At 39.1% G+C, this 72,089-nt stretch overlaps 1 protein-coding gene across 1 annotated transcript; it reads left to right on the top strand.

The window, feature by feature from the left end:
- Positions 1 to 24,824: 24,824 nt before the first annotated feature.
- SLC40A1 (solute carrier family 40 member 1) lies at positions 24,825 to 45,904 on the top strand. Its single transcript, XM_070475886.1, has 8 exons — positions 24,825 to 25,192; positions 25,673 to 25,740; positions 30,697 to 30,856; positions 32,973 to 33,088; positions 34,354 to 34,480; positions 41,481 to 41,723; positions 42,517 to 43,170; positions 44,283 to 45,904. Exons 1-8 carry the CDS (start codon positions 25,150 to 25,152, stop codon positions 44,594 to 44,596), a joined length of 1,725 nt encoding a protein of 574 aa, XP_070331987.1. The 5' UTR covers positions 24,825 to 25,149; the 3' UTR covers positions 44,597 to 45,904.
- Positions 45,905 to 72,089: the final 26,185 nt, after the last annotated feature.

A 72,089-nucleotide genomic window follows, 5' to 3' on the forward strand; every position in this document is an offset into this window, starting at 1 on the left:
ATCTCTAAGCTATAGACATCACCCCACTGTTACTTACTGATATAAATTATTTTTGTATAAGAACTATATACTTTTCAAAAACACATTAAAATTTATTAATTTATTTGGGATCAGTTATCAAAATTTAGGGAGAAAATCACATTATGTTGATGGAAGGTATTTAATCATTATTGATTGAGTATCTATAAAACAAACAAAAAATAGTTCTGGCAATGTTCTAAAGGGTCACAAGAAAGACATAGCTTCCTATGAAAAGTAAAAGTGAAGTCGCTCAGTCGTGTCTGACTTTGTGACTTCATGGACTGTAGCCTACCAGGCTCCTCCATCCATGGGATTTTCCAGGCAAGAGCATTGGAGTGGATTGCCGTATACTTCTCCAGGGGACCTTCCCAATCCAAGGATTGAATCCGGGTCTCCTGCATTGCAGGCAGATGCTTTCCCATCTGAGCCACCATTCACATAAATATTCATGCATGTGGTATCAATAGATGATTTTGATGAAGTACAGGATAGGTTTGCCTTTGATCTTGCTAAATTTCATACTTTATTTTTCCCTCCTTTGGAAAGCCAAGAAAGAAGTAATCATTAGAGGGGATATAGCATCCATCTCTTTTTTCCCTAAATTAATGTATGTGCAACAAAATAAAACTTTAAGTAAGCAAAGTGCATTTTAATCAATGAACAATGAGCAACATAACAACACATGTATTTTGTTTGTAAATAAAAATTTACAAACAGTCTGTATTTTGGAATAATTTTCACTTTGGGGGAATTTATTAATTTTGATACATGAGGCAAAGAGAAGGAAAAGAAACAGAGGTTGACTTTTCTTTTTGTCAATCATACAACTTTAATCTTTTTTACAACTATTTTGACGTGAAGATCTCTATTTAGTCATTTTCAAATTTCCAACAAAAGTTCCTTTTCAATTTTTCCTTTTCCAACCAATGTCCTCATGTTATATGCTTTAAATATTAAAGGTATTTTGCTTTCAATGATCATTGTTTTATGTTAAATACAAGCCTTGGAAGACAATACTAATAGATTTACATATAAAGGGCCTTGTTTGACAACCATATCCTGAATCAATTATTGGTTCCTGCTTTTTAAAAATTTCTCTTGGTATTTTCCCTCTGTCAGCAATGAAGACACCTAAGTGTGTACCACTTGTGAAACTGAACCTCAGTGTGCTATCGTCACACATGACCCTTAGTGGGATGCCAGTAAATGGCTGAAGTCCCAGTAGCCAAGACTGGCCTGGATGTGAACAGCAGAAGTTCACAGGGACCTTGAATATGTCCTATTGATAGCTCCCGCTGACCATCCCGGCCACCCCTCCACCACCCCCCAGCTTCTCAGGTGCGAGAAGAACTAATTGAGTCCAGCGATTCCCAAGGGCCACCTAAGTACTAGACCTGACCGATGTCCCCAGGGACAGTAATGGTCCAGAGATTGAGAGTCTGGAAAATGGCCAATGATTTCTTCAGATTTATCTGAATCTGACTACAATGAACAGAGTTAAAGTCTTTTTGCCGTTGAACTTAATAGTGACTGTAAGGGCCTCTACATTATTCCTTTTTATCTAGTACCCCTTCTGATATAAATACTTTATTAATCCTAAAAAAAGTAAGAGACCAGAGAAAGGCTTTAAAATTATTACAGTGAAGCTATACAAAACTGGATAAAAACAATAATTACAAATGAGAGCTATAGATATATTTTTAGTCCTTAGAATGTGTCAAGGTTTTAGAAAAATATTAGATTAGGAGTAATTTTCCATGATTGGAAGTGCTTTCAAGATGAAAGGCATTTTGGTTAATACAAAGAATGGGTTTTTTAGTTAATAATAAAAGTAATTTAGTAGTTTTATATGGAGACTTCAATGCACATTAGATACATCATTAAACATTCCAACAGGCAGCCTTTTTACTAGATGACTGAATGGACAGGAACTGATTTATGAAGTTCACAGAACAAGTTACCAACATAACTTGAATTTCAATTTGTGACTTATTCCCAATCCAGGTAGCTACCTATGATTATACACCCATAAGATGTATGTTTATTAGTCAACTTTGACCCAGTAGTGACTATGTATCAAGCACTATAGTAGGTGCAGAGTTTCCAAAAGTGAGTAATATCTAGTTCTGCCTACCAGAAACTCATAGCCATTCTGTGTTCACCTAATCACCCTGCAGCTGCCCACATGGTTATCATGGGACGGGCAGTAGCCTCTTCAGTTTTACTCTGCCTTCAGCCTGCGAATTTATCATGAAATATACCTGAGAAATCTGTTTAGAGCTAGACTTGCTTAGGCTATTTGTGTATCATACACTAAAAATACAATTGTGCATGGATATTTGGGTGGGACCAGGACTTTTTTTTTATGTGAATATGTAGAAATGCCCTTTCATAAGTTTTCAATTATTAAATTATTGACAAATCAAATATACTATCATCTTTCTTTTAAATTTTCTTTTCTTATTTTCCCTGAAATATTTTCCTCTGCTCTTGAGCCAGCTGGTTCTAAGCCAGCTGGTTCTTGCCACCAAAACACTCCCCATAGTTGGCTTCCTCTCATAAATTTATTTAATGTTTATTTCTGACTTTGAAGATCAAACGTTCTTAGAAAACTTCTTTTCCGTTTTCTGTGTAATAGGTAATCCACTGATTACTTGTTAACTTTTTTGTCTTCCAGACACAGATTCCTAAATGTTAGAGTGGAAGAGACCCTAGAAATGGAAACGTCTCAGCTTTCATGTTCCCTCAGACCCTAATTTATTTCCAGGGATTCATCATGTCTCTTCAGTGTCCATCTATCGTGAGCATAAACTTCTCAGAAAAATGAAAGAAGCAGTTACAAGCAACAAACCCAAGGTAGAAATTCTTACTGCTCATCAACTTTTTATATTATGTTGATATTGTACTATATTCATAGCCCAATTTAAATGGTTTTTAAAAAATATTTGGAATAGATTGGTAGTTGCTAAAGGAAAGGGTGAAGGGAACCAAAATATACAAACTTCTAATTATAAAATTTCATAATATACAGTGCATTGGCTATAGTTAATAATACTCTATTGCGTATTTAAAAGTTCTGAAGGGAGTAGATCCTAGAAGTTCTCACCTCAAGGAAAAATTCTGTAATTATATATGGTGATGGATGTCAAACAGGTTTATTGTGTTGATCACTTCACTATATGTATGAATATCAAGTTATTATATTGTACCTTTGAAACCAGTATAATGTATGCAATTATATCTCAAACTCCATTAAATCCACAGAAAGGTAGTGTCCAAATAAAGATATTTGGGGTGGTCTTTACCACTATGTTCCCTCTTATCAGGGATAATTAAGAGAGGTGATTATATGGTTACACATGTCTCTGAAATGTGTTTTGAACTTTATTTTATTGTATGTCATGCTGAAAATCTATGAAAATTCAGATAAAATAATGAAGCTTTACCATGAAGCTGAGACTCCTAAAATGAAACTGCCAGCTTTTCATGACATCGGCTTTTGCTTATTTCCTCTCTCTACCAACCCACTCCAGTATTTTTGCCTGGAGGATTCAATGGACAGAGAAGCCTGGCAGGCTGCAGTCCTTGGGGTCACAAAGAGTTGGACATGACTGAGCAACTATCGCTCACTCACTACCGTATGTTTGCGATGGCCAGCATCTTCACTTGGTCTAAAGAAACATCATCCTCAGCCTAAGCCATGACTTCCTCCACTCCCATCCAGATGACCTGCTGTTGGTCCCTCTTCCATGTTTGTTAGGAAGGTTAATTAAAATTTTTACTCTAAATCATGGTAATTAAAATCTTTTCCCCTTAGTTTTTGGTAGGCTGTAAGAAAACTATTGAGGAAGCAGTTAAACAGGAAAGTAGTATCATGAACCTGTGCAAAGAAAAAAATGTGTACTGCTGTCGATAATAGGAGCAGTTAATATTTATTCATTTTCTTTAATCACAGATTTTTACTATATTTGAGGATTTTTCATGTGTGATAGAAAATTTTGCAATTATATTTCTTTTTCTCAGTACTGGATTTCTTCCACTGAAATTATCTAGCCGGTCAACAAACTTTTCTCTGTACTATGCCTGTCTGGACATGGCTCACTTATTCCAGTGAGAAGGCAAATACACTGGACAGTTTCATTTGTTTTCACGAAGCGAATGAAATTCTTCCTCTTTTCTTCACTTCAAAGCGTGTATCCCTTGAGGTCAGAAAGGAGCGCTGTCCCCTTTGTTTATTTCTTAGATTCTCAGCATCATTCATTTTGAAGATAAGGGTCAGAATCTGGAATCTGCTATGATAACTGGTGCTGCTCAGGTGAAGGACCTCTTGTGACTTCATGTTGTTTGTTTATAAGGAATTCTCATGGGTATAAGAGACTAGAGTTATACATCCTTTTAAGCTTTCTGAAAATAGCCCTTCAGCCTACTTTGAATTCTCTAAGCATTTTCTTTATTTAAGCAATAGCCAGGTATTGTTCCCTTTAACAGGGAAAGACACTTTTATACAGTGTCATAGTAAATAATGATGCTGAGTATTTGACAGTTTAAAAAAATGATGATTAATCATGCATTCATTCTAAAAGTATTTACTGAGTGTCTTCTATGTGCTCAGACTGCCTCAATTTGAAGATTCCAGGTATTTCTATGATTGTTATTTTCATAGACTACTGATTATAGTCCATAGTGTAGTCTTTTTTTTTTTTTCCCCCATTTATTTTTATTAGTTGGAGGCTAATTACTTTACAGCATTGCAGTGTATAGTGTAGTCTTGTCTACTTAGGATCCAGAACAGGCAGGAGATGAGGATTTTTCAGGTGCTCTCAAAGTTTTATCTGTTAGTCTCACAAGTCAACTGGACGCAGAATGGTGCAGTCTAGAGCCTGATACATAGTGTGCACACAGACGATGTTAGTCCTCGGTCTGTATCCACTCCTCTATACTTTGCTGCTCGGTTGTTGTTTAGTCACTCAGTCGTGTCTGCCTCTTTGTGACTCCATGAACTTCAGCATGCCAGGCTTCCCTGGTCATCACCAACTCCTGGAGCTTGCTCAAACCCATGTCCATTGAGTCAGTGAAGCCATCCAACCATCTCATCCTCTGTCGTCCCCTTCTCCTCCTGCCTTCGACCTTTCCCAGAATCAGGGTCTTTTCTAATGATTAGGCTCTTTGTCTCAGGTGGCCAAAGGACTGGAGCTTCAGCTTCAACTGCTTCAGGTATAAGGGATCAATATCCTAAACCCTGAGTTGTCATAGTGGATGTAAGTCTGATAGGGGTAGAGATCTTGTCTATTATACTCACTTCTGTATTTCACTACCTGGATTAATGTCTGCCACCAAGTAGGTGGCTGCCTAAATGAGTGTCCCAAAGAAAGGCAATGCTAAAGAATGTTCAAATTACTGCACAATTGCACTCATCTCATACGCTACCAAAGTACTGCTCAAAATTCTCCAAGCGAGGCTTTAATAGTATGTGAACCAAGAACTTCCAGGTGTTCAAGCTGGATTTAGGAAAGGCAGAGAAACTAGAGATCAAATTGCCAACATCTGTTGGATCATCAAAAAAGCAAGAAAGTTCCAGAAAAACATCTGCTTTATTGACTATGCTAAAGCCTTTGACTCTGTGGATCACAACAAACTGTGAAAAATTCTTAAAGAGATGGGAATACCAAACCACCTTACCTGCCTCCTGAGAAATCTGTATGCAGGTCAGGAAGCAACAGTCAGAATCTGACATGGAAAAACAGACTGGTTCCAAGTTGGGAAAGGAATATGTCAAGACTGTATGTTGTCACCCTGTTTATTTAACTTCTATGCAGAGTACATCATGCAAAATGCCAGGTTGGATGAAGCACAAGCTGGACTTAAGATTGCTGGGAGAAATATCAATAACCTCAAGCATGCGGATGACACCACCCTTATGGCAGAAAGTGAAGGGGAAGAGCCTCCTGATGAAAGTGAAAGAGAAGAGTGAAAAAGCTGACTTACAACTCAACATTCAAAAAACTAAGATCATGGCATCCAGTCCCTTCACTTTATGGCAAATAGATGGGGAAAAAATGGAAACAGTGACAGACTTTATTTTCTTGGGTTCCAAAATCACTGCAGATGGTGACTGTAGCCATGAAATTAAAAGACGCTTGCTCCGTGGAAGAAAGTTATGACAAACCTAGATAGCATATTAAAAAGTAGAGAAATTACTTTGCCAACAAAGGTCCATCTAGTCAAAGGTGTGGTTTTTCTAGTAGTCATGTATGGATGTAAGAGTTGGACCATAAAGAAAGTTGAGCGTCGAAGAATCGATGCTTTTAAACTGTGGTGATGGAGAAGACTCTTGAGAGTCCCTTGGACTGCAAGGAGATCAAGCCAGTCAATTCTGAAGGAAATCAGTCCTAAATATTCATTGGAAGGACTGGTGCTGAGGCTGAAGCTCCAATACTTTGGCCACCTGATGTAAAGAACTGGTTCATTAGAAAAGATCCTGATGCTGGGAAAGATTGAAGGCAGGAGGAGAAGGGGAAAACAGAGGATGAGATGGTTGGGTGGTATCATCAACTCTATGGACATGAATTTGAGCAAGCTCTGGGAGTTGGTGATGGACAGGGAAGCCTGGCGTGCTGCAGTCTAGGGCATCACAAAGAGTCGGACATGACTGAGTGACTGAACTGAACTGAATGAATGAATGTTCACGGTCACAAGGATGACCCTCCCCAGAGCTGTTTAAGACCTGTAGAAGCAACTCTCCACCCTCTTTCCCCCAACCTCAGTGTAAGCACCAGGTCCTCTTATCTCTTCTCCTAGGTTCTTTGGATGCCTCAAGATTTATGAGGTAAAAACTATAGCAAGATTAGAAAGCCATGCCTCATGTTTTTCCTCAGTTTACCTCTTGTTTAATTGCTTTCTATTTTGATTAGCTTATGTTAACTTCTTTAACATTGATACTGTAACAGAATACTTGAAGCCCCATTTCATAGACTTAGCTCCTAAAAAATCTTCTTCTGACCATCTAACAAAATTTAAATGACTTGTCGGTCAAATATAAAAGTTAAGGAATTGTTCTGTGCTTATACTTTGTTGGTGTTTATTTTCAGTTAATCTATTAAAGATCTTCAGAATTATAAAAAAGAAGCAGGCATACCTCAAATTTAACTTTTAGTCATATACTTTGTGGAATTACAGTGGTTCCAAGGGAGGCAGGAAAACTCATACTACACTGTGTGGTGAGTTTTAATTACTTGCAATTCAAATATATAGTACTTGCAGAAGAAATTTGTCCTTATAAAGCTGACATCTTGGGTATACAGCACTGCTTCTAACCCAACAATGTAACAGTGTGAGCACAAAATTGCATGCAATATGTGCATCCTGAATAGTTATGCTGTTTCAGACTGTCTGTACTCAGTGGATGCTAGGTAAATGGCAGCTCGGATGATCACTCATTCCCAGCTGACCAGAGAAGATGTAAATTCTGTTTGCAATTCTTCATTGCCATCTTAATTCTCAAGAGAAAACTGCACCATGTACAGAGTTACTGAGACTGTGCAAGTTCTATCTGTGTGGTAATATGACTGAAGAGATTGTTTCCAGCCAAGTATTGGAAGGTAGAGTATATTAGGGGTTCATTATTGGTCAAGGATTTAGTTTCTTAGTCCTCAGGCCTAGAAACTCAGTAAAATGCTCCTCAAGAGATCTAAACCTCAGTTTCCTTGTCTGTAAGGTGGGCATAATCATCATGCTTACTTCATGGTTTACTATGAGAGTTAAACAGATTAGTATATGTAAAGTATTTAGGGAAGTGTGAGGCACACAGCATCTGGTCCCATCACTTCATGGGAAATAGATGGGGAAACAGTGGAAGCAGTGTCAGACTATTTTTCTGGGCTCCAAAATTACTGCAGATGGTGATTGCAGCCATGAAATTAAAAGAGGCTTACTCCTTGGAAGGAAAGTTATGACCAACCTAAACAGCATATTAAAAAGCAGAGACATTACTTTGTCAACAAAGGTCCGTTTAGTCAAGGCGATGGTTTTTCCAGTGGTCATGTATGGATGTGAGAGTTGGACTGTGAAGAAAGCTGAGCACCAAAAAATTGATGCTTTTGAGCTATGGTATTGGAGAAGACTCTTGAGAGTTCGTTGGACTGCAAGGAGATCCAACCAGTCCATCCTAAAGGAGATCAGTCCTGGGTGTTCATTGGAAGGACTGATGCTGAAGCTGAAACTCCAATACTTTGGCCACCTGATGTGAAGAGCTGACTCATTGGAAAAGACCCTGATACTGGGAGGGATTGGGGGCAGGAGGAGAAGGGGACGACAGAGGATGAGATGGTTGGATGGCATCACTGACTCAATGGACGTGAGTTTGAGTGAGCTCCAGGAGTTGGTGATGTACAAGGAAACCTGGCATGCTGCGATTCATGGGGTCGCAAAGAGTCAGACACAACTGAGCGACTGAACTGAACTGAATTGAGGCACATAGCAAGAACTCCATGTTAGCTATTATTATTGTTTATTATTATAAGTAGATTATATTTGCTGAACCCAAGAGATGCTGGTTTCTACCATTGTTTTAATTTGCAGAGAGGCATATCCTTTCTAGGGAAAAGAATCCTACCCTAGTACACCCTCTAGCCAGCACTATGTGATCTGTGATATTAAATTAGTAAATACTAGACTACTTGGTGAGAACTAAGTGAAAGGAAAGTGAATTGGATGGCTTTAAAGGATTTTTTGAGTAAGTGTGGCAAAGCCAAATGAGTCTCATATCTACTATTCTGATCTTTCTAGGGCTTTTTGTCAGGTAGTTCTCTTTTCTTTGGATGATGTTGACAAATAAATTTCTCTTTCCCTTCCTTCCTTCTTTTCTCCTCTCTCTCTCTCTCTCCTGAGTAGGATCAGCTCCTTTCCAAGGAGAGTTTAATCTCTCTAGAGAGACTTTCCACCCCTAGGACAGCCTCAGATATTTCTAATTAATTGTGACTATTTATTGTATTAGTTTGCTAAGGCTGCTGTAGCAAAGTACCACAAACTGGGTGGTCAGAACAGCAGAAGGGTATTTGTCTCATGGTTCTGGAGGTTAGCAGTCTGAAGTCACAATGTCCATAGGGTTGATCCCTTCTGAAGGCTGAGAGAGAGAATCCATTCTCTACCCCGTCTCAGCTTCTGGTGGTTTGCTAGCAGTGTGTGGTGGTCCTGGCTTGTAGACCTCTGCCTTCACCTTCATGTGGCATTCTCTTTATTGTGTGTCTGTGGCCAAATTTACCTTTTTATAAAAGGATACCGGTTATATTAGATTAAGGGCCTTCTCTACTCCAGTATGACCTCATCTGCAATGAGACTGTTCCAAATAAGGTCACATTTTGAGGTACCGGGGCTAGGATTTTAACATAGGAATGGGGAGAGACACACAATTCAACCCCGGGCAATTATGATCCCCGGATTCCATTTTTCAACGCTCATGTGCATGGGGACCTGTCCTTTGGATTTGTACCCTACCTGAAAAATATATAAACAAAAATTCACCAGCCAAAAATACACAGATGAATCTATTGACCTACTAATCAACACATTGCCAGTCATTGATTTTAAAGTTCAGTTGACAAGTTGATTGAGATAGGCTTCATCTCATAAGTACAGATTCAGAAATGACATTCCTTTAAGTTCTTACAAGGATCTAATACTCAGTAAGTTGCAGTGTAAAAGGTAAGTTCTAAAAAAAGAATGAATAAGCAGATAAAAGAGAAAAGAACCAAATTTGAAAATTTTCAGATTTTATATAATCTACCGACTAGGAAACTCTAAGGGTGCCCCCCATCCTGTATTCCGTGGAATTGTTCCAATCTTACCAGGAAAATCTTACATTCTATAAGTAACTTTTATATCTGAATAAATGCTTAATATGGACTAGAGTGGCAAAACAAGTTAATGGTTGGTGACAATTAATTATACTACCACCTCTTTTTTCCTGGCACATAGTATAAAAAGTGTGGAAAGTCTACCAGTGAATAACTGAAGATATTTTTAGTAGTTACCTTTTACAGCATATAACATTTAAAAATAAACAACCTTTAATTGTAATTATTGGGTATTTTTTAAAAGGCAGAGGTGAGTTTTTTGGTTTAATAGCCGGGTTTACCCTGATATATGTCTGTTTTTAATAAATTTTAAATACAGATACACTTGGGGCTTCCCTGGTATCTCAAGAATCTGCCTGTAATAGAGACCCGGGTTTGATCTCTGGGTTTGGAAGATCTCCTGGAGGAGGAAATGGCTACCTACTCCAGTATTCTTGCCTGAAGAATCCCATGGACAGAGGAACCTGGAGGGCTACAGGTCAAAAGAGTCGGACATGACTAAAGTGACTAAGGATGGACATTTGGGAGCACAGTTATAATGAACAGTTAACAAACTGAGTTTTTATCCTTTTACCCAATTTACAATCCTTAATACTTATTAAAAATTACTGGAAACAGGTGCTTTTTTTTTTTTTTTTTCCTGAGGCATCTTTACTATGACACAGGAAATTTTTTCACCTGAAACTGACTCAATGACATCATCACCGACTTGGTGGATGTCAGTTTGAGCAAACTCTGGGAGATGGTAAAGGACATGGAAGCCTGGTGTGCTGCAGTCCATGGTGTCTCAAAGAGTCAGACATAACTGAACACCGAGCAACAACAATCACCTAAAACAGTATGTCTGAAAACTAAGCAACATTTTTCTCACTAGTAATAACAATCTGGCGAACCTCACAAAGCAGTAAAACCCTATTAGACAATATATACTGCATAGACTACTAATTCCTAAAACTTTGTACTTTCTGGTTTAATTTGAGAATGATATTTTGAGACTGAGCTTGTCTTTTCATAAACAGTTTCACTTCAGTCCAGTCGCTCAGTCCTGTTCGACTCTTTGCGACACCATGGACCGCAGCACGCTAGGCCTCCCTGTCCATCACCAACTCCCGGAGTCCACCCAAACTCATGTCCATTGAGTCGGTGATGCCATCCAGCCATCTCATCCTCTGTTGTCCCCTTCTCCTGTTGCCCTCAATCTTTCCCAGCATCAGGGTCTTTTCCAATGAGTCAGCTCTTCACATCAGGTGGCCAAAGTATTGCAGTTTCAGCTGCAGCATCAGTCCTTCTAATGAACACTCAGGACTGACCTCCTTTGGGACGGACTGGTTGGATCTCCTTGCAGTCCAAGGGACTCTCAAGAGTCTTCTCCAATACCACAGTTCAAAAGCATCAATTTTCAGTGCTCAGCTTTCTTCACAGTCCAACTCTCACATCCATACATGACTACTGGAAAAACCAGAGCTTTGACTAGATGGATGTTTGTTGGAAAAATAATGTCTCTGCTTTTTAATATGCTGTTTAGATTGGTCGTAACTTTTCTTCCAAGGAGTAAGCGTCTTTTAAGATCATGGCTGTAGTCACCATCTGCAGTGATTTTGGAGCCCAGAAAATTAAATCTGTCATTGTTTCCACTCTTTCCCCATTTACTTGCCATGAAGTGATGGGACCAGATGCCATGATCTTAGTTTTCTGAATGTTGAGCTTTAAGTCAACTTTTCCACTCTCGTCTTTCACTTTCATCAAGAGGCTCTTTAGTTCTTCTTCACTTTCTCCCACAAGGGTGGTGTCATCTGCATATCTGAGGTTATTGATATATCTCCCGGCAGTCTTGATTCCAGCTTGTGCTTCATCCAGCCCAGCATTTCTCATAATGTACTCTGCATAAAAGTTAAATAAGCAGGTGACAATATACAGCCTTGACATACTCCTTTTCCTATTTGGACCCAGTCTGTTGTTCCATGTCCAGTTCTAACTGTTGCTTTCTGACCTGCATACAGATTTCTCAAGAGGCAGGTCAGGTGGTCTGGTATTCCCATCTCTTGAAGAATTTTCCGTAGTTTATTGTGATCCACACACTCAAAGGCTTTGGCATAGTCAATAAAGCAGATATAAATGTTTTTCTAGAACTCTCGCTTATTTGATGATCCAGTGGATGTTGGCAATTTGATCCTTGGTTCCTCTGCCTCTTCTAAAACCAGCCTGAACATCTGAAAGTTCATGATTCACGTATTGCTGAAGCCTGGCTTGGAGAATTTCGAGCACTGTTTTACTAGTGTGTGAGATGAGTGCAATTGTGCGGTAGTTTGAGCATATTTTGGCATTGCCTTTCTTTGGGATTGGAATGAAAACTGACTTTTCCAGTCCTGTGGCCACTGCTGAGTTTTCCAAATTTGCTGATATGTTGAGTGCAGCACTTTCACAGCATCATCTTTTAGGATTTGAAATACAGTTTAACTAAGTTAAATTTGAAAAAGTTGGATTCCACTTTTTTGATGGCTTGTATGATACTAGATATAATATCTAAGGCATCTATGATACTAGAAAGCTGTTTGAATTTTTCACTTTATGATTCATTATTTTACTCTTGTGGTCACTGATTAGTAGGACAAACACAAATCAATATTCTTATGCTCACAATAAAAGACAAGTTTTCAGAATCAGTCCAGATCTTAATTTATTTCTATTTGTTGAAACAGATCTTATTTCCTTTATGAAGACAAAAAGCCATTCAGATACACATCTTCAGAAATGGTAGCAACATCACAGATGCTGATAAAAAATCTGAAGGATTATTAGTTGCTTTCCTTGAATTATACACAGTATTTTATTTAAATTATTAACAAATAATTAATTATTAAATTAATTAACAAATTAATTAACATTGCCTTAGTTTTGCATTCACTTCTAGCAGTGCTAACTAAAAGAACACTTAGTTTTAACAAGTCCTCCAGAGTAGGTTTGAGGATGGCAAAGCTGTTCTATTTCTTCTTCCTTGCTCACAGATGTTAGCTGGAGATCCAGTGATCTCAGGGAAAGTGGTCCTATTTTCTGGGCCTAGGAGTGAGAATGAAACCGTTCTGACCAATAAAGTGTAAGGGGCAATTCCCTAGAGGTCTCCTATGAAATATTTTCCTCTCTGATAAGAGACAAGGAAGCTTTCTGCTCTGTACCACTAGTTACATCTGTTCTTGCACATGTTCGTGGGAAGACATGATGCCTGGGACTCCTGCAACAATCTTGCCAGCCAGAAAAGTTCAAGGACTCTCAGAGGCTCTAAACCTGACTTCACAGGGCTACTGGGCTAACATAGCTGGAACAACCTTTCTCCAAACTATAAGGGGGAGAAAATCTCATTTATTTAGGCCACTGTTGGATAGGCATTCTGACTTGTAGTTGAAAGCATTATTAACAGGTATAACCAGGTATAACATATAGTACCAAAGCAAACACATGGGTAGATTCTTTTTTAAGACTTTTTATGTTGTATTGGGTTATAGCCGATTGACAATGTTGTGGTAGTTTCAGGAGATTAGTGAAGGGACTCAGCCATATATATGTATGGATATATATGGATATATACGGATACATATATATGTATCCATTCTCCCCTAAACTCCCCTCGCATCATCCAGGCGGCCACATAACACTGAACAGAGTATACACAGGTCCATTCTTAATGGCATCTATTTGCCCATTCCTTGATTCAGGCAACAAACATTTTTTAAGCAGCTGCCATGTGATAATCACTCTGCTAGACACTGGAAACACAATGTTAAGCAAGACAAACATGTTTTCCTGCAATTTGAGTGAGATGGGGTGAGTTATTCAACTCAGTGGCTAACGAATCAACCCGCCTTTGCATCCCTGCTTTTAGGCCAGGTTGTGCAGACCCATTTTACAGCCCACTTCTTGTTTGTAAAATTATCTAGGAGGTTTGGCCAGTCAGTACTACCCAACTCCTTTATAAGATCAGAAGGAAGACTGGTCGATAATTTTTCAATGAGTTCTAACCCCTAATGTGGGATTTTAATTTGTAAATAGGAAGATTTAAAGGAGGAATTATTGAAGACAATGAAATTATAGAAGGCAGAACAAGTGAGCATGAACTTTAACAACTTTTAAGGACTCTAATCAGAATTCTTTTCTGACAGCTTGAAAATGAGATTTCAAGGTAAATAAAATAATGAATGTAAACAAATGGACTATTTTCTCCAGATAGGGAGTGATAATAAACTTATGTTACAAGATCAAAACACAGATTGAGGAAATGTGGAGATCAGTGAAAAGATAACTCTTAGCAGGTTTCTAAGGTGTCTGTCTCTAAGTTCTGATGAAGAAATTGACATTTGAGGTTCACCATGTACCAAAGACATTTCATTTGTTCCTTACATTGCCTATGCAAAGAGACACCACTATCTCCATTTTATTCAAAAAGGAAGCTGAAGTCCAGAGAGTTTGTAATCTCATCACATAGTTAACAGGAAGTAGATTGATTGAACCCAGATTTGTCTAGTGAAGAACAGCATGTCCCACCCTATGTCTTACTATTAATACTTCCTTAAAGACAAAGAAGCAAGCCATTGTCATCTTCTTACAAATTATCCTTTTGTTCCAAAGTTGAAGACTGAATCTTGGGTCCAGGTTAGTTCCTTCTGACATTTAGAGTCCTGTTCTTGGGAATAGTTTAAACAACAGTGTCTAATTTCTTAACAGCAGAGCCAGCAAATAAAATTTAAGTTCAGAGAATCTGGACTAAGTATCAGAAGGATCTTCTTTTCTCTTTTAATTTCAAAATAAATGGATTTCTGTAGTGATGTTTCCTTTCCCTTGAGGAAGTAAGTTACACAGAGATAATTTGAACAAAATTTATACCCAGAGTTGACCTGAACATATATAAATAAAGGGAAATTTATCAGAGATATTTTGACCAGTAATCCTTATAAACACCCCAGAAATGGTTACCCACTCTTTTGTTGGTTGAGCCATTGGCTGGACTTCTAGGTTTAGTAATATAAGCCAAACTGTCTTTTTACAAACATGAAAGTATTTTGAACTGGAAGTATCAAAACAACTATTTTGATCTTTTTCTACAAGAAGATAGCTACTTAATTTGACCAAAAGGCATGATTAGGGCACTTCTGGGACTTTTGTCCCTTGGGGTCTTTATATACTGTTATGGTTTGCAAAACTGTTTGGACCAAATGGCATTGATGAGCCAAGCAGCCTTTGAAATAGAATAAATCAGGAGAGTTGTCATATACTTTTACTTAAAAAAAGTGTCAACAGTTGAAAGAGAAAATATGTCAGATTTCCCTTGGTACCATATAGCACAATTAAATAAAGATAAATACTAATTTAATATAATTCATGAGATTTTAGTGAGGAATTATTTCCTAAATATTTATCCACCAACTCAGTATAAGTTCACAATAGGTAAGTGAATGCAGTTAATTTGCTAAAGAGCTGGTCAACTACTAACTGTAATGAGACTTTTTTTTTCAATAGACTGAAGAGATTTCTATGATGTAAATATGAACCTTCCCTCAACCATTTTATCCTTAGTACTCAACTTTAGCTTAGATGGTCCACCCTGTGAACAGCTGACACAAATTAATCATCATTATAGGTCAGTCCACTTTACCTTAAAGGGCAATCGATTGCTCACATGAAGAAAAACAAATTAGGCATGTCTAAGTAATTGGTGCTGAGAAGAAACAAGCAAACTCATTTAATGATACCCTATGTCCTCATAAACTGATAATTATAGCCCAGGTGTTTTTCATTTGTAGTTTTAAGTTAGTCAAAACATTAATGTTTTCTAGTGTGACTTCTTAAGGACGCATCTTAATGCTAGGAACACAAAATGGATGACAAGATGTACACACCTCATGACCACAAGAAATGGGATGCTGAGCTTGCCACAGCACAGTAATTGGCCATTAATGTCTATCAGAGGGAGAGGGTGGGGGTGAAAAGGGGAGACTCATGGGCAGTGTTGATGGAGGGTCAGGTGAACCTAAGAAAACAACTCTTGAAGAAGCTGAAGCTGGCCTAAGCTGGACTTCCAAAACCAAAAGAAACCCAAAAGTTCAAGAACACCTTCTTTGAGAGTGATAGCCTTGAAAATATTTTTGTCCATCAGTTCTAGCAGCATATTTTTAAAATATTTTTGGCAACTATGGGTATGTATGGAAAACCAGTCTTCACATGTAAATACAATGTTTTTCAGGAAGAAAAAAATCTATTGTTATTTTCAGATGGCTGATGGACTAGACGATAAAAAGAAAATTAAAGTACAGAAGCACCAAAAGAGTTACCAAACCAAGGTCTCTTAGTTGGCGATATTACTTTCTATTTTATAAATATTTGGACCCAGTAGATAAGTAAAGTAGTCTAAAAATAAACAGGGATCATACGTTACTTTAATAACTAGCTCAAAATTCCCTAGAAATATAATGATGAAATCAATTTGAGTGCAATATTAAAACTAGAAAGCTATCATCCATTTTCCTCTTGAATAAAATAATACCATATATGTGGCAGAAAAATTTATTGAGAGTTACTTCAAACACATTATTGCAACTCAGTTTTTTTTAAAAAACTTAATTAATTTAATTAGTATTTTATGGATCATTGTCCTTGAAGATAATTTACATTTAGTCCTGTTCAAAGGTTGAAGTGGCATAAACTGATACAAGAAAGTCTTTCTGTGGTTGAAGGAATTAGACCACAGAAAGTTTAATCTTTTTGTTTCTGAATATATAGGTAATACATGTTCATTATAAAGGTATGTAAGTAATACATGCTCATTATGTGGAAAATTATTGAGAAGAAAATAAAAATCACTGAGATTAACTACTGTTATTGAATCACAGACAATTTTGATGAATTTGACCTCAGAGATCAACTAAAGCCTTCATTTACGAACAAGAAAACAGACCTTGGATAGAGGTAAAGTAAGTTGCCCAAGGACACAAAGCTGCCAGTTAAGAAAGATGGAACTTTGTCTCCTGATTTCCAATCTGAAGTTTGTTTCTGATGTACCATGCTGCCCACTCTCTTTCTCCCTGTTCTTTTTTTCACTTTTATCTTCAGCCCCTTAAATTGTCTTTAACCCAGTCCCCTTTCCAAACCCATAATATCCTACATTACGAGCTCCCATCACTGAAAACCTTTCCTGCTTCTAGAGGGAAAGGTACTGTGTGTGTGTGTGTGTGTGTGTGTGTGTGTGTGTGAGCATAGGCAATGGACTTCTGGGATTAACTTGATGTATGATGGCCATGATCAAAATGTTGTACAATTATTAGATGATTAAGCAAGAAAACATCAAAGCACATTCTAGACTAAAGAGACCTACGAAGATATTTTGTAATAAGGAGCTGATGATCTGAGCCACAGTCAGCTCCAGGTCTTGTCTTTGCTAACTGTATAGAGCTTCTCACCTTTAGCTGCAAAGAATATAATCAATCTGATTTTGGTATTGACCATCTGGTGATGTCCATGTGTAGAGTCATCTCTTGTGTTGTTGGAGGAGGGCGTTTGCCATAACCAGTGCATTCTCTTGACAAAACTCTGTTAAATTTTGCTTCATTTTGTACTCCAAGGTCAAACTAGCCTGTTACTCCAGGTATCTCTTGACTTCCTACTTTTTTCATTCCAATCCCCTATGATGAAAAGGACATCTTTTTTGGTGTTAGTTCCAGAAGGTCTTGTAGGTCTTCACAGAACCCATCAACTTCAGCTTTTTTGGCATCAGGAACTGGGGCGTGGACTTGGATTACTGTGAGGCTGAATGGTTTGCCTTGGAAATGAACAAAGACTGCCAATTTTGAGATTGCACCCAAGTACTGCATTTTGGACTCTTTTGTTGACTATCCTTATTGCAAAATTTAGGTTTAAATTGAAAAAAGTAAGGAAAATCACTAGCCTATTCAGTCATGACCTAAATCATATCTCTTACTATTATACCGTAGAGGCGATGAATAGATTTAAAGGATTAAACCTGGTAGACAGAGTCCTGGAAGAACTCTGTACATAGGTTCATACCATTGTACAGGAGCTGGTGACCAAAACCACCCCCAAGAAAAAGAAATGCAAAAAAGCAAAATGGCTGAGGAGGCCTTACAAATAGCTGAGAAAATAAGAGAAGTGAAAGGCAAAGGAGAAAGGGAAAGCAATACCTGGTGCAGAGTTCCAAGTACAGCAAGAAGTAAGAAAGCCTTCCTCAGTGATCAGTGCAAAGAAATAGAGGAAAACAATAGAATGGGAAAGACTAGAGATCTCTTCAAGAAAACTGGAGATATCAAGGGAACATTTCCTGCAAAGATGGGCTCAATAAGGCACAGAAATGGTATGAACCTAACAGAAGCAGAAGAGATTGAGAAGTGGTGGCAAGAATACACAAAAGAGCTGTACAAAGAGGTCTTAATGATCCAAATAACCATGAAGGTAGCACCTAGACCCAGACATCCTGGAGTGTGAAGTCAAGTGAGCCTTAGGAAGCATCACTACAAACAAAACCAGGGGAGGTGATGGAATTTCAGCTGATCTATTTCAAATCCTAAAAGATGATGCTGGGAGAGTGCTGCACTCAGTACGCCAACAAATTTGGAAAACTCAGCAGTGGCCACAGGACTGGACAAGGTCAGCTTTCATTCCAATCCCAAAGAAAGGTAATGCCAAAGAATAGTCAAACTACCATATAATTGTGCTCATTTCACATGCTAGCAAGGTAATGCTCAAAATCCTCCAAGCAAGGCTTCAATAGTACATAAACCAAGAACTTCCAGATGTACAAGCTGGATTTAGAAAAGGCAGAGGAACCAGAGATCAAATTGCTAGCAAGTGCTGGATCATAGAAAAAGCAAGGGAATTCCAAAAAAAATCTATTTCTGCTTCATTGACTTTGCTAAAGCCTTTGACTGTGTGAGTGAAAGTCACTCAGTCGTATCCAACTCTTTGGGATCCCATGGACTAGGCCATGGAATTCTCCAGGTCAGAATACCACAGTGGGTAGCTGTTCCCTTCTCCAGGGGATCTTCCCAACCCAGGAATCAAACCCAGGTCTGTTGCATTGCATGCTGACTCTGCATTGCAGGTGGATTTGACTATGTGGATCACAACAAATTGTGGAGCATTCTTAAAGAGATGGAAATACCAGACCACCTTACCTGTCTTCTGAGAAATCTGTATGCAGGACAAGAAGCAATAGTTAGAACCAAACATGGAACAATGGACTGATTCCAAATTGGGAAAGGGGGACTTCAAGGCTGTATATTGTTACCCTGTTTATCTCACTTATATGCAGAGTACATCATGAGAAATACCAGGCTGGATGACTTACAAGCTGGAATCAAGATTGCTGGGAGAAATATCAGCAACCTCAGATATGCAGATGATACCACTTTAATGGCAGAAAGTGAAGAGGAACTAAAGAGCCTCTGGATGAGGGTGAAAGACAAGCGTGGAAAGGCTGGCTTAAAACTCAACATTCAACAAATTAAAATCATGGCATCCAATTTCATGGCAAATGGATGGGTAAAAAGTGGAAACAGTGACAGATTTTATTTTCTAGGGCACCAAAGTCATTGCAGATGGTGACTGCAGCCATGAAATTAAATGCTGCTTGCTCCTTGGAAGAAAAGCTATAACAGACCTAGACAGTGTATTAAAAAGCAGAGACATCACTTTGCTGACAAAGGTCTGTATATTCAAGGCTATGGTTTTTTCAGTAGTCATTATGGATGTGAGCACTGGACCATAAAGAAGACTTAGCACCAAAGAATTGATGCTTTTGAATTGTGGTGCTGGAGAAGACTCTTCAGAGTCTCTTGGACAGCAAGGAGATCCAAGCAGTCAGTACTGAAAGAAATCAACCCTGAGTATTCATTGGAAGGACTCATGCTGAAGCTGAAGCTCCAGTACTTTGGCCACCTGATGTGAAGACCTGGCTTATTGGAAAAGACCCTGATGCTGGGAAAGATTGAGAGCAGGAGGAGAAGGGGATGACAGAGGAAGAGATTGTTGGATGGCATCACTGATTCAAAGGACATGAGTTTGAGTGAACTCCAGGAGAGAGTGAAGGACAGGGAAGCCTTGCATGCTGCAGTCCATGGCTTGCAAAGAGTGGTACACAACTTAGCAACTTAGCAATAACCCCATGAAAGAGATAGCATTACTCCTGATATACTCTTCCCATCCAGTTTTACACTGGCCTCCACTGGTCAATGCTTAGTTCCAGTTTCCTACTGGTGCCTGAGTCCCCATCATCTCTAAGGCAGCCAACAGGGAAAAAGCCCTATTTATGCTTATTGGCATCACCTGTGTTGTCCCAAGCTTATTAGGTGGTGACAGGCAGAATAACAAAGCAGAAAGAGCAAGGGCTTTGCAACTAGACTAGTCTAGGCTTGAATCCTTTCTAACTGAGTGACCTTAGATGAGTTATTTAACGTCTCTGAGTCTCCAATTTCTTTATGTGTACAATGGGGATAATAATAGTATACTTCACAGGGGTGTTGTGAAGATGAGACAAGATAATATCTGATAAGCCCCTTGTTTAATATCTGCCATGGTGCTCCACATGTGATACCTTTTATTATAGATGTAGCTCAAGGCAGGTAACATTGCAGTAAAACATTTCTGGCAAACACCTTTGTGAAGACCTTCTCATTGTATTTTTAATTATCCTTAAATGATTAAACAATCACTCTAGTTGATATTTTCTAATTGCATTAAACCGGAGATTGTGTCTAGGGCACATGATAAGGGTCTTATTTATCATATTAGGGTTTATTTATGTGCAAATTCAAGGACCCAAGATGAGGGATACCATTAATCAAGATTTTATGGCTGTGAGACATCATTATCTTTTACTATGCTGCACTCATAACTGACATGTTGTCACAACTGGGCATCTGATGAAACTGTTAAGGAACAAATCAACACTATGGAAGTGGTATTTACTGAAATAAAAAACAACCAGAAGAGCAGGCACAATGATCACATCAGTAAGAGACTGGGGTGGGGAAGGAGCTGGATAATAGAGTCTCTTACACTGGACATGTGGACTATGTTCCAAAGGGACATAGTTAGGAACTCTGAAAGTGTTGTTAAGAGTCCAGAATGCAAACTTCATGTGTAAGTGTATGGCCAGCTTAGTGTGAATCGGCTTCAGGGTGATGCTCAGAAATAGGGATGCAGTGTGGAGTGTCTGAGGCAGATGACTGAGAATATGAGCTTATATGACATGGGAACTCTACTCAAATGAGTTAGGCTCTATGTGCTATCTCCTGGGAAGGCCTTGCAAGCAAATGGTGCAATTGAAAAGGGTTACCAAGAAGATCAGTTAAAATGACTGAATACCAGAGAAATCCATCCCTGTTTTTTTTTAAGCCGAGGACTGCAAGGCTGGGTGAAGCCAAGCGAGGTTTGGAGAATATGAAGGGAATATTGTGGAGCTAAGTGTTTGTCTTCTGTTTCTAAAGACAGCATACAAGAAAATGGGCCCTAATGGTAACATGAGAGAAACAGATTTGACAGCAAATGAAACTACCTATGGCAAAAGTTGAGAGGTTGAAACATTCATTAAATGAAATTTGTCTGTATTTTCTGGCTGCACATAGAAAAACTAAACAGCAAATGCAGTGCCATGTTCTTTTGGGTTTCCAGTGAGTGTGATGGACAAAATGTCTCTTTTTCTCCTTCAAATTCTCTTTCTTTTCAAGATTTTCTAAGACTACTTTTGGTTTACTTTTATCCCAATGAATACTACTATTGAAAAATGGCAAACTTGCCATAAATGAATGCATTTCTTAAAAAAAAAAAATTGGGTAAACCTGGCATACCACAAAATGCATGCATTTCAGTAAGTTTTAGTATATGCAAGTGTTGTGCGACCATTGCTACTGTCTAATTCCAGAACATTTTCATCACTGCAGAAGGAAACCTCACACCCATTAAGCAGTTACTACCCATACTCCTCTCCCTCAAACACCTCTATCTCTATGGATTTGTCTTAGGAATGTGTTTCTTTTGGAATCTTACAAATTCTGTATTTAATTTTACAACTAGAGGTAGAAGACTACTGAGTGTATCTGTTGTGTGTTGTGGGTATGAGAGGGAGAGAGAGTGAGAGGTGAGCATTCATGAGAAACTTTGCAAAGTAAAATCTTGTGAAATAGTACAACAAAATGGAAACGTGGGAGGATTCTTATTTTTTAATTAGCTGTTCATAACTTAAATTAGATATCTGAAGGTAAATTCCTCAAGGGTCCAGTCAATTACAGGTTTAAGAAATGGCCAAGAGCTCTTGAGATATGCCTGCAATATTGAGAAAGGTTCTTGAGTGGCAGTGTGGCTTTATCACTCCTACGTTAGGCTAAACAGTTTCACACCCGACAGCAGCTCTGTCCTGGATCCAAGCTCTTCCTGTAATTGCTGATGATAACCCTATTACTTTTCTTTAGAGCAGGGTTGCAGTGACCATTGCTTATTCCGCATTTATTTGTCCTGGTGAGCACATCAGATAGAGCAGAGGAAACTTAGGATGCCTGACGGGTAAGTTAAACACAACTTAAAATAATAAAACTTTTTTTGTAGCCATAACTACTTACCAATTTTAAATTAAAATACACATTTTATTCTGGTTGGAATTTTTTAAAAGTTAGGTAACCTGTTTAATTTAAAAACTTGGAGAATGAACTAGAAAACGTTTTATAGGGCATTTTTTGGTAAACTGATTTAAAACTTGCATGACTTCCTTCATTATGATTATATTGACAGGAAACTTGTGTTGTCTAAATTCTGGAAAAGATACATACAACTTGAAAGAAATCTTAATTTTCAACCAATCAAGTAATTCCTCAGAAGGAGGAATAAATAGCCTGTCGGGTCTTGTGACTTCAGCGGTGCTTTGTAATCTAGACTGTCAAGGCCAGGAGATTACTGTCATTTTGTATTTTGTGTGTATTTTGAGGAGTTTTATTCCAATTTCATTCTCAATGCCTTTCCATTTCATAAGCCCCAACTAATTATCTTAGCCATTTCCACTAATAAGGACTGGTTGTGGTTGTGGTGTTATGGATCTTGCTGTTTTCTTTCCAAATTTCTTATCCACATGCTTCACGGCAGTCTCCCACCGCTTCTTTTTGCCTCCATTCTCTCATTTTGACTTCTTAGGACTCCCTGATGACGATGGAAAACAGTCTCCACATCACATTGTGAAATGTGCATGACTTAGCTACTATTCCAACAAACATTTCTCAGACAGTGTGGGCCGGAAGTGATTTTTTACTTAACCAACCGAATCTCCTTTAAGCTACCTGGAAGTTGAGGGCAGCACACTTCTCTGGTGGCAAGTGCAAATTAACGTAAAGCACTTGGGGGTCCTCATTGCTGAGAGACTCTGCGGTGAACCTCTGGTGCCTTGCTTGAGGACCTATCTACAAAATTCATCTGGAAGAGACTGCCATAATGTGGAGGTGTTTGATTCCTCGGTTCCCTTCTTCAGCCTGTGCCTCGTGTGAGGGTGCCTTGGTTTACTTCTCAAGGACGTGTGGGTACATTACCCTATTTTAGAACTTTAGAAGACAAACCAAAACCTCTCTAGGAGTGAAGAGAAAGGACTTGAACGTGTTGTGAAAGAAACGGGGGGAAAGAGGGCTTGAAAAGGATAAAGGCAGTTAACAGCAGTAGCTAAACTGTAAATCACCTATCTCTGACCTCCAGACCACATCCCAACGGAGTCCAGCTGCACCCCGCCCCTCCGACCTCTGGGGCTCCTGACTGAGAGTCTAGATACAGGGCACATATTCACTTGTCTCCTTTCACTACTGGGTGGCAGTCTGGCCTTTGCAGGGAGTGGATTCTGGCTGGAGTTTCAATGTGTAGAGTCCAGTGCCCAGGTTTTGGCGAGACTGAGACAGGTAAGTTTAACCTGGGGGTTTTAGGGGCTCCAGGGATTTTGGCAGAGAGGTGGTCGGATGGGGTGGAAAAGTCAAGGGAGGTTCAAGTCTGGTGTTCTTTAGAGTTTTTCACTAGCCCCTCCAGGAGGCCACCGAATGGCTTTATCTGGACAGGGACACAACTGGGATAACCGGTATTCCTGGTCACTGCCTGTCTCATCCTGGGCCGCTTGGAGGAGAGGTGAGGAATGGCCCTGTGGGTGCGGGCAGGGCTCAGACGGCGCCAAGGGAGAAGCAAGGTTGTTGGTGAAGGAAGCGCTTGGGTGCTTCCTCCTGGTTGCCTCTCCAGGAAGGACATGGAGCCCCCAGCTCTGGGCTGGGGCTGGGTCCCTATGTCGTTTCGGGACTTCACATTTCCAGAGGCTCCGTTGACTCCTCTGAAGAGGCCTGGGCTCTGATCCTGGCGCCCCTTCCTGCCCTTTGATTCTGGTTCTTTGAGGGAAGCCCCACTATGAGGTCCTGGGAAGGAAAGACATTCTCTGCCCGCAGGCGGGCCGGAACGGGAAGGCCAGGAAAACGGCCTTCGTTGCACGGATTCTATTTATTTATCTATATTAAAAGTGATTTTCGTTAAAAAAAAAAAAGGATGTTTCCCCACACCTCCAAGCCCAGACTGGCGCTTTGCACGACGACCGTCGACCGTCGGCGGCAGCCCGCTCCCCGACCGACCAGGCCGCCGGTGCGAAGCGCGGCTCTAGCCCGGCCCGGGCCTTGGCTCTCGCCTGCCCCGACACCGCCCAGCCGGCTGGCTGCCCCGGCTCCCCGACCTCGTCTCGCGGCCTCCCGGAGGGCGGGGAAGCCGGCGAGCTCAGCTCGTTTGGCGAAGGCCCCACCAGGCCCGCGGGTCGTTTGCGGCCAGACGGCCCCGAGGGCCGCGGGTGGGCGGCGACTCCTAGGAAGGGCGTGGAAGGCTGCGGGGCGCCTGGCCTCGCGCCGCGGCGGCGGCCGGAGCTCCGCCCCCGTCCCCGTATAAGTGGCGGCCCGGGCCCGGCCCGCGGCGGCGGCGGCGGCGGCGGCGGCGGTGCAGGCTCCCGAGTCGGTTCGGACGGCCTGTTGAGCCCCCTCCACCCGCTTCCATAAGGCTTTGCCTTTCCAACTTCAGCTACAGTGTTAGCTAAGTTTGGAAAGAAGACTAAAAGAAGACCCCCGGCCGTTTTCCTTTTTGTTTTTATCATAGTCGTCGTCGGAGGCTTTTTGCACAGAGCTGTTGTGTTTTCGGCGGTGCTTTCTTCAGTTTCTTGCACTCCTGTTGACAAACGCCTCAGCAGGAGCGGCAGGAACAGCAGAAGAACAAGCGGGGGGCGTCTGGTGCCATGACAAGGACAAGCCAGCAGAACCGTCAGGGAGGATGCTGTGGTGAGTTGAGCCCACGCATGGGGTCGGTTCTTTGGAGACCTGCAGCTCCACGCAGGTTTTGGAGGAATGTGGCTCGGCTCTTAACCACCGTGCTTAGCAGCTCTTTTGACTCATGTGTTGGTGGAGGTTAAGGAGGAAAGGAATTTCAAGGTTTGGGAAAGGAGTTTGCACACAAACGAGGATGGAATCGACTGGACGGTTTGGATTGCCTTGTTAAAAATAGAATGGCGTTTAAGACTGTTGAAACAAGAGCATTCTTCACTGTATGTGAAGTTTTGCAGGTATTGACCAATAATAGGTCATGCTGAATTTTTCATCTACCCATCAGTTTCTAGGTGGCTCGATGAAATCTACATGGTTTGCCCCACAAAGCACTTTTTAATAATTGTATTTAACAAGAGCAAATGAATGAGCATTCCAACCTCAGCTCACTCAAGGGACTAAACATGCTTTTTATCTCCCCACTGTGTATCTTTGCAGGCTCCTTAGCAAACTACCTGACCTCTGCAAAATTCCTTCTCTACCTTGGTCATTCTCTGTCTACTTGGGTAAGTGATCACCTACAGTAATTCTTACAACATACTTGCACAATTTCTTATTTCCTTTCATTTGGTCCGGTTGTATTAAGCCATCTTCCAGTTTTGTCATGCATCTGAAGAAATCAGTTGGACACACATGCTGTAAGTTGTTTTCACCAAAGATGTTTTCCCATAGGTGTTGGTGAATGCTATTTAATTGTTAGGTTATCATACTTTATGTAGACCAACAGCTATCTGAAGACAGGATTAAAAAAGGCAGGATTATCTTGTATGTTGCCTTACAAGACTTAATAAATGGTAATATCTGCTACTAAGAATGGATGAATGTCTCATTGATATCACTTTGTTTTTACATATTTTAAAGTATTTCTCTATTTTCTTTTGTTAAGATAAGTTCCAGCATACCACACTATGAAAATACAGTAGAATAATGGCATGACTAACAGGCTAAAAATAGAAGTTCTAAGATTAATGTAAATATAATGGACCCCAAGAACAAATATATGAGTGATGAAAATTCTGGTCTTTTCAAATGTTATCTGTAGCTAGATATGTGTGAGACATCTCTGTCTTAAAAGCCATCATCTAATGAAAATCAGCAGCTGATTGATAAGTCACCCTCTGACTTCTTATGTGGTTTTGGAAGAGTCCCAGTGTTTCTGTAGGCCTGGGTTCCTTCACCAACATCCCCCGACCCCAAAGAATAATCCCCAAAGGATGATAGATGTGTTTTTGATTATTAAATCATTTTGATGGATACAATCTTTTAAATTAAACAATTAGTCTTACTGTTTAAAGCAATGAATCTGAGTATATTCTATTCATGTGTTATGTGTGATAGTTACAAAACCATAAGTTTCTGTTTTACAGCACTGTAAGTAAGGAGAAGGAATTTTGAGAGTAAATTTTGTGAATGTTATTTTCTTTTTAAATTGGAAACTTCTATTGGATCATCCTTAAGACGTGAATGCAAACTATAGTATGAGGAAATCCGTACCCCTGCCCTTGGGAAATTATTAAGCTAGGTTATCAGCTCTTTAAGAAAGAGCAGTTCAAAGATGGCTTTTTAGAAAGGCCAGCTTCTATCTCCCCAGAGGCTTAGACAGGGATGACTCTGCAAATACATGTAAACAAAGTAGACTTGGCCTGAGTTTCATTTCCGGTAACTGATGATTCTAAGTAGAAATCGAGTGAAACTGCCCTTAATTAATTTAAATCCAATTAAATTATTCTTCCAATTTAATTCAGTAGTATTGAGTATTTTTTTTAAAAGTGGTAAGTGATAGACGTAAGTGTCTGAAATGCTTTTCTTGTGATCTGGACCTATTTCTTAGGGGAAGAAGGTGCCTAACTTCCAAATACTGATTAAGTTTTAGGTTTTTATGACCATTCGTTAGTAGGTTGACAGGTCAGATTTGCCAAAAGAGTGGAACTGTAATTGTTCCAGGAGGATTTGTTTTTTGTCTTACAAAACACAAGAAAAATGACGGATGCTTACGCTAGTCTTAAAGATAATTGAGCAAAAGGAGTTCTTGTGGGAAACTTGGATTAAAACAAAACACAGCAATTATAGCCGGGTAAGGTTTAGTGGGTTTTCACTTCTTGGTGCAGAAGAGTGCAAAAAAAGGAATGCTGTCTAACGCTAGATAATTCTGCCTTTTGAGTATTGTCTCCTGTTTGACTCTTTGCCTGATTTTATTGCAACAAAATATATGTGCTTATTTATTATATATGCATGTGTATACAAATCTACCTATCCATTGCCCATGGTTTCCTGTATGCTGAGTATATAGGTGTTAGGGTAGAAGGTTATATTGAGTTAGATTTGTGTGAGGTTGAATGCTTTTTGTTTCTGACTTCATTTCTTTCTGCCAGTGGATCAATATATTTTACTCTGTGTTATCAGAATACAAAATATGGTAAGAAGTGAATCTTGTTTTCAAGAAACTTATGATATAATTTGGTATTGGTTTTAAACAAAGGATCTAATTGCAAAAAGATAACTAACAGTGTAAGGCAGTGAAAAAGGGTGGCCAGTGTTACTATCTTATGCATCATGCTATGGACTGGCTCCATTTACCTGCCAGATGTCTGCATGGCGCCAGCTGTTACTTCCTTGGATTTCTACTCATAGGTCTGCTTCATGCAAAATGCCACCTTCCTGCCCCACCCTACTTTCTTTTTCCACGTAGCATTTATACCACCTGGCCTACTCTGGGTTTGCTTTAGGTCTCTGTCCACTGGGATGCAAGCAGCATGAACATAGAGATCGTGATTTTTGTGTACTGCTGAATTTCTAGTGCCTGCAGTATGGTTGGGTACATAGTAGCCTCTCAAAAAGTATTCAGTGCAGTAATGACATTCATTTGGCCTTTGGCTCAGTGCCCTGGAAGTAGATGAACGTGTAAACAAACCCTCAAAGTATGATGAGAGCTTGTGGGAGGGCAGGAAATGGAGGTTAGGAAAGAATGGGTGGGTGGGCCTGAGACTGCGCTTGGTCAGTGTTTACAGAGACTTTACCTGACTCTTGCACTTCGTGAATGTTGAGCCTGTTACTTCTTAAAGCCTAAGCCTTTGGAAATCGGAGCAAGTAGAACAGTTTTATTCTTCTCCATTAGGGAGGTGGCAAGAGAGAAAACTTTTGTGGCACTTGTTTCAAAGTCCTGCTTTAAAAAAACCTAGACCGATTCTTTTGGAAAAAAATATAGGAGTAAAACAACAAAGAAAGAAAGAAGAACCTACTATATAGCGCAGGGAACTATATTCAATATCCTGTGATAAACCATAATGGAAAAAAATGTGAAAAAGAATGTGTAACTGAATCACTTTGCTGTACTACAGAAACTAACACAACATAGAAAGTCAACTGTTCTTCAATAGAATAAGTATAAGAAAGGAGAGAAAGAAGCAATCGGAATAATATTTCTCATTCTTTATGATAGGAAAGAGGACATTCTCTCATGGAGGCAGGCTATCATTTGAGGCATTTATATGTTTTTGTCTTTTTAGAGGATTGAGATTAGGATAAAGCACCTCCGCTCTCCTCATCCCATTTTATTATAATCAAATCTAAATTTACTTCTCATGTTAAAGGTTAAGAAAATAGGTTAATTTGTTACTCTTATTGACATTTTTATCTTAATATATAAATTGTCTTTTTATTGTTTTCAAACAAGCTGTATCATATATTTTTAGTCATTTAGTACAATGGTATTTGAAATGTTATTCCTACTTAAGTGGAAGACATTTTCTATTATCAAAGCAAACTTTAAAAAGCTGTATGAGAAATGTGAATTACGGTACTAATTAAACCTCAAACTTCTGGAACATTCATGTAACAGATCTAGTGTACCAGAACACTACAGTTGATAACTTAGTCTCACTCTGCACTCATTTACAGCCAGGAACCCTGTGCATCCACTTTGTTGATTGCACGGTTATTTGCTGTGTTTCTAGTCTGGGATTTTGCCCTGTGCTGAAGCCTATGCTAGAGCTCACATTCCAGACCATCAAGTGAGAATCAGCCTTTCAAACATGCTCCTTTCACTAGTTTCCAGACGGTTATTGTCCTTATTCACCCCATCCCTCAAGGCCCTACTCTTATGTTAACTTTCAACTGTGGTTCTAAATACTGTTCACAACCCTCTACACCAAAGTTTCTGTACCTTGGCACTATTGACATCTTAGTCTGATTAATTCTTTGTTGTAGGGACTGTAGATGCCATTAGTAAACCCACCCTCGCAGTTGTGACAACCCAAAATAGATCCAGATGTTGCTAAGTGATCCCTGGAGGATCACCCCCATTTGAGAAATTCTGGTCTACATGAAGCTTATTGTAAACGTTTGCTATAGTATGCACATCCATTTAACTTTGGATGCATCAGATTGTTGTCTTGGCTTTATTAAATGTTTAAAATCATATGACATAGCAGGATAATACATTGCTCCTTGTACACTAAATTTGTCAAGAGGATGTTAAGACGTTGGAAAGAACTAGGAGTGTAGTACTACTTCCAATCCGTAACTATGGAGGCTAGCCTGGGAATTTAGTTTCCTGTAGTGATTTCTCATAGGGATGGGTTATGATAGAACGTTATTGTCCTGGTTTAGGTTAACCTTACAAGTCAGGAATGGGGCCTAAAAGTTCAAAATAAAGTCTATTTTAGACTTCTTACATATTAATTTGGCTCAACTCATTTAAAAGTTTCTGTTACTCATTTTGCAGCAGTGAATTCCAGAATTTCCTATATACTCTGGAGAGAAGAAATAGGTTTTTTTTTTTTTCCCCTTTTAAAACTCATCTATGTCAAAATGTTAAAATTATTTATGTATTTATTTCTGACATCTTCATATGGTGCCAGAATTTGAACATATTAACTTCATCTTTTTGATTGTCCTGATGTTTTATGTCTTTGAAATTTATTTGTAAAGTAGAACATAGATTTTAGAATGTTATAGGTAAAAGAAACTTGAAAGGTAATGTAGTGCATTCTTAGCATTTACAAATTAGGAAACTAGTTTTACTTGACATCCAAGGCATACTGATGTTTGTAAACTACAATATTGTAGTTTCATTCTGCTTCAGTAGCAAACTCCTTCATGCCTCTCACTCCCAGGCCTGTCTAGAAACCTGACAAAAAAAGGGAACAGGTTTTACCTCAAAAAATCCTTCTTGAACTTGGAAACTGTATGCTTTTCTGAAATGATAAGTATGTTTGTTCCATTAATATGCTTTTCCTCTCAGGTTTACTTGGTAATTGGGCAGGAATATTTTCCACTGTGCCAGGATGAACAGTTTTAACACCTGACCACATTCAGTCCATAGAGGAACTGTTAACTTTGAAAATCTCTTGATGTAGCCGGAAAGTGCTCCTTTGTTAGGAAAGCAGCTTTTTGTGTATGATTGACTGGCAACTCGCATCCCCAAACTCTGTGAAAGCCTCTTCTCTCTCCTCCGACCCCAGGGGGACCGGATGTGGCATTTCGCGGTGTCTGTGTTCCTGGTGGAGCTCTATGGGAACAGCCTGCTCTTGACGGCGGTCTACGGGCTGGTGGTGGCAGGCTCTGTGCTGGTCCTGGGAGCCATCATCGGCGACTGGGTGGATAAGAATGCCAGACTGAAGGGTGAGTGGTGTCGTAGGAGTCTTTGTGCTCCTGGGACCAGGGCCTGCGCTGCAGAGAAACCCCTACGGCGAACCCTCTGCGGCCCCTCTCTGAGCCGTGGGGTGCTCAGTGTCAGCACCCCTGCTTTCAGGGGCCTGGGACTCCTACAGAAAGATGGGATATCAGGATATTGAGTTTATAGATTTGGGGAGGTACCTTTTTTGGCTGTTCCTAAATTAGGAATGTTAATGGTTAACATCATAGCACTTTTCTGTGAGCCATGTTAAACATTAAAAGTTTTCTTAACTCTGGCATCTTTTTAACCAGGACTTGCTTTGGAGTTCATTTGATACAATGTTCCTGGGACAGCTTTAACATCTGTCCTCTAGTGTACTGTGTTTCATATAGGTGGGTGTGTAGGGGAAGTGAAACCAATGGATTTAAAAAAGAGCATCTGATCACAGAATTGAATTATTAATTTTTTAAGAAAAAAGAATAAATGGTAGTATACTGACATTAGTCTAGAGCATTAATACTGAAATCATTAAGTATTGTATAAGAAAAAGAGAACAGTTCAATTATTCAGAATATAAGAGCAATTTGGATAATAATTCAGGGCAGAATTTCCCAGAATTATTCAGTTGATAATGCTAAGACCTGGCCATGTCTGTTTTAGTCTTAGTCATTGGGAAAGATTGAGGTATCTGTTTCTTTCAATGCAGGATGATGGCCCCTGGTTAGAAAGCAACTGGATTATCAAATTCTAGGACTTGATGCTATTAGTAAAATGGCCAAGATGGACATTATTTTGTTTTGAGAATCAATAGACCAAAGAACATATAAAAAAAGGTTTTGTATCCTAGAAAAAAATTCCCAATTATTTACATCATTATACATAGGGGCATGGGAATGCTATATATAGAAACCTTTAATCTTACGATTGTTGAACAGTGAAACTGTAAGTTAGGAAAGAATGTTGAGTTGGATGAAGAGGAGTTCAGTGGGATAGCAATCTTGCACTTATTTGATGTAATCAACTCGTGTCTGCCTCCATGAAAATCTTTGATGTCTCTAGGCTGAGTTAACTAGAGACACTGTTTTTTTCTGAAGTCCCATTAAAGCTTTGTTAATACCTCTGCTATTTCACTTATGCTCTTATAATTATCTGTTCACGTGTCTACCCTTCCTGTGGTCTGTGGGGTTCTGAAAGCCAAGAATCTCATTCAGTTGATATTTAAGCCTTGTACAATAAAAGAATGACTTATATGTTGGGATTTTATTTCATACTAATTTCAGAAAGCAGTTTGTTTTGTCTCGAGGCTTTAATATAGCCTTCCAAGCCAGAATGAGCTTTACTGTCCTTCAAGGCAAGAGTTATAATTATACCTTTCATATACAACCCTCTGTGTTTTTCAGAGTGCTTTCATGAGTATTTTATTTGAGCATCATAATGACCCCATAAAGTGAGGAAGGCTGATAGATGTGTATTATATCCTCACTTTATAGACACAGACACAAGGGTTTAAGTATGCTGCCCTAGATCATCTGCTGCAGCTAGTGGCAAAGGAAAGACTGCAAGGTGTCCTTCCCTGGATCCTGACCTGTGCTTGTCAGCTCTTGTCTACACGGATGCCTCACTCTCAGAAAGCTGGCATTTTCTCTGAGGAAAGATGTAGTGTAGAATTTCATAGCAAAGCAAATAGCTTTAGTGTTCTAAAAGGAACACACTGCTGCCTTATTCTTGGCAATTTTTTATATGTCTTTCCTACTCATCTGTACGATCTTATAAAATTCAGCCCACCATCTAGGAGGTCATGAATTCCATGACAAAGGGCTGAGACATGAATCTTGTTTATCTAATATAGTTCTGTTTATGACAGTATACTTTCAAGAAAATAAATGAAAATGCAGTCATTATGAATGGCTTTATCAGGGAAAATGAGAAGTACTTCTTTATTCTGTGCAAGTTCTACTGATCTGATGTGATATGCTGGGTCTTGCTAGAAATAGCTCAGGTAGGAATGTTTTTATTTCTTGTAATTTGCATATGCATAATACAGTAAAACAGTGGTACACGGATGGGAGCAGCTCCATTGAAATACTTTGGTGTGTGAACACTGTTTCTCCCTCTGTATAGTGGCCCAGACTTCACTGGTTATCCAGAATGTTTCGGTCATCCTGTGTGGAGTCATCCTGATGATGGTTTTCCTACATAAGAACGAGCTTCTGACTATGTACCATGGATGGGTTCTTGTAAGTTCTCAACAAGATTCTTGATGGCAGAAAATTGATGTGTCTGTTAGTGATAAAAGAGGAAAATTCTCTGAGGCTCGGGAATGTCATTTTGCAAATAGGTTAATTTTAATCCCGTAGTTTCATTGAGTTAGACAAGGCTGTGATCCATGTTACTTTAATATCCCCTACCACTTTTGTTTTGTTTGTTTGTTTGTTTTCCCATAACAGGCATTCATTGTGTGTTGTTTGAATTTAAATTTTGTTCTATTAGTTTTTTTTCCTTTTGTGTTTCAATGGCAGTTCAAAGAGTTTATTACATAATCCAGTTGCTAGCTTTCAGGTCATTAGTATTAACCTAAAATTTGTTCACACCATATAAGAAATGTTAACCATGTATATAAATCAGTCATGATTGTGGTCCTCCAATAATAATTGGTATTTGTATTTGAGGACATGGAGTAGATAACTTCTCACACTTTAATTTCATGATAGCTTGACGGAAAAGAGCACAGAGATGGGTGTAGTGGAAAACAATAAATTTGGTGTCACTAGTAAATCTTCTTAGGTATATTTGAATTGATATTGTAGAGTTCCAAATCTAGATGGACAAGAAACCTTCTACTCTATTCCCTTCATTTTGTTGATGAAAAAGTGAGACAAGGTGATGATGTTAGCTTATTGCCTGTTGTCATGCAACTGGAAAATGTCAGAACTCTGATTTAAATGCAAGACCTTTCACTTCCCCTTCAGTTTCTTCCAAAGGACATATTTGTGGGAGGAATTAAAAACTACCCCGAGGTTAACACTCTGTGATAACTAGGTCATATAAACGTGCATATGACTATTTTGTATCATGTATACCACAGATGGGGCTTCCCAGGTAGCACAGTGGTAAAGAATCCACTTGCCAAAGCAGGAAACGCAGGAGATGTGGTTTGATCCCTGGGTTGGGAAGATCCCCTGGAGAAGGGAATGGCTACCCACTCCAGTGTTCTTGCCTGGAGAATTCCATGGACAGAGAAGCCTGGTGGACTACAGTCCATGGGTCACAAAGAGTCAGGCATGCCTGAGCACTCAACATGTTTTTGTACCACAGAAGATACAGATTAGAAAGATATTATGCCCTTTATCTTGACCACTGCCATCTTATTGTTTCATGTCTACAAGTAAGATGATTTTTTATAATTTATGAAATTAAAATAAAAATTTTATTATGCTACCGAAGACCAGTAGGTACAGTGTGGTAAAACTGACAGTTTAATGTTTTTCCTGTAATTCCTTAGACTTCATGCTATATCTTGATCATCACGATCGCAAATATTGCAAACTTGGCCAGTACTGCTACCGCAATCACAATCCAAAGGGATTGGATTGTTGTTGTTGCAGGAGAAGACAGAGGCAGATTAGCAGGTAATTTGCTTTTCTCTTTCTACCAAATGGTTTATATTAGGATTCACTTTAAATCAGTGGTAATAACTGAGGCTTAGCCTTTTTTTCTGAGTAATTTTAAGGAATACTAAATTGAAAGCATAATCTTTTTCTTATATCATCAATCTCAGCACAAAGATTTATCTCACTGTTAAGAAGCTAATTTATAGGCTAGTGACCTTCTCTTTTATTCTATGAAAACCTGGCAAAGATTTATCTCACTGTTAAGAAGCTAATTTATAGGCCAGTGACCTCTTTTATTCTATGAAAACCTGGCAAATAGAAGAATATTTCTTTTGAGCTTTTTCTTTCAAATACTTAAAACAGTGAATATCTGACATGAATTTTATCATCATACTATGGTTATTATTGTCAGTACTTATTGGTCGTATTGTGGATGTTATTTTTATCCAAACAAATAGAAACAAATATGTGGCTCAGCTGGTAAAGAACCCTCCTACCAATGCAGGAGATACAAGAGATGTGGGTTTGATTCCTGGTCAGGAATATCCCCTGCAGAAGGAAATGGCAGTCCGCTGCAGTATTCTTGCCCGGGAAACCACGTGGGCAGCCCACGGGGTGGCGGAGTCGCACATGACTGAATACGCAGCGTGCGCGCGCGCGCGCGCACACACACACACACACACACACACACACACACACGATTCTAGGATAGACTCTGGAAGTTAATTCCTTCAACTTTAAAGTTCTAATTGATAACTCTTACTACATTATGTATGATGCACTATAACTGCTGTTATGAACACTAAAGAAGTATAGGATAGAATGTAGGTCTTCCAAAGCTTGCATTTTAGTTGTCCATTGGAAATGTACAAGAGGGCAAACAAAGGCTGAAGAATGCTTACAAAGCAATATATCCATTACATCAGTAATACTTGGGCTTAGAGTAACCTACCTTACTCAACATTCCCTACTCACCCCTTACTCCATACAGCACCCAGACACAGATGGATTGAAATTGCGCAGAGTAAAGGAGGAATGTACACTTATTTACTGATCAGGTCAGCTGAGTCAACTCTGGTATAGTCACTAAGATTAATGGGTATTACAAACTCATTGCCAGCTATCCTGACTGACAAGACCATTCCGGATCACTTTAGTGGCTTATCCCAGGACACAGAGGCAAGATTAAGTATACTGGGGTTAGCAAGCAACTTTGACTAGACACGTGGTTAAAAAAAAAAGACAGGAAGTTGAGAGAAAGGGAACAAAATCTGTGAAAGGTCTACATAAAGAAAAACAAGGATTTGCTTAAGTCATCACTTTGTGATAGCAGTAATAATACCACTTCAGATAGAGATACCACAGTGATTTTAGAGGTCAGTGAGTATGGAAGATGCATTTAGCACAGGAAAGCCTCTATTGCAGAAAATTCTCTCTGGAGCTAAAGTAGTGATTCTCAGTGATTTTTCTCCCTGTGATCATTTACCAACAGGAAATAACTCCATATCTCTTTTTGTCACATAGAATTAAAAGATAAGATTTTGTCCTTTTTTTGGTGTTTTCTGCTGTTATTTTCTTTCTCTTTTAGTATGTTATTTTAAGGATGTTAATGTATGCCAATGTTTTGAAATTCAAAGAGTACAAAAGGATATATTTTAAAAATAGATCACATATATCTGTTGAAATGTATTTGGGGAAAAAGTTAGCTTTTAAGATGATTTTCTTTCTCTTATCTGAATTTCTTAACTCATGCTGACTCTGTGAAGTCTAGAGAGTCTATAATTGGAGAAAAAAAAAAAAGCCCTGAGTAAAGAGAAAGTTACTCAGAATCTTTAATTTGTGCTAAATATCTAAATAAATAAATAAGTAACAAAACAGATCCCATGTAATTTTCTGGGACCTTTCTGACTATAAAGTGAAATTCCAGGAAGGCAACAAAAATATGACTGGCCACTTCTCAGCTGTCTTTCTTTCTTTGAGGAATTATTGCATAATGGAAGAATCCAGGCTAACCAGTCTATTTTCTAACCTTCTGGAGTTTCTGGAGTTTAAGAAAGGAAGTAAGCTGCCTGTTGAACTCTTGTCCACTGTGAATTAGTTTAGGAAGTGGTGCTGTTTCAAGTTCGGCCAGAAGTACAGGATAGAGCCTAAAGAAGGAAAACCTCCATGTTGTTTTTCCTCAAGTTTTGACCTCCATATTTGTTTAACAACTAATTAAAAATGGTCCTTCACAATAGGAACAGATAATTCTTCCATCCTGGGGGTCAGCGAGGCTCTCACCATGGATTTTTGGTACTATTCCTGCTATAAGGCAGAGGTACAGAACAGATGAGAAAAGAGGAGGGCAAAGGAGAAGCAGAAGAGAAGGGGGAAGGTGCGGCAGGAGGGGACTCCCGCTGCCCCCGCGGCACCTCTGGTTCTGTGTCTCTGTACACAGATACACACCTGTCCGGTCAGGAGTAATTTATGTTCATGCAGGCCGATTTTTGAGGTTGCTGGCAAAGACTGTTAAAACCAAGCAGGAGGCTGGGCAGGACCAGCTGAGCTCATGTGCATCACGCACACGTGTGTGTGTATGTGTGTGAAATGTATGTGATGGGGTAAGGGTGTGCCCATGAAGAGGGACGGTTGTCAGCTGAAAGCTAGTTGTTCCCAACCCCTCATCCCAATGTTTCTTGTTTTCAGAGTAGTTTATAAAATTGGAAGTTGTATCACTGAGGGTAAAGAACAAGAGAGATACTCCCTGGAAGGCTGAAAAGTTTTCTAATTTCAGTGGCATCAGGTCAAAATATAGTTGTTACCATCCAGTTTAGACAGCTCCAGGAAAGGTACTTTTTCCACATAAATACTGTTAATTAATCTGTCAACTAATTTGTCTAAGTACTTGATTTAGTGCCTTATTAAAGCCTTCTCTTGAATCATGACCCTTAGCCTGTCAAATCTGTTTGAAACTTCCTTTCCCTGACTTTTTATTCCATCTGTTATTTTATTTCCTTCTTCATTTCCTTTGTTAATCACTTTTTGTTCATAGTCTATGAGATTTTCTTGTCCATCATTCTAGAGAAACATCTGCTGGTTGGCTTGATCAAGTAAGGTAGATACATTTCTTGTTTGGACCCCATTGACTGAAAATTGTTTTCATGTTTGAGGTAGACAAACCTGCTAGGTGCTATTTGCTCAGCAAATATGTTCTCTATTATTCTACAAGATATATACCCTTTATAACAGCAAGTGGTTACTGATGTCCGCTCTGTCACAGCTGCAGCTGAAAACACTTAATTGGAATTAAATGAGCACACATTTGTGTATTTGCGTAAGAATCAATACAAGCCTGTGAAAAAGAGTATGTTTGCACATTGAGAGGACCAGTTCTTCTCTAGTGTGTTACCAGTAAAACGGTTAGGTCTTTTTCAAAAACTATTTAATTAATTCTGCTTCAGAAAAATGAAATCTCTTTTCTGATACTACATTACATCTAAACATTATTAACTTCCTCAGATAGAAATTTCTAAATTTTGATAATAAAGAAAAGAAATTGGTGGCATTAGGAAGTTTCATGAGCTCTTGAAAAGGGAAGTAGTGAAAAAGTAACAAATCATTTTAATTACATTTCATTGTTGTTCTGAGGCCTTCAGATTCAAGTGTATGTTTTCATTAATATTTGATTTTTGGATTCAAGTTACTGAGTTATTAGGAGCAATCCTACATTTCCATGTTAGGAGATTATTAGCAGGGGCAGATGGAAGTTAATGAGGCCTCTGCAAAATTGGTTATGTATAAGATCAATGAAAACTGCCTTTGCTTCTCAAGTGAAAGGTGAAATATGTCAAAGTTCTTCTGTTATCATGCAGGCATTCTGCATGCATGGGACTAATTGGAAGGCCGTTGAGGACCAGGAAGAATGAGAGAATAATGACGGTTTTCTGTTAATGTGCTTATTAGTCATATAATGCTTTTCCAAGGTGCCTCACGTGATTGATAAGGACTTTCTCAATTTTCACTCTACTCTGTGAGATAGAAAATGAGAACGTAGGTTATTTTCTTGACTTCCTCTCCTTTATGGATCTTGTCTTCCACTCTAACTCAGCTGTATGTTCACATGGTCATACCCAAAGACCTTGTTATCACTGCTAAACCCTCCCCTTCCCTAATCTCAGTCTTTGGCATCCAAGACTTGAACTATACCTCCTGCCTTATCAGCTCACTCCTCCTGGTTCCCCAGTCACAGCAATGCTCCAGCCTGGTTGGCACCTGCAAGGCATCAATTCCACTGCTCATGACCCCCTCTTGTCTCCTCTCTTTACCCAGTTTAAATTCCAAATTCAGTCATTCCAACCATATGAATGCCTCCTAGTTTACACCCTCAGTTCACTTGGCCTTCTCTCCTTTTGTTACTCCTTTCATAAGATCCTGCTTAAGTCCAACTCTCCATGGTAGCACATGGCTGGTGAAAAAAAGAAAAGCACAGTTTTGCTCATTGCTCTCACTTAAAATTCATGACCACTGGGTTCAAGCTGGCCCTGCCATGCTGCTGTATGATCATGCAGTTTTCTCTGGTCCTTTCCTCCTCCCACTTTTCTAAAGGACTGCGTCTTACTTTTTCCTCGTACATTCAGTACCGCCTTGCCCATCCTCACTTTCTCTGATGACCTTGCCTTGTGTTCTACTGAGAAAATGGAAAAATGAGAACTTCCATGTGCTCCCGTCTTCATGTGCCTCTTCCCACTTGTACCTACAGCCATTTACGTGACCTACACTCATGAACTGCTTGTGGTCCTATCTAGGAACAGCTCTGCCACTTATGTAGGAGACTCAGATTTTATCCTTTCTCATCGACTGTATCATTCACATTAGCATATAAACGTGCTGTAACGCTGCTCATCTTAAAAATGCCCTTCTTTACCCCCTCTATCACTCCCATTTCTTTATTCTCCTTTTGAACAAAACTTAACAAAAAGAAATATCTGTGCTCACTCTTTCCAATTCCTTTGCTTGGTTGGGGCCTTGCTTTCCATAATACCGGGGCTGGTGGAGGGGGGTGCAACATTCACATTGTGAAGCTAGGCAGTGCCACTCACTTAGAATATAATAGAAATGGTGTCCCCTGGAGTTGGCACCAACCTCTTTAGTTCAGTTCAGTTGCTCTGTCATGTCCAACTCTTTGTGACCCCATGAATTGCAGCACACCAGGCCTCCCTGTCCATCACCAACTCCCGGAGTCCACCCAAACCCATGTCCATTGAGTCGGTGATGCCATCCAACCATCTCGTCCTCTGTCGTCCCCTTCTCCTCCTGCCCCCAATCCTTCCTAGCATTAGGGTCTTTTCCAATGACCAGCCTCTTTAACCAGCTTCAGTCAGGCATTTGCCCTTATTGCCTACCAGAATTATTCTTTCTAAGGTCCTCAGTACCTTCCATGTGACCTGAGCTGCTTCTCCATGCTTGTCTTTCTTGACTTAACAGCATTGCTTGCCAATTGATCACTTCCCCCTCTTTGAAACATTGCTGTCTCTTGGTTTAGGACACCACACTCTCCTGGTTCTTCTCCTCTTTTGCTGGTTCCTCTTCATCTTCCTGACCTCTGAACAGTGACATGCCTAGGACTCAGTCCGCAGACCTCATCAGTCTATACTCAAGTCACTTGGTCTCATCCAGTGTCTTTGATTTAAAAATCAAGCAGCTGGTGGTGACCCGCAGATCTGGTACCTGCTTCTTCCCTGGACTCCAGACCTGTATGTTTAATTGTCTGCTTGACAGAGCCTCTTGAATGTCAGTATACCTAGAGAAGTCAACATCTCTAGAACCAAATGCTTGTTCTTTTGTCCAGACCTGATTCGTTTGAAGTCTTCCCTTTCCTGGTAAGTGGAAACTCTATCCTTCTAATTGTTGCTCGGTATAAAAACTTTGGAGTCATCTGTAATTCCTCTCTTTCTCTCGCATACCATATCTAATCTGTTTTCAAGTCTTCCTGATTCCCCTTTAAATTATATCCAGTATCTGTTTCTCTGTTTCCATTGTTACTGTCTTGCTCCCCCGCACATCGTCTCCCACCTGTCTCCTTGGCTCCACTTCTGTCCACACCCCTGCCCCACCCATGCACACACACGCACACACACACTGCACACTGTTTTCTCATCACAGCAGCCAAAATGAACCTTTAAAAATACAAGTCCTGTGGTACCACCTCTCTGTTCATTAGCTTCGAAAGGTTTCCTGAGTCATTCGGCATAAAAACTGATTTCCAAGTAGTAGGCTAAGATCCTGCCCGATTGGGCCAGTCCCTCCCTCTCTGACCTCATCTCTTCTTATCCTCACCCTTCCTCATTCTGCTGCAGTCTTACTGTCCTCCTCGCTGTTCTTCTGGGCACGCTCCTCCTGTTCCAGGATTTTTGCACTTGCCTTGGTCTGGGATTGTCTTTTCCCCAATACCCACAGGACTCACTCTTTTGCCTCCTGCTGCTTCATGCCTTGCTGTGATGTTCTCTTTTTTTCCATGAGTTCTTCCCGGACCTTGCCATATACAGAACTGAAGTTTCCGCCTTCCCCTGAGCTCTCTCTATGCCCTTTTTCTGTGTTATTTGTCACTCTAGTCTTTAATGAACCTCTGACTTGCTGTGTATTTATATGCTTGTTGATTGTCTTTGTTTTCCCATGCAAGTATAAACTTCATGAAGACGGGAAGGGTATTCATTTTTTGTCATAGCCTAATTCATGATAAGCATTTAATAAATGCCTGTTGAAATAAATGAATGTAGAGTTACTATTGAATTCATTTTTAAAAAGCTGATGTGAGACTAATTTATATAATCCTAGAGAATCATGATTTTTGAGGCAAGTTTAATGTGACTTGCTCCAAACAGCAATTGATTTTCTAACAAAATAGTTTGCTTGCAGAGTGCTTTTAGAAATTTACATCTTAGGAATCAATACTCTTGGTTTATGAGTTGTATTATGTAAGTGGGCAGTCTCTCTTTGATAGATTTGCACACTTCCCTGCCTTCTCCACCTCTCTCTGTAGATATGAATGCTACAATACGAAGGATTGACCAGTTAACCAACATCTTGGCCCCCATGGCTGTTGGCCAGATTATGACGTTTGGCTCTGCGGTCATTGGCTGTGGTTTCATTTCGGCGTGGAATTTGGTGTCCATGTGTGTGGAATACTTTCTGCTCTGGAAAGTTTACCAGAAAACCCCTGCTCTAGCTGTGAAGGCTCCTCCTAAAGAGGAAACTGAGTTGAAACGGCTGAATTTATACAAAGGTAAACTCAACAAAATGTTCAGTCCCTTTATTTTGATTTGCAGATCTTATATGTTGGTCGAGACCAAAATAATTCTGAATTTATGTCAGGTTTAGTTATTAATGATGGCCTGCATGAGGTTAACCATATCAACATGGTAATAAGTTAAAACCCAGTCTCTTGAGGATCTGTGGAACAAATCTAGGTTGAACCTCAAGGAGTTGGAATGGGGCCTCTGGCCCTTTTTTTTAACGTGAATAGCAGGCACAGAGGGGCAATTAATTGAGGGCTGGGCAAAGTTGAGCATAGTGATGGGAAGAGCACTGAGGGAAAGAGAAGAGAATTCCTAGAAGTCTGTAAAGTAGGGAGTTACATGCCCTTTGTAGGACAGTGGAAGAGAGGATATGAGGTGGACATTTTTCAAGAAGAGTAAAGGAAGTTGGGCTTCTGAGCAAATGGAATCTTAAATGGGCCCCCAAAATAAGGTTGTGTATTTTCTCAATTATTATATTTTATCTGATCCGTTTTCCTGCTGTTTACTTTGGTGGGATTATAGTTTCTGAGAGAGAGGGGGAATGGGGAGGGGAGAAGTATCAATAGTATTTTGTTTATAGCATAAATACTTGGAGTTTATTCCTTGGCGGAAATCCTTAGATGCGTAAAAGAAAATACATATTATGTTGTAGTAGCCGAGGGTGTCCGTGGGTGATGCCCTCCATGGGTGAGGGAAAGGGAAGAAGAAAATTACTGTGTAAGGTAGTTAGCTTTTTCCTCCATGTCCCCTCCTTCAAATAATAATGTCTTTTATTAACAGAATCTGAGCCAAAACCCCTGGAGGGAACTCATCTAATGGGTGAGAAAGACCCTGACATCCATGAACTTGAACATGAGCAAGAGCCAAGCTGTGCCTCGCAGATGGCTGAGCCCTTCCGCACCTTCCGAGATGGATGGGTATCCTATTACAACCAGTCTGTGTTTCTGGCGGGCATGGGTCTTGCTTTCCTCTATATGACTGTCCTGGGCTTTGACTGCATCACTACAGGGTACGCCTATACTCAGGGGCTGAGCGGGTCCGTCCTCAGTATTTTGATGGGCGCATCAGCCATAACTGGAATAATGGGAACTGTGGCTTTTACATGGCTGCGTCGGAGATGTGGCCTGGTTCGGACTGGCCTCATCTCAGGAATCGCACAGCTTTCCTGTTTGATCTTGTGTGTGATCTCCGTGTTCATGCCTGGAAGCCCCTTGGACTTGTCTGTTTCACCTTTTGAAGATATCCGTACTAGGTTCATTCAAACAGAACCACTTTCAATTACACCTACAAAAATATCTGAAATCATCTCTACAGCTGATGCACACATGTCAAACGGGTCTGTTCCTGCTAGTACTGTCCCAGAGATGAGTTCTGAATCGGTGCCTATAATCTCTGTCAGCCTGCTGTTTGCAGGCGTCATTGCTGCTAGAATCGGTAAGAAGTCTCCTTTTGTATGTTCATGAACTAAAGTGTATTTTTGCAATGGAGGTTCAGATAATTCAGCAGAAATTGGGCTAAAATATTCCCTGAATGTTAATTTAAGCAAAATCCACTCTATTCTTAGGTATAATCCAGTCATTTATTATGAAAATTTAACTTTATAGTTTAAAAGAACCTGTATTTTGTAGAATGTGTATGTATATATACTTTCTTAAAACATGGTTAGGGCTTGAAGATTTTTACTGAGTGGATATCTTTCTCTTTTAATGTAATTTAGTTAATTTTAAAAAAGATATTATCAATAATGATTATAATTTTAGTAATTTAGAGCCTTTTTATTATTATAACTCTACCAAAAGGACTGTAATTTAGCAAATAGTTCAGTGCAATAAAGTTAAAAAAAAAGTGGGATTTAAATTAAAAAAAAATAAGACACAATAGAGAAAAATCCTTCGGAGGTCTTCTCTGGCTGATGTTTCTTTGTTGTATACTTTGCCAAACAAATGGTTTTTATAGCTCTGAAAGGAGGCATAATGTAAAAACCTCTTACAAAGGAAAGTTTAAGTAATCATTAATAGAGTACTGATGAATTATCTCTGTCTGAATTCGTTCTTGAAATGAAACCATATTTATCTTGTGATACAAAGCAGTTCATTAATTTATTAAGTATATTAATATTAAAGCAAGACAGCTTTATTGTAGGGGCTTTAGAACCGAAGCAGTAAATGTATTAATGACTTAAAGTTTCCTTACACTTTAAACCTAACAATATATTAGGTCCGTTCATTTTAAACTTTAAAAATACTAGTAATTATAATAGGATTTATTATGTCTCTGATTTCAGAGTTCTGCTTTCAGAGTATGAATAATCACAGAAAAGAATTGTTTCTTATGACTATAAAAACAATTTCTTGAAACCAGTAATAGCACAGTATTTATTAATGAAAAATCTCTAAAATTCAGCTATGATAAATATACATATGGTGATTTTAAGGTAATAGTGTTAAGTATGTATTTTGTATAAGTCAACAGATATTTAATGTATAGTTCTGAAATGTATGGCTCTAAGTTAAAATTAAGTTTCTAAGAAATATCTTTTATTTTAGGTCTTTGGTCCTTTGATTTAACTGTGACACAGTTGCTGCAAGAAAATGTTGTTGAATCTGAAAGAGGCATTATAAATGGTGTACAGAACTCCATGAACTATCTTCTTGATCTTCTGCATTTCATCATGGTCATCCTGGCTCCGAATCCTGAAGCTTTCGGCTTGCTTGTGCTGATTTCAGTCTCCTTTGTGGCAATGGGCCACATCATGTATTTCCGGTTTGCCCAGAAAACTCTGGGCTCCCAGCTTTTTGCCTGTGGTCCTGATGATAAAGAAGTTACAGATGCAGATCAAGCTAATACTTCTGATGTGTAAGACAGTTCAGCTGTTGCCACCCCTAGATTATGTTACTAGATTATGTAGAGCACATGTGCGTATTTTGTTCTTCAGAATTCCAATAAATTGCTGGGTGTCTCTCTCTGGTTTTACCATAGCTATGCCTTGAGGGCCAAAAGCTAGTTAGGAAACAAGCCAGGAGAAATGAGCTGGTTAATTTCCCTTATATTTAAGGATAGGAAAAAAAAAATAGAGAAAGAGAACCTCAGTTTAAATACAGAGACTAGAATAGTAACACTGATTTTCCCTATTCCTCATAAGAGTGTAAAATTTTCCATAGAAGAGGGATTGGTCAGGTGAATTAAGTTATTTTTTGGCAGATATTTATTATCTGTACTAGAATTCAGATATGTCAGTTTGCCCTAACATTCTTGTTCAAGTCTAGTTAATTTACTTTTTAAAAAATCTTATTCTCAGTTATATTATAAAAACAAATTCTCTTCCAAGTTTGAAGATTAAAGTTTGATAACCAGTATTATCCCTGTTGGTCCTATTGCTGTTAAGGGATTGATATATATGTGGAGAAATGAAATACTTAACTAGAATTCTTGAATAGGGTTTATGGTTTAACTTTAGAGAGCACCTTTGTATTTTTCTTATCAGCTAGGGCAGAATATTGTATTAAGCATATGTAGCACTTCATAAAATGGTTATTGTGTAAGCTACAGGTAAAAGCAAAGCTATAGGGTAGATTTATAATACAGTGAAGGCATGAGGACTTCAAACGTGCCCACAGTTTGGCCATAGAAACTAGAAGTTAAAAGTCACACGAAGGTCAAGATCTGGACTTAACTCGTAGAACTATCCTTCATGATCTCTGTCTTGGAACATGAGGGAGTTAGCAAGTTAAATGTAGAAAGCAGGCCCAAATTTGGAAAGGTTTTGTTTTTATAAATCATTTGATTTACTTTTAACATGCTCGGTAGAACATTTTTACTTTTACTGTTTTGTACCCAGAAGTTATTTTTACCTAGTCGTAGAGCAAAACTGTTCATAAATGTATCCCTTTCAAACGTCTTTGAGAAAAATGGAGGGAAAAAAATCCTTTTTTATATATATTTTTTCAAAACTGTTTTGCAAGTCATTTTGCAGCATGCCAATACCAGCGGCATACTTTGCCTTAACTGTTCATGCACTTTCATGGAGACTGCAATACATTGCGCTGAGCACTTTCTTTTTTCTTGAGGTTTAATCTTTTTCTTCTTTCTACAGTATGATGTAATGATTTGCTATGTTGTAAAATCTTTGTAAAATATTTCTATATAAAAACATTTTAGAAAATCTTGACTTCTTTTTCCTGAGTTGCATTCCCTTGTTGTTTAATATTGCTTTTGTTAACAGAACATCTGTTTTAGATAGTATATAGTATATAGTATCTGTTTCTCTCTAAAGATCTATAATGTAATAATTCACAATTTTAAGTGTTATCTCCCTGCTCATGTGTCTAGTTTATGGTGGCTTGGATAACAGTATAGTAAACATGAGCCCCAGAACTCATTCTTTGACCTTGAAGAAATCACTTTAAACTCTCTTGAGTTCTATTTTCTCTTTTGTAAATTGGAAGTGTTATTATAAAACCAGCCGTACCTACATAACAGTTTTCCCTGACTGAGTCAAGTAAGGTACTTCTTGTAGAAGCACTTTGTGGACTATATGACAAGGTAGTATTAATAATATTATTAGAAGTCAGGTCTAACTAATAACAGAGTGTTAGATTCCTGTTGAGAGGCCAGAGAGAATAGAGTCACATTCTCTATTCAGCAAATGTTTACTAAACAACCAATCTGTGTCCCAGACTGATTGGTCTTGGAGATACAGATTTGACTCAAAACATGTTTGATCAGAGACTCCTTTTCTTTTCCCCGGAAAATTGGGAGCTTCAGGACTTCTGTCATCGCCCATAATTACTGAGCAGCTGCTGACTTCTCAGTAGATAGTAGATGCCTGTTAGGTCTGGCTGCTATCTTGAGCTGGTCATCTACTTTTTCCCGCAGGGGTCGAGCTAGGGTTGGAGGTCTGCCCTGAGTGTAGCTGTAATTGAAGGCCTGTGACCTTGTAGAATGAGTAAAACCATCTTAGCAAAGAAAGGTCTCATCTCTTAATGTGGGCATTTTGCCAGACTGTGGGTCTGGTGAGAGAGGCTCTGTGTGGGAGGAAGGAAGTGGAGTTAGTTAACAGAAATGTTCATAGGTGCTGCCCTTATCTTTGCAGAGAGTTGCTCCGAGCAGGAGAAGGGAAATGGAGGAAAAGCACTGCTGGACAAGGCAGCCTCTGCTGGGTACTGCCCCAGGCATACTAGGGCTGGGTGGATGATGCCTGTCAATCTGGGCATGTTTCTAAATAGGGAGACAAACTCAGATAGCTACAAGGTCAGTAGGTAATACAAATGAGTGAAGTGAAAACAGTCTTACATTTAACATGTAATTGCATTTCTCAAAGTATCACTTATTTGTGCCCACTTAAAAACAAATTATTACCATTTTTTTTTCTTCTTAATTCTGGCTCTGTCAGTAAAGAATCTGCCGGCAATGCAGGAGACCCAGGATTGATCCCTGGGTCGGGAAGATCCCCCAAAGAATGAAACGGCAATTCATTCCAGTATTGTTGCCTGGGAAGTCCCACGGACAGAGGAGCCTGGTGGGCTACAGTCCATGGGGTCACAAGAGTTGAACACAATTTAGTGACTAAACCACATACGACCACATTCCCACACAGGCTTCTTGTGGTTATTAAAATAGATTCTTTCCACATAGACATCCTTTGCATAGGAAAAACTATTTATTTCCTAAAGAAATATGCCTATTCTCATTTTTTTTCTTGGGGCATCTGGCTTCCTTGATATTCCTTTCATTTCCTGCTCCCTGACCCACTTAAAGAAAGAAAAAGGTGTAAGTAAGAAATAACTTTCCTGTTCACCATAAGAAAAACCAAGAGGGGAGCTAAACCCCTGACCATGGTTTTGGGGAAGTCACAGGGTATGCGAACTGGCGAGCACATAACCAGGATAAAGGAACAGCTAAGCAACATGGAATGTGAGCTTCTCTAGTCATATCTTTCATCTTTCAAGAGAAGCTGGGATTCTGAAATTTTGTGTGACATATCCAAATCCTTCAGTTCTGGCAAGTAACTTGAAAATACTAAAAACATTTTTCTAGCCAAACCAAGTATATCCGTAGGCTACCAAGGAGCCACCCATGGGGTGCCATTTTTTAAGTTTTTCTTTAAGAGGACAGTTTGTTTGCAAGAGAATGGTATTTGAAAAATGTATAGATAATAGGAGGTATATATACAAAATTGGTGGAGTACAAAGAACAAGAATGAACTTGGCAAACATTAATGGTGAAAAACATTAAGAGATTAGGCATCCTTTGTTAGAGATCATTTAAGATCAAATAATCTATGCATTTGTTACCTGCCATATTGATGTCAGTGAGAATTCTGCCCACTGTCCCTTATTCCATGTGTTGTTTATACAGTTGTGTTAAAGGATAATGACAATTTAATTTAAAAATACTTTCAAAAGTTTGTCTTAAGTATAAACATAATATGCTCCTATTTTAAAAAAGAAAAAGCACAGGCTTTATTCGATTCCTCTCTTCCTACCCTGCTCCTCAAATCCCCAGTACCCACTGTGAATAGTTTAGTGTATACTTCCAGATAATTTTTTAATGAAAGTTTCAAAAATAACTTGTTAGATTATTTGGTTTGTTCACCAAGATTATATCATTATCTGTCTGTTGCTTGATCAGTCAACCAATGTATATTTCCCCCCCCCAGATTCAGAGGGCTCTATTAAAGTCATGTTTGCATTAAGGATGTTGATACAGTAATTAAAAACTTTAAAAAGTGACATACAACTTTAAACAGTTGTATACAACTGTTGTATACAACAGTTGTATACAACTTTAAAAAGTGGTATACAAATTGCCAAGTTTAATTGTATTGTCATTGAGAAGTAGATTTAGTCTGATAGTCCTTTCAGCAAGACAAAAGACCACTGAGTTTTACCTTTTTCTCCTCAAATGACACTTACTTGAAACTCTTATTACATCAGTTAAGTATTGCTTTTCCATGTATAATGCTTCCCCTTTTCCCTCTTTATCCACCATTCAGAGTAATCTTTGCTATCAGAACATTTTTGTTTTACAAGATAGCAATTCAAGAATAGAGTTGAAATGTCAGAAGAGCCTTGTGACAACACACACACTTTTATTACAAACAAGTCTGAACTGGTTACATTTAGTCACACTTGGAAAACTAAACAAATTTTATCCCTTATATGGGTACTTGTTTACATTTTCCAAGTCCAAAAGAGAGCAGGTATTTTATCTAAAGAATGGACAAATGAGAGGTGCAAAGTTCAAGTACTTTTTTCCAGTTCTTCACCCTAAGCTCTATGTAAGTTATCACATATCTTCCAGTTTGAACATTTTCCTTATTGCATTTCACTAGGATAAAAGTGCATTGCAAACTTCTTGAAATAGTTACTTTCAAAATTGTCTTAGAAAGTGGTTGTCCTTAACTTATGTATTCAGTTGTAGTGATGATAATGCAAAAATAATTAAACAGGTTGAAGGTGCAAGAGGATAAATATGTTTTATAGTAACTAAAACACTTCAGGAGAAATATATGTTTGGAAGAACTAATTTTCAAAGACCTCATGATAAATGATCCCTAATGAACAGGACATGGTCACATAGTAAATCATACATAAAGGAATATTTGAGCTTAATGCATATATATTCTCAAAAGAAAGGTTGTTCTATGATAGATTTATTTTTATTTAGTACTAAGTATTGACCAAATATATACATAATATATCTTTTCTATTAATTCTAAGTAAAAGACACTATGGTAGAAAGGAAATAATATTTAACATCTGTATTTGTCAGCATTTTATTCATTTAATCCTCACCATAACTCAGTGAAGAAGGTATTATTATCTGTGTTTTATAGATGAGGAAACTGAGTCTTAGGGTATCATGCACTTACATAGCAAGTAAGTGTAGAATAGAATCTAAAATCATTTCTGTCTCCAAAGGCTGTCTTCTTTCTTTCATAACACAACTCCAGCACGTTTTTTCTTTTTTCTAATGGGAAAGGTCAGAAAATCCTAAGGGGGTCTATTTATTTAAGGGAAACGTTTTAACTTACATAATGACGTGAGTGTAACTATGTTAACTGACTCATTGAACATGAGAATTTCTAATTGCTTTTCCAGACAGCTCAAGTTTTTACGGTATTCATAACTGTTCCGTTTTAAATGTCTTCGTTGGTCCTTGTGCAGTGCTTACAATACTTTGGGACTTTCTTAATACCTATACAAGGTGGAATACAGAAATAGTGAGGAGTGGCAGAGAGATCTGGGCTCAGATTTTGGCCTTGCTGTTAGTAATTACTAGCTTCTGTGCTCTGGGAATGTTTTCAAACTTCCCTGAACTTCTGCTCTTCATTCACATAATGGGAATATTAATACCTAACATATGGGAGATTAGAACTCTTAGTAAAGTACCAAGTATATGCCCCAAAGTGTTTCTTAAATTCATATGAGGAATAATTAAGGATATTTTCTGTTTCAAAATATTTATTGTTACATGAATTATTCTTATGCAAAGCATCATGTTGGAAGAACTATTTAGTTAAATATACCTGTCAATTTTTTTCTTCAAATGTGACATATTTTCTCTGATAGTAGGAGTCTACAAAGAGATTTGTTTAAAATAAAGAAACTGAATTGTTTACTTTCTGTTCTTTGGAAAACAGCTGAAATTTCTATTGAGAACCTCTATGGTAAAAAAGGAGGAAAATTTTCATCACTGTTTTTTACTTTTACTAAAGTATAGTTGATTTACAATATAGTATTAGTTTCGTGTGTGCAGGACAGTGATTCAAGATTTTTATAGATTGGACTTCGTTTGAAGCTGTCATTAAGTTGTTGGCTGTGTCCTCTTGTATGTTACATCCTTATATATTATTCATTTTATTCATATGGTTTGTACCTCTTTGAGCCTCTACTCTCATCTTGCCTCTCCCCTCATTTCTGTTCCCGCTGGTAACCACTAGTTTCTTTCCTATATCTGTGAGTCTGTTTCTGTTTTGTTATATTTGTGTATTTATTTTACTTTTTAGATTCCACATAAAAGTGAGAGCAACAGTATTTGCCCTTCTCTGTCTGATTGCTTTCACTAAGCATAATACCCTCCAGGTCCATCCATGTTGTGACAAATGGCAAAATTCATTCTTTTTATGACTACTATTCCATGGCATATACCACATCTGTATCCATGCATCTATTGATGGAACTTAAGTTGCTTCCTTATTGTGGTTGGCTATTTTAAATAATGCTGCTGTGAATATCCCGGGGTAACTTTTCAAATTAGTGTTTTCTTTTTCTTTGAATATATACGCAGGGGCATAAACAGCTCATACAATTCTATATCAGAAAAACAAACAACCTGATTTAAAAATGAGCATTTAAAAAAGTAGTCATTTTCCCAAAAAAGACATAAAGATGGTCAATTAAGCACATTGAAAAGATGCACAACATTGCTAATTATCAGGGAAATGCAAATCCAAACCACAATAAGGTATCACCTCACACCTGTCAGGAAGGTTATTGACAAAAAGACAACAAATAACAAATGTTGGTAAGGATGCGGAGAAAAAGGAACCCTTGTGCCGTGTTGGTAGGAATGCAGATGTGTGGCCACTAAGTAGAACAGTATGGAGGTTCTGCATAAAACAAAAAATAGATCTGCCGTATGATCCAGCAATTCCATTCCTGGGTATATATCTAACATCATTTCCTATAATTCTAGGTAGTTATCTGTAAAAGAAAAGTTTAGAGGAAAAGACGGAGAGAAGAAGGAGTGAAGGATATTGGGGAGAGTGGGGAGGGAATTCCCAGCCCAAGTTGTTAGTCAATGATAGAGAGTAAACAGGGTAGTATGCCTATTTATCCATTCTATGCCTCAAATGTGGAGAAATAACTCCAGGAAGAATGCAGAGACAGCCAAAGCAAAAACAACACCCAGTTGTGGATGAGACTGGTGATGGAAGCAAGGTCCGATGCTGTAAAGAGCAATATTGCATAGGAACTTGGAATGTTAGGTCCATGAATCAAGGCAAATTGGAAGTGGTCAAACAGGAGATGGCAAGAGTGAATGTCGACATTCTAGGAATCAGCAAACTAAGATGGACTGGAATGGGTGAATTTAACTCAGATGACCATTATATTTACTACTGTGGGCAAGAATCCCTTAGAAGAAATGGAGTAGCCACCATGGTCAACAAAGAGTCCAAAATGCAATACTTGGATGCAATCTCAAAAATGACAGAATGATCTCTGTTCGTTTCCAAGGCAAACCATTCAATATCACAGTAATCCAAGCCTATGCCCCAACCAGTAATGCTGAAGAAGCTGAAGTTGAATGGTTCTATGAAGACCTACAAGACCTTCTAGAACTAACACCCAAAAAAGTTGTCCTTTTCACTATAGGGGACTGAAATGCAAAAGTAGAAAGTCAAGAAACACCTGGCAAATTTGGCCTTGGAGTACAGAATGAAGCAGGGCAAAGGCTAATAGAGTTTTGCCAAGAGAACGCACTGGTCATAGAAAACACCCTCTTTCAACAACACAAGAGAAGACACTACACATGGACATCACCAGAATGTCAATTCCGAAATCAGATTGATTATATTCTTTGCAGCCAAAGATGGAGAAGCTCTATAGAGTCAGCAAAAACAAGATCAGGAGCTGACTGTGGCTCAGATCATGAACTCCTTACTGGCAAATTCAGACTTAAATTGAAGAAAGTAGGGAAAACCACTAAACCATTCAGGTATGAACTAAGTCAGATCACTTATGATTATACAGTGGAAGTGAGAAATAGATATAAGGGACTAGATCTGGTAGAGTGCCTAATGAACTATGGACAGAGGTTCATGACATTGTACAGGAGACAGGGATCAAGACCATCCCCAAGAAAAAGAAATGCAAAAAAGCAAAATGGCTGAGGAGGCCTTACAAATAGCTGTGAAAAGAAGAGAAGCCAAAAGCAAAGGAGAAAAGGAAAGATATTCTCATCTGAACACAGAGTTCCAAAGAATAACAAGGAGAGATAAGAAAGCCTTCCTCAGCGATCAATGCAAAGAGAGGAAAACAACAGAATGGGAAAGACTAGAGATCTCTTCAAGGAAATTAGACATACCAGGGGAAAATTTCATGCAAAGATGGGCTCAATAAAGGACAGAAATGGTACGGACCTAACAGAAGCAGAAGATATTAAGAAGAGGTGGCAAGAATACACAGAAGAAATATACAAAAAAGATCTTCATGACCCAGATAATGACAATGGTGTGATTGCTCACCTAGAGCCTGACATCCTGGAGTGGGACATCAAATGGGCCTTAGGAAGCATCACTATGAACAAAGGTAGTGGAGGTGATGGAATTCCAGTTGAGCTATTTAAAATCCTGAAAGATGATGCTGTGAAAGTGCTGCACTCAATATGCCAGCAAATTTGGAAAACTCAGCAGTGGCCACAGGACAGGAAAAGATCAGTTTTCATTCCAGTCCCCAAAAAAGGCAATGCCAAAGAATGTTCGAACTTCCACACAATTGCACTCATCTCACATGTTAGTAAAATAATGCTCAAAACTCTCCAAGCCAGGCTTCAACAACACGTGAACTTCCAATGTTCAAGCTGGTTTCAGAAAAGGCAGAGGAACCAGAGATCAAATTGCCAAAGTTCGTTGGATCATCAAAAAAGCAAGAGAGTTCCAGAAAAACATCTATTTCTGCTTTATTGACTATGCCAAAGCCTTTGCCTATGTGGATCACCACAAACTGGAAAATTCTTCAAGAGATGGGAATACCAGACCACCTTACATGTCTCTTGAGAAATCTGTTTGCAGGTCAGGAAGCAACAGACAGAACTGGACATGGAACAAAAGACTGGTTCCAAATAGGAAAAGGGAGTGTGTCAAGGCTGTATATTGTCACCCTGCTCATTTAACTAATATGCAGAGTACATCATGAGAAACACTGGGCTGGATGAAGCACAAACTGGAATCAGGATTGCTGGGAGAAATATCAATAACCTCAGATATGCAGATGACAACACCCTTATGGCAGAAAGTGAAGAAGAACTAAAGAGCATCTTGATGAAAGTGAAAGAGGAGAGTAAAAAAGTTGACTTAAAGCCCAACATTCAGAAAACTAAGATCATGGCATCCAGTCCCATCATTTCATGGCAAATAGATGGGGAAACGATGGAAACAGTGACAGACTTTATTTTCTTGGGCTCCAAAATCACTGCAGATGGTAACTGCAGCCATGAAACTAAAAGATGCTTACTCTTTGGAAGAAAAGTCATTACCAACCTAGATAGTATATTAAAAAGCAGAGACATTATTTTGCCAACAGACGTCTGTCTAGTCAAGGCTATGGTTTTTCCAATAGTCATATATGGATGTGAGAGTTGGTCCATAAAGAAAGCTGAATGCTGATGAATTGATGCTTTTGACCTGTGGTGTTGGAGAAGACTCTCTAGAGTCCCTTGGGATGCAAGGAGATCCAACCAGTCCATTCTAAAGGAAGTCAGTCTGAATATTCATTGCAAGGACTGATGTTGAACCTGAAACTCCAATACTTGGCCACCTGATGTGAAGAACTGACTCATTGGAAAAGACCCTGATGCTGGGAGGGATTCAAGGCAGAAGGAGAAGGGGATGAAAGAGGATGAGATGGTTGGATGGTATCACTGACTCAATGGACATGAGTTTGAGTAACCTCCAGGAGTTGGTGATGGACAGGAAGGCCTATCGTGCTGCAGTCCTTGGGGTCGCAAAGAGTCAGACATGACTGAGTTACTGAACTGAGCTGAACTGAACTGAACTCCTCAAATGCCAGTGATATGAAAGGAAAAGAGTACCAAAACATGTCAGCTCCTTCTTTTAAAAGCAAGCTCGCCTAGAACCATTAGTGGATCAAAAATAGATCTCTGATTATGTCAAATGTCATATAAGCCATTTTGACGTATATTGACATACAAGTCCCAAAAGGTGCAGCACAGGTGAAAGCCATCTTTCCTGGAAAGGCTTGGGTCCCCAGTGAGGGGAATGGGCAAATGGATCGTATTTAATATATAAAATGGCAGCTCCTTCCCATCTATGCACACCTGTGTGTGGAGCTTGCTTGCAGTGCTAATTAGCCTTGGAAAGTCTCTTAGAGAGGGTGTGGGAGGTAGAAAAGAGCCTCTTGCTCTTGTATTGAGAGTGAAACCCTGATTGCCTTTGTGTTCTCACTCACATATCCTCCAGGAGCCTACCCATCAGCATGACTTGCCCACTTACCCTGAAATCTTCCCAGTCAGTAGCACCTTTTGAGAAAAAAACCACCTATTTAAAAGTGTTGGAAATCCACCCAAACTCCTTGAGTCCATTAACCCAGCTTCTCCTTTGTGAGTATGAACAGATGATACCAGGGGGTAAGCAACAGCACCGGATAATAGAACTAAGATGAATCAAGAAGGTGACAGATTAAAAGAGAATCAAAGGAAGTGGTAATTCAGGTAAGAAAATGACTTCTTCTCAACTCTAGTTAATATCCTCAGAAAGATTTTTAAAAAGGATGGCATCTATTAAGAAAGTATCAGGCTGTATGCAAGAAGAGAACAGGAGAAAATGATTGGGAATGAAAAATATTGCCCCCCTAAGTTCAATGACAAGATGAATTTAAAAGTGGAGCAGAGAGACAAAAATGTAGAATGAGAAAAAAACAGGTGGCCTTAAGAATTAATCCAGGATGCCAAACATCTTTCTACTAAGAAATCAAGTAGTTCAGTTCAGTCGCTCAGTTGTGTCTGACTCTTTGCGCTGATAGCTCAGTTGGTAAAGAAATCAAGTAAGAGGAGCAGAAAAATGGAGACGAATGGGAGGGAAAGGAAAAGAAACTGGATTGCTTTAATAATATGAGGAAGGGTGCATATGTTTCGTGCCTAATAGGGGAAAAAAAGCAACTAGAAAACAGAATAAAACCTAACACTTGTACAAGAAAGTCATTTCCATATATGAAAAAAGTAAACTGTGCATGATTCCAGTTGAATTAATTTTATTTTAATTCTTTGATCATTTTCTTTGAATGGCAAAGCTTTCCTTACACAGGATTACATTTCTTTCCCCTGAGGTTCAAACGTCATACTTGAATCTGCAATGAATAATAATGACATGATAACGGTGTTGTCCTGGCTGTTTGTTTTTAGTTTTTAGAATTAACCTCTAAACAAAGCTCAGAGTCTTCCATACAAGTTATAAACAAGATCAGGGTGGCTGTAGATATAATTGTTCTAAATACTGATAATTTAAAAGTTCTGGTGTAGTTGACAAAGCTGGGGAGCTGGGGGTAGAGAAAGGTAAAGGTAATGTAGGGGTCTTATTCCCCCATCCCACTGAAAGAGAATTAAGATACTGTCTAAAATAATGAAACAATAATGAAGGCATTTTATTTGAAATTATAGGCATTGTATTATTTGCAATTATATGAAATTATGAAATAATTCCTATTATATGAATTATGTAACCAATAAAAAGAGCTAAGAAACCAACAAAACCTGGGAGAAGGGGTAGGGGAGAAGCAAGGAGTGAATCACTTCTCTGTCATAGTAGGTCATGGAGAGATACTGTCTTAGGTCGCTAAACCGAGAAACAGGGATAAATTAGTAGCTTGAGAATTAGGTGTAGCTGGCTTACTATCAGCCTCTCTAGCACATCCTGGAAACTATCTTTTATCTACACATTTATTAATAAGCTCAGTTCTTCTCAAATAACTCCCAATGAGCCCATTGATCAAAATTTTTAGAGGATAATTTGTTGATTTGAACTTACACGTTTAGGAAGGCATGAACAGACATTTTCAAAAGTTTATTGTTGTGATATGTTAATGGCCATTGATGACTGAATATGTAACAGACTGCCTTCTTTTTTATATATAAACTTATTTATTTTTGCCTGTGCTGGGTTTTCGTTGCCGTGTGGGCTTTTTCTCTAGTTGCAGAGAGCAGGGACTCTTCTCTAGTTGCAGTATGCAGGCTTCTCTTGTTGCAGAGCATGGCTTTTAGGGCACATGGGCTTCAGTAGAAGCGGTTCCCAGGCTCTTAGGCTCAATAGTTGTCGCACAAGGGCCCAGTTGCTCTGAGGCATGTGGGATCTTCCCCAGACAAGGATTGAACCCATGTCCCCTGCACTGGCAAGCAGATTTTTTACCACTGAGCCACCAGGGAAGCCCCAGAGGCTTCCTTCTTTTAAAAGTGAAAAGTATATTTGTGTTAAGTGGAAAGAAAAGACTGTGTTACCTTAGATTCATATCTAAGTTAATTGCAGTATTTATTCTTTAAAAATATATGCCATGCACGTGGGCTCAGCCATGTCTGACTCTTTGTGACACCATGGACTATAGCCCACTAGGCTCCTCTATCCATGGAATTTTCCAGGCAAGAATACTGGAGTTGGTGGCCATTTCCTACTCCAGGAAATATATGCCATAATGTGCTATAAATTACCAATTCAGTTCAGTTCAGTCACTCAGCTCTGTCCAACTCTTTGCGACCCCATGAATCACAGCATGCCAGGCCTCTCTGTCCATCACAAACTCCCGGAGTTTACTCAAACTCATGTCCATCGAGTCGGTGATGCCATCCAGCCATCTCATCCTCTGTGGTCCCCTTCTCCTCCTGCCCCCAATCCCTCCCAGCATCAGGGTCTTTTCCAATGAGTCAGCTCTTTGCATGAGGTGGCCAAAGTATTGGAGTTTCAGCTTCAGCATCCCCTTCCAATGAACACCCAGGACTGATCTCCTTTAGGATGGACTGGTTGGATCTCCTTGCAGTCCAAGGGATTCTCAAGAGTCTATTCCAACACCATAGTTCAAAAGCATCAATTTTTCAGTGCTCAGCTTTCCTCACAGTCCAACTCTCACATCCATACATGACCACTGGAAAAACCATAGCCTTGACTAGATGGACCTTTGCTGGCAAAGTAATATCTCTGCTTTTTAATATGCTGTCTAGGTTGGTTATAATTTTCCTTCCAAGGAGTAAGCGTCTTTTAATTTCATGGCTGCAGTCACCATTTGCAGTGATTTTGGAGCCCCAAAAAAATACAGTTTGACACTGTTTCCACTGGCTCCCCATCTACTTCCCATGAAGTGATGGGACCAGAGGCCATGACCTTAGTTTTTTGAATGTTGAGCTTTAAGCCAACTTTTTCACTCTCCTCCTTCACTTTCATCAAGAGGCTTTTTAGTTCATCTTCATTTTCTGCCATGAGGGTGGTGTCATCTGTATATCTGAGGTTATTGATATTTCTCCCAGCAATCTTGATTCCAGCTTGTGCTTCTTCCAGCCCAGCATTTCTCATGATGTACTCTGTATATAAGTTAAATAAGCAGGGTGACAATATACAGCCTTGACGTACCCCTTTTCCTATTTGGAACCAGTCTGTTCCATGTCCAGTTCTAACTGTTGCTTCCTCACCTGCATATAGGTTTCTCAAGAGGTAGGTGAGGTGGTCTGGTATTCCCATCTCCTTCAGAATTTTCCTCAGTTTATTGTGATCCACACAGTTGAAGGCTTTGTCATAGTCAATAAAGCAGAAATAGATGTTTTTCTGGAACTCTCTTGCTTTTTCAATGATCCAGAAGATGTTGGCAATTTGATTTCTGGTTCCTCTGCCTTTTCTAAAACCAGCTTGAACATCTGGAAGTTCACGGTTCATGTATTACTGAAGCTTGGCTTGGAGAATTTTGAGCATCACTTTACTAGCGTGTGAGATGAATGCAATTGTGCGGTAGTTTGAGCATTCTTTGGGATTGCCTTTCTTAGGGATTGCAATGAAAACTGACCTTTTCCAGTCCTGTGGCCACTGCTGAGTTTTCCAAATTTGCTAGCACACTGAGTCAGCACTTTCACAGCATCATCTTTCAGGATGTGAAATAGTTCAACTGGAATTCTATCACCTCCACTAGCTTTGTTCATAGTGATGCTTTCTAAGGCCCACTTGACTTAACATTCCAGGATGTCTGGCTCTAGGTGAGTGATCACACCATTGTGATTATCTGGGTCGTGAAGATCTTTTTTGTACAGTTCTTCTGTGTATTCTTGCCACCTCTTCTTAATATCTTTTGCTTCTGTTATGTCCATACAATTTCTATCCTTTATTGAGCCCATCTTTGCATGAAATGTTCCCTTGGTATCTCTAATTTTCTTAAAGAAATCTCTAGTCTTTCCCATTCTGTTGTTTTCCTCTATTCCTTTGCATTGATCACTGAGGAAGGCATTCTTATCTCTCCTGGCTATTCTTTGGAACTCTGCATTCAAATGGGAATATCTTTCCTTTTCTCCTTTGCTTTTGGCTTCTCTTGTTTTCACAGCTATTTGTAAGGCCTTCTCAGACAACCATTTTGCCTTTTTGCATTTCTTTTCCATGGGGATGGTCTTGATCCTTGTCTCCTGTGCAATGTCATGAACCTCTGTCCATAGTTCATCAGGCTCTCTGTTTATCAGATCTAGTCCCTTAAATCTATTTCTCACTTCCACTGTATAGTCATAAAGGATTTTATTTAGGTCATACCTGAATGGTCTAGTGGTTTTCCCTACTTTCTTCAGTTTAAGCCTGAATTTGACAATAAGGAGTTCATGATCTGAGCCACAGTCAGCTCCTGGTCTTGTTTTTGCTGACTGTATAGAGCTTCTCCATCTTTGGCTGCAAAGAATATAATCAATCTGATTTCGGTGTTGGCCATCTGGTGATGTCCATGTGCAGAGTCTTCTCTTGTGTTGTTGGAAGAGGGTGTCTGCTATCACCAGTGCGTTCTCTTAGCAAAACTCTAGTAGCCTTTGCCTTGCTTCATTCTGTACTCCAAGGCCAAATTTGCCAGGTGTTTCTTGACTTTCTACTTTTGCATTCCAGTCTCCTATAATGAAAAGGACATCTTTTTTGGGTGTTAGTTCTAAAAGGTCTTGTAGGTCTTCAAAAAACCATTCAACTTCAGCTTCTTCAGCATTACTGGTTGGGGCATAGGCTTGGATTACTGTGATATTGAATAGTTTGCCTTGGAAACGAACAGAGATCATTCTGTCGTTTTTGAAATTGTATCCAAGTACTGCCTTTCAGACTCTTTCATTGACCATGATGGCTACTCCATTTCTTCTAAGGGATTACTGCCCACAGTAGTAGATATAATGGTCATCTGAGTTAAATTCACCCATTCCAGTCCATCTTAGTTTGCTGATTCCTAGAATGTTGACATTCACTCTTGCCATCTCCTGTTTGACCACTTTCAATTTGCCTTGATTCATGGACCTAACATTCCAGGTTCCTGTGCAATATTGCTCTTTACAGCATCGGACCTTGCTTCTATCACCTGTCACATCCACACCTGGGTATTGTTGTTGCTTTGGCTCCATCCCGTCATTCTTTCTGGAGTTATTTCTCCACTAATCTCCATTGGGCACCTACTGACCTGGGGAGTTCCTCTTTCAGTATCCTATCAATTTGCCTTTTCCTACTGTTCATGGGATTAAGGCAAGAATACTGAAGTGGTTTGCCATTCCCTTCTCCAGTGGACCACATTCTGTCAGTCCTCTCTACCGTGACCCGACCATCTTGGGTGGCCCCACACGGCATGGCTTAGTTTCATTGAGTTAGACAAGGCTGTGGTCCTGTGATCAGGTTGGCTAGTTTTCTGTGATTATGGTTTTAGTGTGTCTGCTTTCTGATGCCCTCTTGTAACACCTACCGTCTTACTTGGGTTTCTGTTACCTTGGACGAGGGGTATCTCCTCACGGCCACCCCTCCTGACCTTGCTATAAATTATAGTCATATATAATTGTGCTGACTATAGCTTGTATGTTCCTTGTGTCTGATACTTCTTTTTCATGCTTATTTCTAAACATCCTTTCTTTAACTTTCTCTCTCTGTTTCTTTTCCGTGGAAGTATTTCATTCATATTCCCCAATGTTTTACATTTCTCAAAACTCTGGGTGGCTTCACTGGCCATACAATGGTAAAGATTTTGCCTTCTAATGCAGGGATTGTGGGTTTGATCCCCAGTTGAGAAACTATCCATCCCACATACTTTGAGGCCAAAAGACCAAAACATAAAATAGAACCAATATTGTAACAAATTCAACAAAGACTTTAAAAGTGGTCCACATCAAAAATAAATAAATAAAACTTTTGGACCATTGATTTTAAATAAATAAACATTTACCAATGCATATGTCTTAATAAGCTTTTCTGTACTGTGTTAAGATTAAAATGATAACACGTGCTTAACGTGTAGAAATTCCAAACTTAATTTCAAAAAAAATAAGTAAACAAACACTAAGGAAGGCATGAACCCCACATCAGTGTCAATATTTATAAAATAGGAGTCATAGTTTTCATGTGGTCATTAACAGCTGGTGCTTCCATTGGCTGGAAGAACATGTGAAAATTACACCCACCTTAAACTCAGGGAAACAAACCCAATGGTGAGGTAGCCACCTGAACACCTACGAATAATGTGAAATGATTATCTCTAGATGCTGTGTTGGGGGCTAAAGCTTATTTACTACCATTCTGTCTGCTGCTTTTTAAAGCAACGATAGCACCATCAACACCAAAACTAACACTGTCCTCTAGAATATGTTCAGGAATACCCTAACACTTTGAATATGGACTTTTAGTCTCTCTGTTTTTAACTAATTTCATTTAGAGGACTCCTTTGCAGTATCTGATATGTTATTTACTCCCCGTTTCATGTATTTAAAATGTCATATTACTATCTGATGATAATTATAATATAGTTATATGATACATATATAATATAAACTATATATATATTATATATAGTAGTAATTAGAGACTATTTGTTGTTGTTTGGTCACTGAGTCATGTCTGTCTCTTTTGCGACCACTAAACTGTAGCCCACCAGACTCCTCTGTCCACAGGATTTCCCGGGCAAGAATACTGGAGTGGGTTGCCATCTCCTTCTCCAGGGAATCTTTTCAGCTCAGGGACCAAACTTGGGTCTCCTATGTTGGCAGGCAGATTCTTTGCCTCTGAGCAACCTGGGAAGCCCAGTCAGGGACCATGTCTACCTACAATTCCTATCTGCTGCTATAGTTCCAAAGCACTAACTCCAGAATGTGTTTGCCATCTGGCTTGTGGAAAACCTCACATGATGACGTCAACAGGCTGATAAGAAGAGCTTATTGTGAAACATTTGTGAGTGCTGCTCAGTGCCAAGACATTTTTTCAATGTCAAAATAGAGACAGAGTTCACTGGAAAATTTGGAGCTGAAAGAAAGCATGCCTAAAGCAAGGCTTTCAAGCAAACACTGATAGCTATTCCTCGCCCCCGCTGTCATTGGCAGTAGATGTCTGTTGCTGGGCAAATTACCCTCATTTCTAGTTTGCAGATGCAGAAAGTGAGACATGTTTCCAGCAGCAAATCAGTGTCAGGCACTCACAACCGAAACAGCAGTACTCAAAGAAGTGTTCTGAAGGATGTTGGTTAACTTGTTGAGACCCTGTGTCTTGCTTGAAGGGAGAGAGATCCATTGAAAAAGGTGTTATTTTGCATTTCTGCACAATGTATTTATCTCACTAAAACCAATGGGAAAAACAGCATCTTAATGTCATAAAACTCACACTACTGTCCTGGACAATATATTATTTTACTAGATGTTTGTTTGAGCTCCCAAATGGTTGAGCAACTGGGTGCCTGCTCTTTCCAACCTCTGAGCTTAATACAGGAAAAAATAGCATAAATAAGATATCAGGGATATTCAAGAACTGATGATTTAGCTCACTAAATTGTAGCTATTATTGGATACCAAATTCACATCTTATATGGGATTATTTCTAGACTTTTCTGTTACGTTCACTAAAATCTAGAAATTCGTGAGACAGTACCAATTCTAGCTTTATCTTTTGTGTAGACGAGCTCTCTCATTCTTTTTCAGAATTTTCCTGATTATGTGTTTTTTTCTAGATGAACTTTGGAGTCATTTTATCAATTCCTAACAAGCTGATTGAGATTTTGATTGTTATTACAGAGACTAGATTTAATTAAGAGAAATTGAGTTTTGAATTTTTCTTTCCATTAAATAGGTATTTCACTCTATTTATTCAAGTGTTTTTTGTGTTATTTAATAAGGACTTATAGTTTTATTCATACAGGTCACTTTCATTTCTTGATACTGAATATTCTGAGCTAAGTCTTGAAGGATGAATAGGAATAGCCAGACAGAAGGAAAAAAATTGTCTGGTAGTGTATCTCTAGGTGCCAGAAGTCATAGTTATGCTTGGAACATTTCTAGTTCTAGAAATAATGTTCTTCAGTCAATCCACGTAAGATACAAGCACTAAACTGAACTGGAAAAAATGTGTTCTTTCCTGCAAAGAAGTGGAGTGGGGCACGTGGCCAATATAAGAAATGTTTATGCAGCTGTAGCCTGAGCTCATCCAAGAAACTTTTGGGGACTGGCAACAACATACATGTGCCGCTTCTTCTGAACCTATTCCCTCTTAAAAAAAATCCCAAATCGCTCTGTGTGTATGAGCCAAGAAGTTTGAATATGGATTGATGTGTGTTTGTGGGTGTTTTGAGCAGAGCAGGAACGAGGCAATTTTGTGAAGTGGTTCCAGTTTTCCTACATTTACCATTTGATCTCATGTTCAGCCCATCTTACCTCAACTTCAGAAGCATGGCCTTGGAATACCAGTGCTAGGGTTTAATTTCCTGCCCAGGTATTTACCCTCTGTGCCCTGTTCAAGCTAACACTAAGCAGAGTCCTCTCCCTCAAATACCGAGCCATGAATAGCTGGTCTTAGTTAATTTGTGCTTAGCCAAGTGGTGAAATGAACTGCAATGCACTCCTCTCCTACAGAATGTATCTCAAGGTGCTTTTTACCCAGAGTGGTCCTTCAGAGCTCAGAATTTTAGAGATGTATGGTCCCCCATCCTGTGACACTTTTTTTCTACTCTCTATACCCTGAAGGGGTATATGATTGTATCACCCCTTCTCTAAGCCCTCAACAATATCATGGATATTTGGGTAAGGGGATCCATTTTATTCTTAGGGCATGAGTCCAACTTATACGCCAACCTACAGCCCAACTGTTGGAAAAAATAGTAATCAGGCCATTGCTTTCCTCTGTTCTACCAGCCTGATTGATCTTATATCTCGCATGAGACAGCCAGGAACACTGATATTAATATCATCCAGCATTGCCTTCATGTTAATTAAATTTTTACACTTCTCCAACTCTAAAAATCCTGGTGATTCCATTAATAAAATGGCTCCTTCTACTATTCACCCATAGCTTTACAGGGACTTAGGAAGAATTCTAAAAAAAGTAGTTAGGGCAAAAAAATTAAAAAAGAAAGAGACATGCAAACTTATTGGACAAAACACAAACAAAAAATGTTCTAAAATCAAATTGTGGTAATAGTTGCACAAATCTATGAATATACTAAAAACCACTGAATTGAGCACTTTAAGTGGGTGAAATGTATGTGAATTATATCTCAATAAAGCTACTTTTAAAAAGTCAGAGAAATCCAGATACCTTACAGCCTAAAACAAAAACAAACAAAAAAACCAACCATAATTATCAATTTAATTTGACAGCGTAACTAATTGCTATGAGTATTAATATTTAAGGCAGCTTAAGGGGCTTCTTCAGAGAGAGCAGTTTATATAAAGTCTTAATGTTCATAGTAAGCTTATGAGGAAGGAAATGTTATTATTATTATTATTTCACACTTGGTAATTTGATGCTTAAAGAGGGTAAATGTCTTGGTTAAAGCGATGCATTTGGTAGGGAATGGAATTGGGATTGGAGCCTAGTCATCTGACCTCAGAGCTCAGCCTCTGAAACACTGAGCTAATCCAAGCACTCAGGACTGATGTGGTTTTGACTGTCCTTTGCTGTAAACTTCAAACATCCCAGATATTAGTATCAGTCTCTGAAAGACCTAGACAACTTCTTTCATCTAACCGGTTCTAGTTGTGGCTTGAAATTTTATGCAATAGAATCTATAAAGCAGTTGTTTACACACAATAGCTTCTCAATAATCTTTACTTAATATACATTTCTGGAAAAAAAAGTGTCAGATTTTGCAACTCAAATTACATTTTAAAATAATTCAAGGCTAGAGTAGTTTACAGCAGAAAGGGATCCCTATGCCTCATACAAATAAATTTAAAAAGTGAATATTTTCCATATTTGTAAATTCATATTTTAGACTGCATTTCTTTCAAGCAAGGTATCTGAAAAATGTGACGGTGTTAAATTTCTTTCCATTTTTAGAAATTCCAGTATCATTATAACTGACTATCACACCAGCTCAGGGGAAAGGAGGAGAAAGCAGAACCTTCAATTTCTCTATAGGTAAACTCAGCTTTCAAGATAAATAAAAAATAGATGATTTAATGTGAGCTTGTACGAAAGCACAAACAAGAACATCTCTCATTACTATTGAAAGTTCAATTTATGAAATTAGGAGACAAAACCAACCTTGGTCTCTTGTCTGAAATCTTGTACTAAAGAGTAACAGACACAGGCACATGTGAAAATTTCGTCATGGAGACATTCTTAAGATTAAGATTTGGGATTACTTCTTCTCCTTCACTTTCAGGAGGGCTCATGGGTGCATGAAGTTTCCTTCTGCTATTCTTCATCTCTCTCCTCCAAGTCCTCAGTCATTAGCAGCCCAAGGAACCTTCGCAAGAGAGTTATTATGATGTCTCGAAGATAAGGCTCTTTAATCTAGTAATCAGTGTTGTTATTGGTGTTCAGTCGCTCAGTCGTGTCTGACTCTTTGTGACCCCATGGACTGCAGCATGTCAAGCTTCCCTGTCCTTCACTATCTCTTCTAGTTTGTTCAAATAATCAATGTAAATAACAAAATAGATAGTTAGGTCAAATAATAACTGCAACCTTCTGCTCATCTATTGGTTGGGAAGTTTATAACAGAATTTCTTGGTGTGCCAGGTTGATTTCTCAGTGTCCTTTATAGTTTAAATTGATAGTCTTTAGTTAGTAGGCTAATTAAAGCACAGAACAAGCCGTTGGAAGAGCATATGGGGTAAAAAGAGACGGATTATATATTCAGTTTTTATAATTGCAATCTAGTAGACAGGATAGCACAAACATGCCCATAACTTTAAGGCAAGGCCTACGGGGGGAAAAAGTCAGTTAAAATGTTTGTTGAATGTATACCATGAGCCCATCCCTCTGTCAGGGTGGTGTTAAGTGGAACAGTAGAGGTTCCAAATAAATGCTAAGCCACAGAGATCCTGTTAGATGATCAGAAAATGACTTCATAGAGAATATGGAATAAATAAGTCTTTAGCCTTAAAGAACACTGTTTGGAAAAATCCCATTTTTGTCAAATCTATTTTTGAAAAAAAAAATAACAAGGAGTCTAGTTTAGTCAAAGATGTGAGTACCTGTACAACACTGGCTGGAAATAAAGGAAACCAGAGGAGTATATCCATTGTATAGAGGTCACAGATGCCAGTTTAAATTGGCCTCAGTTTAATATTTATAGAGAATGAGGGAATCAATTATGTTTTTCAGCTGAACTTTTGGAAGCAGAATAAGCAGGATACAGTTTAGCCAGGAGCAGAGAGTGCCTGAGATAACAGAAAACAATTTAAAATCCTCAGATGAAAAAATAAAATGGGATAAGGACAAGTCAGAGGAACACCATTATAAGTCAGAAGTAGAGGCAAAAGATTTTCTATAAAGATGGATATATGAGAAGAGGAACAGACATATATGATGATCACAAGTTTCCAAGCCTGATTGAGCAGAAGAAGAATAAATTAACAGAAACAATGTGATGCAGAGGAGAGGATGACTTAGGGTGAAGGATGGCATGATCTTTTCAGTTGTAGTTTTATTGAGTTTCAGGTACAAACAACTGGACTTGTGAGTCTATAGTGAGGTAGAGAAGTCAAGGCTAGAAATACCAGCTTAGGAATCAGGCACCTAAAATTGATCATTGGAACCAAGAGTAAAGATCATCACAAGATAGAGCAGGGAAAGAGGACAGAAGTGGAGTATAATGTGGAGAAAATCCTACACTTTCTCGGAAGAGGACTGGGACACATTGAGGATCGCAAAGAGAGAGAAGAAGGCGAGAAGAGAATCAAAACGGAAGGACTTCCCTGGGGGTCCAGTGGAGGAGACTCTACACCTCCAACACAGGGGCTGCAGGTTCGATCCCAACCAGGGAGCTAAGATCTCACATGCTACACAGCATGGCAAAAACATACAGACAGAAACCCCGAAACCACTGGAGAGCTAGGCATGGAAGCCAAGGGATAAGGAAGAAAGCTGACAATGGAAAAGACTACCACAGTGATGAGGTGACAGTCTCTCAGATTTTCATAGCAAAAGTCCACCCCCAGGCCAAGTTACCTCCATTTTTAAGAAACAAGATTAACTCTCTTATCTAAAATGCTCTCATTCTTTTATTTTAGCTCTTAAAATGTAATAATATTAGTTTATCCATTTCCAGTCCCTGGAAATGAGTCCCTGATAAAATCTAATTACAAAGTTCAAATATTGAACAAAATTTTCTATAACTTTTACCCCGATAAAGGCCTATCATTCACAAATCCTCCAAATGCCGAGAACAGAGGATATGGCATATAAGAGAAAAGTGAGGGAGTAGCCTTAGTTTGCAACTTCTCTCATTTTCTGTTTGTATAATTTTCCAAAAGTTGGTTCAATTGAACCAATGGATTTGGTCCTGTTATAGGCTGAACTCTCAAAATTTATGTTAAAATCCTAATCCCCAGGAGCTCAGAATGTGACTTTATTTGGAAATAGGGCTGTTGTAGTTATAATAAGTTAAGGTGAGATCATAATGGAGTAGGGTGGGCGCCTAATGCAATATGGCTGGAGTCCTTATGAATGGGGAGCATGCATGCTCAGTCACACAGTTTTGTCCAACTCTTTGAGACCCCATGGACTTTAGCCACCAGGCTCCTCTGTCCATGGAAATTTCCAGGCCAGAATACTGGAGTGGGTTGCCATTTCCTCCTCCAGGGGATCTCCCTAATCCAGGATCGAACCCAAGTCTCCCATGTCTCCTGTATTGGCAGGTGGATTCTTTACACTGAGTCCCCTAGGAGGTCCATAAAAGGGGAGATCTGGACAAAAACACACACAAGAAGAATATCACATAATGATAAAGGCAGAGATTGGAGTGATACAGCCAAATATAAGGAATGACAGAGATTGTCAGCAGACCTCCAAAAGTTAGGAAAGAAGCTAGAGATAAATTCTCTTTCACAGCCCTCAAAAAGAACCCACCCTCCCTACACGTCGATCTCAGACTTACAGAGTATAGAACTGTGAGGCAATACATTTTTGTTGCTTAAGCTACCTCATTTGTGGTAGTTTGTTACAGCCATTCTAGTAAATTAACATAGGTCCATAAGCAAATAAGTCAACAAAGTGTTTCTCCAGGGGATATACACTGAAATCTCATGTACCACAGAGAACAGAGTGACTTGGTTCACACTGGAAAAAAATGTGTTTACCTAAGCAATTTAAAACTGCTTCATTTCACAAATCTACTTCATATTCCAAATCTGCCTTATTTCCCAGAGGCAACAGTTCTTTGACTAAAGTTTGCATTGAGAGGGAACAGCTAGTTTTGGAGAATAAATTTCTTCCACTAGTCCCACTATTTGGGGCTGCAGACTCTTCTCAACCAGACTAATAATAGAACTGGCCTGTTTACAATGATTGGCCTTTGCATAGTCAAACCATCAGAGGTGTTACAAAATGTTATAAAAATAAAGTCAGATGAAGTTGCCTGTTAACAAGTGAAGGTTCTGAATAGATGTTTTTAACCAAGGAAATGATTATGATTTCTGGAAATGTACTGTTCATGCTGACTTTTGATATTCAGTGTTATTGGAAAAAAAACACCAATGCTGTTTTATAAAGTAGCCTTTTAAAAAGTAACTTTAGACATTTACAGCTCATCATGGTTGTACCTGGCTTGTCAAAAGATTCCCCCTATACAGTGGAAACATTTTTTAGGAGTCAAATTGTTGAGTGGGTGACTTCCAAGGCAGCAATACTTTGGGTACCCTTTTATGTACATTTAGAATCATGACTTTTTATTTACAAGAGCTTTAGGATTGTTTGTGGCCAGAGCTTTCTTCCCAGGAAAAACAAGCTAGAGTCTGGCTGACATCCATTGAATTTAAAATATGATTTTATAAAAATGATATAAATACATCACTGGCCAAAAATTCTAAAATCTAATTTAGGCTCATCTTCTCTCAAACTAAACAAAGCCAGGAATTTCCATGATTATAATCTGTAGAATCTGTATGTGTGTATGCAATTACTGTAAATCATCCATGAAGTAAAACTGCCGAAATAAATCTGTCTGAACTCAAGAAGATATGGGGCCTCAGTAGTGACACCATGATGATCTGACTCCTCTTCCCAGCTTGCCTGCAGATTCATTTATCTCCTTTCCCTGATTTGTTCCAAGTCTCTGTCCAGTGTGTTTCAGAGGTGAAGATAAAATCAGTAGCCTTCCACAGGCAGTTTTTTAAAACTGGGATGGCATTTTTTTAAACAAGGAATGACTGTCCATTTAGGCAATTGTTCAAGACAGTAAAACGGTAGAGGAAGAACTGTGTGGCCGCAGTGATGACTGAGCACTGATTGAAGCAACCAGTCATCCGCCACAGTGCCAAGTTGGGGATGATAACCCACACCGACTCTGCTTCCGCACTTGGGAACACAGGGAGGAGAGGGATGAGGAAGACCTGTGTACCCCACTCTTTCTAAAAGAGACAGCTGCTCTTCAGCTGATTTCTGCCATGGAAAGTAGGTTGAGTGTGGACAGTATTTTCCAAGATAAGCAAAAAAGGTAGATTTTTTAAAATGATTTATTTTTTATTGAAGGATAATTGCTTTATAGAATTTTGTTGTTTTCTGTCAAACCTCAATATGAATCAGCCATAGGTATACATATATCCCCCTCCCTTCTGAAACTCCCTCCTATCTCCTGCCCCATCCCACCCCTCTAGGTTGATACAGAGGCCCTGTTTCAGTTTCCTGAGCCATACAGCAAATTCCCTTTGGCTATCTATTTTACACATGGTAATGTAAGTTTCCATGTTACTCGTTCCATACATCTCACCCTCTCCTCCCCCTCCCCATGTCCATAAGTCTATTCTCTATGTTTCTCCACTGTTGCCCTGTAAATAAATCCATCAGTACCATTTTTCTAGATTCCATATATATGCATTAGAATATGGTATTTATCTTTCTCTAAGAAAGATAGTTTTTTCTGTGTCAAAACTTCTGAGTTTTTAAATGTTGAAAACTGTTTTAGCTTTCTATTGCTGCCAAAACAAATTACCACAAATAGTGCTTCCCTGACGGCTCAGTGATAAAGAATCCACCTGCCAATGCAGGAGACGCAGATCCCATCCCTGAGTCAGGAACATCTGCTGGTGAGGAAATGGCATTGCACTCCAGTATTCTTGAGTGGGTAATCCCATGGACAAAGGAGCCTGGTGGGCTACAGTCCATGGGATCATAGAAGAGTTGGACATGACTTCGCTACTAAACAACAACAACAAATGGGGTAACAATATGAATTTATGATCTTCCAGTCCTGGAGATTAGAAGTGTGCAGTTTGTTTCAGTGGGTTGATATCAGGGTGTCGGCAGGGCTATGCTCTCTCCAGAAGTTCTAGAGGAAAACCCGTTTCCTCACACTTTCTAGTGCTGAGAGGCTGCCTGGTTTCCTTGGCTCGTGGCCTCTCCCTCCACCTTCAAAGCCAGCAGCATAGCATCTTTTAATATTCTTCTGACTCTGATCCTCTGCTCCCTTCATCACTGCTTCTTTTGTGACTCTGGCTCTTCTGCCTCCCTCTTCCCCTGGTATAGACCATTGTATTACGCCAATCTGTGTAACCCAGCATAACCTCCTCTTCTCAAGATCCTTAACTTCATCACATCTATAAAGGCCCTTTTGCCGTGGAAGGTAACATATTCACAGGTTCTGGAGATTACAACATGGGCATCTTAAGTTCAGTTCAGCTCAGTTCAGTAGCTCAGTCATGTCTGCCTCTTTGTGACCCCATGGACTTCAGCATGCCAGGCTTCCCTGGTCATCACCAACTCCTGGAGTTTACTCAAACCCATGTCCATTGAGTCGGTGATGCCATCCAACCATCTCATTCTCTGTCGTCCCCTTCTCCTCCTGCCCCCAATCCCTCCCCGCATCAGGGTCTTTTCAAATGAGTCAGTTCATCACATCAGGTGGCCAAAGTATTGGAGTTTCGGCTTCAGCATCAGTCCTTCCAATGAATATTAAGGGCTGATTTCCTTTAGGATTGACTGGTTGTATCTTCTTGCAGTCCAAGGGACTCTCAAGAGTCTTCTCCAACACCACAGTTCAAAAGCATCAATTCTTCGGCACTCAGCTTTCTTTATGGTCCAACTCTCACATCCATACATGACCACTGGAAAAACCATAGCTTTGACTAGATGGATGTTTGTTGGCAAAGTAATGTCTCTGCTTTTTAATATGCTGTCTAGGTTGGTCATAACTTTCCTTCCAAGGAGTAAGCCTCTTTTAATTTCATGACTGCAATCACCATCTGCAGTGATTTTGGAATACCCCAAAATAAAGTCTGACACTGTTTACACTGTTTCCCTGTCTATTTCCCATGAAGTGATGGGACTGGATGCCATGATCTTAGTTTTCTGAATGTTGAGCTTTAAGCCAACTTTCTCACTCTCCTCCTTCATTTTCATCAAGAGGCTCTTTAGTTCCTCTTCACTTTCTGCCATAAGGGTGGTGTCATCTGCATATATGAGGTTATTGATATTTCTCCCGTCAATCTTGATTCCAGCTTGTGCTTCCTCCAGCCCAGTTTCTCATGATATACTCTGCATATAGGTTAAATAAGCAGGGTGACAATATACAGCCTTGACATACTCCTTTTCCTATTTGGAACCAGTCTGTTGTTCCATGTCCACTTCTAAATGTTGCTTCCTCACCTGCATACAGGTTTCTCATGAGACAGGTCAGATGGTCTGGTATTCCCATCTCTTTAACAGTTTTCCACAGTTTATTCTGATCCACACAGTCAAAGGCTTTGGCATAGTCAATAAAGCAGAAGTTGATGTTTTTCTGGAACTCTATTTCTTTTTTGATGATCCAGCCTATGTTAGCAATTTGATTTCTGGTTCCTCTGCCTTTTCTAAAACCAGCTTGAACATCCAGAAGTTCATGGTTCACATATTGCTGAAGCCTGGCTTGGAGAATTTGGAGCATTACTTTACTGGTGTGTGAGATGAGTGCAATTGTGTGGTAGTTTGAGCATTCTTTGGCATTGCCTTTCTTTGGGATTGGAATGAA

This window comes from Odocoileus virginianus, chromosome 13 (genome assembly GCF_023699985.2).
Source record: "Odocoileus virginianus isolate 20LAN1187 ecotype Illinois chromosome 13, Ovbor_1.2, whole genome shotgun sequence".
NCBI lineage: Eukaryota > Metazoa > Chordata > Mammalia > Artiodactyla > Cervidae > Odocoileus > Odocoileus virginianus.

Coding starts and splice junctions, on each gene's coding strand:
- SLC40A1 (XM_070475886.1), top strand. CDS start 25,150: ATGACAAGGACAAGCCAGCAGAACCGTCAGGGAGGATGCTGTG. Junction 25,193..25,672: donor CCGTCAGGGAGGATGCTGTG/GTGAGTTGAGCC, acceptor GTATCTTTGCAG/GCTCCTTAGCAAACTACCTG. Junction 25,741..30,696: donor GTCATTCTCTGTCTACTTGG/GTAAGTGATCAC, acceptor CTCCGACCCCAG/GGGGACCGGATGTGGCATTT.